This window comes from Harpia harpyja, chromosome 18, assembly GCF_026419915.1.
Source record: "Harpia harpyja isolate bHarHar1 chromosome 18, bHarHar1 primary haplotype, whole genome shotgun sequence".
NCBI classification, from domain to species: Eukaryota; Metazoa; Chordata; class Aves; order Accipitriformes; family Accipitridae; genus Harpia; species Harpia harpyja.
In genome coordinates, this window is record NC_068957.1 from 10,161,200 (window position 1) to 10,233,288 (window position 72,089).

Consider the following 72,089-nt stretch of genomic DNA (forward strand, 5'->3'; position numbering starts at 1 on the left):
TCTCCCCACCTTAGCCATGCAAGAGTTCCTGCTACGGTCAAGGGACGCTTAACCGCCCAGCTCATTACACAAAGGCTAAGGCCTGACGGGAATTCCTGAGATCGTAGAGCGGCCCGGGGAGGGGGAGGAAATGCACTGCCACAAGTATAAGAGTATGAAATTGCTGCAGTAGATAATATTTCCTTTGGGTTTGTCCTTGCATTCTTAACAGTATATATTACTTAATTGATATATCGTAACAGCTCATTTAGAGCTATTAGGTCTATTGCATAAATATGTGGTCAAGCTTTTTAATGCACACCGCTGTTACTGTAGACCATAACAGCTGCTTTGGAGTTGTCAGCCTAGTTTGTCACAATCTATTTTAATCTGAAAAAAATCTCACTTTGTAGTTGCCAACGCGCAATTTAAGCTGATTGTTTGGCGCCATAGCTGAGCATTGTTTGAGCACGGGAGGTGAAATACTAAAGCCACTATGAAGAGCAGGCATCGCTATCATCAGACAAATCACAGGGGACTCAAATTCAAAGTTAATAACGGAGATGCTTGCCATGTGTTTACAGAGGACAAACAATGAGAAAAGATAGGATGGGAGACAGATTATTTCCCTGTTTAACTCTGTACTCAGCTACTTTAAAAACCTATGAGGAACCATTAATGCTATGTTTATAGGTAAAAAGCAATATCTGCTTGCTACCCCCGCTTCCCAGCTCAACTGTCTGCTGCCAGCCAGCTGAGAAAGCTCTGCTGGGAAAAGGGGTGAAGCCCAGCTCATCCAGTGTAGCAACAAGCTTGGATCTAACCAGCATATTAAAAGCTTCCAGCACAGGAACTCAGTGGAAAGAGTGATGCCACCTTTTCCTTTTCCTGTCTTTTGGCCCTTGGGCACATTACATTTCCTCTCCTCTGCCCCGTAAGTACAGACAAGTGGTTGAAAAGATCAGATGTAGGCACATAACTTTGCAGGTAAGAAATGGATGGAGTTCAGGAAGATTTCAGCTGTTTTTAAGTGCAGGCAAAAGCTAATATAAATGCTCAGAAAACCCAGCTGTCTGTCTCTACCAGTCTTTTTGCTCAGAATGTGATTCTCTATAATCATGTCATTCAAAGAGACTTTTGCTAAGTACTGAGGGAAAAGTGGCTTCCTTTGGTGAGGGGAGGAAAATGCCTGTTGCTGCAAGCTATCCATCATCTTCAAAAAGTCCAAGATGTACTAAAGCTCCCTAAATTTTTATTCCCAACAGCGCCAGATAAGACCAATGTTTTCTTGACAGGCACTCCTCCCATGTCAAAATCTACTTCCAGTACAGTTTTGCAGATATCCACCTGCCTGCTAGGTTGGATAACAAATAAACGCCCATCATGTCTTTATTTGAGAAAGATTTTCTTCTTGCTGCTTTTTTCTTTTTCTTTTTCCTTGCACGTTTGGGGAAAGATACCCTTCCCCCCAGCCAGGAAATAGCCATTTTGAGGTAAGACCTTAAAATTGATGATTTTGAAAGTTTTCCCTATTGCCATGCTGTTCTGCTCCTGCATTCCTGTGGTGCCAACAGATGAAGTTGTAAGCCTGCTCGCCTCCCTGCATCTAATCCTGATACTACTCAACAGCAGGGAAGGTGGGCAAATGTTCACTAGCAGTTGTTGGCAAAGAAACACAGCAGGATTTAAACTGGATGATGCCACTGCATGTGTAAAACAACCATTTGAGCAAATGCTGCTATAGTAGCATCTTTAACCAGTAAAACACAATTTGCTGTTAACCTTTTGCTTCCTAGCTAGCTGCACTGATGAGTTATGATTAATTGTAGTTATGCTTTTTTTTTTAATGAAAAAAACCCCAAGCTTATTGATAAAAAACTAAGATAAATGCTTGTAGCAGTTGCCATGACAGACGTTTAGTGTGGTCACATATAACAAAAATAAATTGCAAAAGCCAAATGGGAATAAGATTCTGTTGCATCCTGGTAAAATGTTCCATGTTGTTTTTCACAAGGTCATTTTTCCCATGATCTTCCTTCTCTTCCTTTCCAGCTTGCACAGCCTGGTCTTTAGTTGATGTTCCCCAGCCCCAGATGTTTCACGGTTTAACCATAGTCATTTTATAGCATTCTAGGACTGTTATGAATGAGGACGACCATAACAGTAATTTGCCATGCTTATCCATTATTCAAAAGCTAGATCTTGGTCACCTACTGTGTCATCAAAATAACTGGTCAACACCATCCCAATAACTTTTTTTCCCCAGGCTCTCAGGTTTCCTTGCTTTTAATAGTTGTTCATACAGACCATAAGAGCTCCCTCTCTTTCAAACTGAGCTCCATCATTCTTTAAAGTTATCAGTTTGGTATCTGAGAAATACAACTTGAAATACCAGCTAACAATGCACCCAATGTTAGGAACGGGAATGAACTTTTTCCTGCCCTTCCTTGAAGATGATGGAAAAAGATGCATCACATAGCCAACCACAATTCTTATATGCTTAGCTACTGCAATTCATCAGGCCATGTTTAATTGAAGAAATTGCTTTTCAGTAATGCTGCTACCTACCCGGTGCACTTAACTGAAGCAGGGCTTTCCTATTAGGAAATGTATGCAAGAGCATTTTATATCTGTGCATTATCTTCCCAGATCTCCTAGCTGTGCAATAAGTCCTAAGCACAGGATGTTATCTGTCCTTTTTGTTGGCTTAGTTCCTCCATCCCACATTTAGATCATGCGTGTTAGTGCTGGATCAAGTACCTTGAAGAAGAAAATGGTAAAAGCTTGGAGAGTCAGTAAAAACCTGAATAGGAGCCTGGGCAAGAGTGCAGTGCTAAATGGCAGGCCAAGCAGATGCATCGGAAAATTCCTTTTCTAAAGGAAGGTTGTTTTAATCATTTCACTTCAACTCAGCTGATGATCTACTCTAGGTGGAATATTGAACAGCTCTAGCCTTACAGACTGAAAAATCACACACTTGAAAAATCAGGGAGATGATAGGATGCAGCAGGTCTGTAACATCTGTAACCATGCTCTCTTTTAGAGGGCAGCTCTTTGTAGAATTGCCATCATCCTTCCCACATTGCCTGAATGTCAGCTGGCACTACCAAACCCGCAAAGCTACCAGGATAGCGATGGTGGCTGATACTACAGAGAAACAGCTGTTGCAGAGTGAAGCTCTATGCCACTTACCTGTACACAGAGTAGAACACACACACACGCTCAAAGATTTATCCGCTTGGATGGGAGATATATATAGGATAGTGGATTCTGAGAGGAAGCAGAGCAGTAAGAAACATGCCTTTTGTGAAGGGACTTGGAAGCAGTACAATGAAACTTAGAAGGCTAGAATAGTACAGCTGTGGACAGTTTTTCACTTTCATCTGGCAGAAACCATTTTTTATTTTTTCCATTATTTTGTGGGAACAAAAAAGTTTTGGAGCACAAAGATCAGAAGCAAGACTGAGTTGGACAGAGCCAGTCACTCCGCTGGGACCTTGCGGGAGAACATGAAACACTTTTTCCAGGGAGACCTTTGCACTTCATTTTAGCTGTGCATCCAAGCCTAGGTCGGCAAAGGATCAGAAGAACCGTAACATTTCAAAATTGCATCCCTTACATGGAGACAAGCTGGGAAAATATTTGTTGAGCAATGAAGTACATTCTCCTCCTATATCTGCACTACCTGGCATTGCACGAATCTCAACTGGGTAAAACAGGCCTCAGAACTGAACCTCAAGCCTTCAAAAATATGACACGAGTTCCCCGGTCACAGGGATTTTGCTTAAATACAAATTTGTATTTGGCTTTGGATTTTTGAGCTTTACAGTTCAAATCTGTTCTCTCACTATAACTCTGAGGAGCTTGAGATTCATTCCATTGTATTTATTTTTTAAGTTCAATTCTCATGACTTTGAAAGCTTTGTAAAGGTCAGATGGAGAGAAGTACCAGATATTGCCACAATTGCCTGCAGTGTAATGCAGTCATTTCATATTGCTTTAAAGTTTTCCAAAAATCATCTCAACTCTTTCTCTTCACCTTACAGAATGCGGTTAAAGGTGTGGGTTAGGTTTCAGAGAGAACAAAGTGAGACGAACCCTTTGCCATTAGACACGGTGCAGGCTCCGGGTGGTGCAATGAAAGAGCTGTCCCACTGTTGAAGGCCTATCATAGCTCCTGTCTTTAGGGCAGCAGCATCCGCTCTTGGACACAGCTATTGTGCATTGGGGCAGGTTGTTTAGCCTTGTATTTATTTAATCTTTGTGAAGATAAAGAGGGATGTTCCACTGAGAGCTCTTTTGTTTCACTCTGTATCAGTTCAATAGGAGAGAGAGCATATCTAAAGCCACAAGCAGTAGTTTGTGTATCTTGTAAGTCTTCTAAAGCCTTGTCATCATATGCTGTATTATGTTGTCTTTTTACTGAGTGACCATTGCTCTATTGTACACTATCTGCCTTTTTGTGACTTGATGAACCACATTGTAAAAGGTAGAAATCGATAAAGTTCTCCAGAACCCAAAACCACAGAGGGAAAAATGTTTTCCTGCAGCACCATCTCGTGGTCCCCGATTTTAGTGCTGAAGGTGTCTCTCCCTCCCCCTGGGCCTGGAAGGTGGAAGGTCCGCTCTGCAGACTTGGGAGCCGCACCCAGCCCTGGGCAGCTTCTTTCGCTAGCCACAAAGGCACTGTCAGGAGCCTTGTCAGAAAGCTTGTGCCTTCTTCTAGTTGACCTGGGCCCCAATCGAGATCTTTGAATGGACGGAAAGGACAAAGGAAAATTGAGTTTGGCTCAGCAGCATGGTATGCAAGATACACACCAGCAGTTCAGGCGCTGGGGAAAATAACATGTTCCAGGTAGGTCTGGGGTAAACCCACGTTGAAATTGTTCTGTAGTATGCTAAGGTTGAGGAGTACAAAAAAACCTCCAAAATTATTATCAAAGGGATCTGAATATTCACTAGTGGAAGTAAGCAGCTGATCAGCTGTTCAAAACATCCACGTTTATGTGACAATGTCAGTACAGTTAGCATCACACACAGCCCTGTGAATGAATATCTGTGACTTGACCCTAAGGTGATAATCTTGACCTTCAATAATAATGAAATAGCTGTTATGACATTTTAGGCACAGATAGCAGTTATTTATGCAATATCCATTCTTGACAGCTATTGATTCAATGAACTGTCAAGCTACTATAGAAATTAAAATTTAAAATCAGAGCTTTTGTCTTCTCCAACCGAAAAGCAAAACTTCCAGCTTTTTAGAACATCTTTCTAACGAAGCTGCTACATGGAAAAGGGGCAGAGCCCAAATCCATGCACTATGCTCTTGACTACTGTCCCACTAGGGGAATATAACCCTTGCTGTGTCTTTTTCATCTCACCTCCTTCTCTTACAGTGCATGTATTTTACTTATGCTCATCTTGTTCTGGTGCTGCCAGATATGGTTACTGCAGATGCATTGATTGCTTACTGTTAAATACAGCTGTTTTATCAGTATGTGTCCCTTTGTCAGAATATTGTTTGACATTAAAAGCAGTTGTGCTGTCAATGACATGGAAACAGAAGGAATTTATTACCCTTCAAATCAAAATCATGAAGCACCATATGAAAGCCTAACTTTCTCTAGAGCACAGCTCTCTCTCCATAATCACCATCAGCCATGAGGATCCATGTGGTTTGTCACATGCACATTTCAACTGTGACAGTGCCCCTAAATTAACATAGGAGGAAACTGTTTTTATCTTTGTCAAAATGTCTACTTCACCATTCATAAAAATAATATCAAGAAATAGCAAATACACATCAGATTTGGAAGGCAAACAGAGCCCTATTCAATCTCCATCATTCTGCTGCTCCACATCAAAAACATCATAATACTTTTGCTTACAAAATTATAACCAAATCATCTGTAATACAATGCTACTGGCAATAGTTGCAATATCAGGCTTTAAAGCTCCTGCATATAGTTAGGTCTGACCATCAGTAAGTACTCTGACAATTTCATGAGATTGCCCATATGCATATTCCACCCCTATTACACTTGGATTTTAAGCGATGCCTTTTTTAGGACTGATGAAACTAAGAAAAATTTATTAAATGGGGAATCCTGAAAGTACACACGGTTTCTAAAAATCACTCATAGTATTTATTCTCCAACTTAGGAACAAAGCTCCATTCCTCCTAGCTGTAGCTCTTGGAAATTCTGCTACATGGACCTCACAGACCCAAAGAAAAATGACCAGTGATTGCATTATAATGGGTGATACTGATTTCTACTGACATTCTTTTAGGTGCTTACTCTTACTTTGCACTCAGCTGCTGAAAACTGTTACATATTTGTTTCTTTTATTTTTGTTACACTACAGGGAAACGGAAAGAAATTGCATTATGAAATCACCTATCTTGGGAGACAGGTCATCCAAAGATCCAAGAAAGTTCTGTGGTGCAGTGATATATCGCGGAGAGAAACAATACCAGAGAAAACACTACCACAGTTTCCTCATGTACTTTGTATTTTTGCCGAGCGTATCTTTAAAGCAACTGCCCAACACCAGATTTCCCAAATCCTCTGCAGCTTGGTAAGAAATTCGCCATTCTCCTCAGTTAAGAGTAGCACTACCGTGCTGTGGTGCCATCCAACACTGACACAGCGTAAGTGTGCCAGTTGCTACCTGTGAGAGACTGGAAGAGTTAATGTCTCAAACATTGTGGTGGGGCAAGTTCTGCTTAAAGACAAACCCTGCACAGCAAGGAACCAAGGCGAAAAGCCCCTCAGCTCAGACATCAGCAACAGGAGGGGCAGGGTAGCTCCCTGTTCTGATAAGCTGTTCTGAATCAAAGATCAAACAATGGCCCTGTCTGCAGGGAAGGAGAAGTTACTCCACAAAGGACACCCAAGCCCAAAGGCTCACAAACTGCTCATTAACCTGACGAGTTTGGGTGCCCGCCTGAAGGAGGGGCAAGGATGATAATAGGACACAAACTGAAGCCCCGGGTGGGCGAGCCCACTGGGACTGGACCTGTTGGCTGACTGAACCGACGCTGGACCCAGGACCAGTGAAATCTTTCTCTTTTCCTTTCTCTGTCTTCTTCTCTCTTTCCTTTTCCTAATCTCTACACCTCATCCGTTTCAAGATATAAACCGTTGACCAAGTCTGAGACTAAGAGTAGGTCCAGCTGCCCCTGGGCCCTTCTCTAAGGAGGAGTCTGGAAAGCAAGGGGGTCTGCTCTGAACCTTGTGACTCAACAGGAGGGATCTCCTTATTCCCTGAATTGATGTATATGGTTACACGGTCTATAGAAGTAGTCTTATGCCAATTCCTGTTGTGAGAAACCCTGCCACCTACTACCATGCCTCCCAAGTTCAGTTTGCTTCTGTCATAAATAAAAATCTTTAACTGATCGTTTGGTGTCGTTTCACCTTAATTTAGCCCAAGGGAATTTCGAATTAAACACGACTCCCTGGTCTGTCCAGTCTGGGTCGTGACACTACCTTGTGAATTTAATGAATGACAACACTCTCTTAATCCAGGTAATCTAAGACTGACCTCTAAACTGAGATGGGCACATAACTGGTATCTTTATATCCCTCCACAGGGATGCTGTATTAATAAGACGATTGGCTTTATTATTCAGGAGTTGCCACGAGCAATTTTGCCTTTCAGTGTTACTAGCTTTTTTGTACAGGAGAGATGGAATGAGCATAAAGAACTAGAAATGAAAACTTTCTATTGCAAAATCAATAGCATTATCAAGGGTTGACAACATTGTATTATTTTGATACTAAAACAAAACATCTCATTTTCTGGGGCATACTCAAGTAATCCTGGTGTCCTTCTGCTTGAGGTCTTCAAGATCAGGTGGATGTTCCTCTACACCAAAGGGAAAAAAAAAAATGCTACACATCAGTATAACTAGATTTAGGGATATCTTTACATTTTTGCCAAATCAATACTCTCCCTGAAATATTTCCTTATTGTCTAATGACGTCACTGACACTTTTTTTTCTCTCATTGTCACCTTTAGTAGGCTATAGTTTGTCATGCTTATGTGAAGTAAATAGCATTTCACTCTCAGTTTACATTTATTTCTGTAGTCAACCGCTCTTCAGCATTGAGAAAGGATGCCAAGATGTGGAGCTATGTGAATATGTGTTTTGGGTTTGTGTGGTGGGGTTTTGGTAGCGGGGGAGGGGCTGCAGGGGGGGGTCCTGTGAGAAGCTGCTAGAAACTTCCCCATCTCCAAGTCGGACCCACCGCTGGCCAAGGCCGAGCCCATCAGCAATGGTGGTAGTGCCTCTGGGAGAGCGGACTTAAGAAGGGGAACCTGCAGTGGGGGAGGAGATGGGAATGTGAGAGGAACCCCTCTGCAGACACCGAGGTCAGTGAAGAAGGAGGGGAGGAGGAGCGGGGGAGGAGGGGATGCCCCTGCAGCCCGTGGGGAGACGGCAGGCTGTCCCCCCCCAGCCCATGGAGGGGAGCGGGGGAGCAGATGCCCACGTGCAGCCCGGGGAGGAGCCCACGCCGGAGCAGGGGGATGCCCCCCAGGATGGCCGGGACTCCATGGGAAAAGCCCGTGCTGGAGCAGTCTGTGCCTGAAGGACTGCAGCCCATGGAAGGGACCCATGCCAGAGCAGTTTGTGGAGGACTGTCTCCCGTGGGAGGGACCCCACGGTGGAACAGGGGAAGAGTGAGGAGTGCTGCCCCTGAGGAGGAAGGAGCAGCAGAGACAACGTGTGATGAACTGACCCCAACCCCCATTTCCCATCCCCCTGTGCTGCTGGAGGGGAGGAAGGAGAGAGAACCAGGAGTGGAGTTGAGCTGGGAATGAGGGAGGGGTGGGGAGAAGGTTTTCTAAGGTTTGGTTTCACTTCTCATTATTGTTGATTTGATTTCATTTGTAGTAAATTAAATTGATTTTGTTTCTTCCCCAAGTTGAGCCTGTCTTTTGCCTGTGACCATAACTGGTGAGTGATCCCTCCCTGTCCTTGTCTCGGCCCATGAGCTTTTCTTTATATTTTCTCCTCATCCCACCGGGGCCAGGGGGGAGGAGTGAGCGAGCGAGCGGCTTTGTGGTGCTTTCTTACTGGCTGGGCTTAAACCACAAGATGTCAGCTGTAAAACACCCCTATCCATACAGAAGGACAGATTTCTCAGTGCATGTAAATGGATCCACATCTCCTGAAAGCAGCAAACCCTTACTTTGCTTTTCCACTTTCCCATGCAACACAGATTGCACATGGGATAAGGAACACTGAAATGGCAGAGGACTTAAACCTAGGAATGAAATATTGTCCATGGCTTGCTGTGCTGTCATTTAGCATCCCAGGACAGCAATCAAATTCTTGCAGACTTGTTACTTCTCCCACAACAGAAATTGAAGGTGATCCCTGATAAACAGTGCCTTTTGACTACGTCTACTGGTCTGGGAAGCAAAAGGCATTTAGTACTGCATATATTTAGTATTCTATACAGACCTGATATAAGATAACGATCCTAAACTGAAAGAATAAAAGAATACTCCAAGGTTAGTTTACCTTTTTTTTTTTGTCCTTTGTTAGAGTCTTTCTTAAGTCAATCCAATAAAAGGCCATAAATGTCTTCACTACGTGCTCTTTTCTTCCACACAGTTTGCTCTACTTCATTGTTTGCCTTTCGTAAAGGATTGACACACTGACTGCAACATATTAAAACAACAGCTGAAATTCGTTGACTTCCAAAGAAGGAATTTGGAGAAGATCACCTACACTTTAGCTGTGAAAACCTAGCTCCAGTGAAAAAATCTGCAAATCTACAGTTGATTTCAGAGGCCATCAGAAGATTTCATCATTAGAACATAGACAGATTAAGGCTAGGAAAATCATTTCAATAAGCTTTTCCTATCTCTCACATTTTCTTCATGAATTTCAGCTCACCTGCTGATTCATATAATGCAACCATGACCAGAAATTTCCCCAGTAACTAGTCAACCAAATTCTATAGCCTGCTTCCCATAGCCACACCAGGCATTCAGTAGAAGGCAATGAAGACTTTTCTAATTCTTACTCTATTTTTAAAATCTACACAATATTATTCGAATACAGCACTAGTTAAGTGCACCTGCATCTTCTTAACCTTTAGTGTCTTAACCTACCCACCATTGCATGTGGTTGTTAATGAAGACTAACAAAACAGAGAAATAAGATAAGACAGCATGGTTACGGACATAGCAAAAGTATCAGAGAACACAGCTCAAGAAAAGAGATATTATGTTGATAGCACACAAGAGAAACTGGCAATTACCAGCGAATGGGCACATGTAGATTCTGCTTCCTGCATGAAAAATACCATTGGATGGAAGCAAATACACAATTCATCAGTGGGGATGTGGAAGTAACAAAGCCTCACTGACTGAGGAAATTACTCCTGCTGATCAAGTGTGACAAGGGGAGGAGTACTCAGCTCCCTCTACCAATTTCACAGGAATTCCATGCTCCTACACGTACTTAGTCTGGCCACATTATGGAATTACCTCTTCTGTCATAGTCCTGGGCATCTCTTGACAAACAGTCACCCCTAGCTACATAGCACAAATACCTTCAAAACCTTTCCAGGGTCAGTCACCCAGGCTTGGTATCTGTCTCTCTTTTTTTTTTTTTTTCCGAATATAAGTACAGACCCCTGTGGGAAACCTTAGAATTTGCTCTAGAAGAGGCACAGTGGAATTAATCAATTATTCCAAATTTCATCAGGACAAGCCATCTTATTTTTAGATAACTCTAAAGAACAATTTTACTTTTGTGCACGTCCATTGCAGTACAGTTTGGGCATTGTACATAGGACCCTCTCAACAATGACTGAACAATATTGAAAACAAAAGAATTTCCATCCAGGGAGAAGGTTTTAGGCTCGCTGAAGGAATGCTTTTCAAAGCCATATCCTCTATCAACTGCCTCTAAAACTGGTAAAACTCAAAGTTACCATGTTATAGGATTGCTCCTTTCCTAGAACTCAAATATATGATGTTGGAAATTAAAACCATTTAGCATCTGGTTAATCACTGCATTAAAAAACAAAGCAAAAAACAAGCCATAGCAGAACAGCAATATTCCTAGTTTTGCTGGCTGTGAAAAAACACAGAAATGATCATTTAAACATTAATGTGAATTCTCTCAAAACGAACACATATTAATTCATTTTCCAGAAAATTTATGATAATTTCATGTTAATTCTTTGCCTCCTGTTTTCAGAGTCACTGATGACTCAGTGCAGCTATCTGTATGCTGAACATCAGCTGTTGAGCACAGTGTAAGATGTAATGTGGAGATTTTCACAGCAGGTTTTGTCTAAATGTGGAGCTCCATAGCAAACAGCCATCTGCTAAGCAGCCACATTAGTAAACTCTATGTGTGTGTGTACGTGCATGTATATGATCCCACACAGACTACTAACATCTTAGTAAAGCAAAAGTTTAACACTTGGGGAAAAAAAAAAAAAAAAAAGACAATTCTGTCATAGTAACCAAGCTATAGCATTAGCCATTCAATATGAAATATCCCCTTAGAATAATAAAGCACAGTTACATTAATACATTCCATCTCAGTTTAATGATTTTGATATTGTGGAGCTTACGTTTTCTCATTATCATAAAAACATATACACATGCCAAAACTCTTCACAATATCAAATGCTAAACTTCTTGCATAGCACTCACAGGCTGTAACGTGCCCTATACATTAAAAAACCACCACTGCACATTAGAAGCATTACAGATAATTAATTCACCTTTCTCCCAGCCACACTCCCAGCCCATCTCTCCTACTCTATTCAGGCCTACTGCTTTGCTCATTCCTTCTGCATCTTACTGCATAACCCTAAGTCTATTGCACACAGACACTTTTCTACTTGTTGTTCTTTACAAACTGCTTTTTCTCATTCATTTCTTCCCTATTACCTTTCAGATAATTCATTCCTGCTTGCACATGTCATTTCCTGTGCAGCAATCTTTTACCATAGATGGGCAACATCACTCTCTTGTAGAAGTGCCTTTGAAGGCAGTGGTAAAAGAGCCATTTTTCTCTCCTTTCTCCCTGTGATTTTTGAGAGCGAAGGCAAGTGGCAGGAAGTTTTCTCAGTTGTTTCTGTTTAAACTTACGTTACAAAGTGAGATTAACTTTTCCTCAAACCTTTCCTTTTCTTTTCTACCAGTGTTCTGGGTTTTCTTTGCACTCAGGACACTGTCCCCTAAAACCCTATTCTGGGTTGAACAGGATGGGCTGCGTGCAGTGCTGCAGGCTGCCCAGTAGCTTGGTTTGCCCTTAAGTCTCATTTGCCATCTTTTTTGCTCACAACTGGCAGTGGTTGGTGTCGCCTTCCTGCCAAAGAGAAGAATGGAAACCAAGTTCCTTTAACGCACATGGATATGCTAGCCTTCGGTGGGGAGCAGGGGCAGAAAATGGGGGAAGATAACTGGAGAGTCAAGGGAGCAAAAGCCTGGTCTTCCATACTGCAGCGTATGGGCCCAGGAGAGGATCCGCCTCCTGCGGAGCTGAACTCAAGTTCAGGCACCACTGCTCAAGCCCCATTTGGGGCTTTATGTGCAGACTTCTTTGCTAACCTGCAGGCAGGGTGCCTTTGTCTTTTACATGCAACTTCCCAAGCAAGGGAAGGAAGATTAAGTCCAAGTCCTTTGGCACTGCATCTTTAGAAAGAGTACTGGGGTATTAACAAACTTTTTTTCCTTAAGCCAAACTGTTTTATGTAGCTTCAAAATAGGAGGACTCCTTTTTTTACATTTGCACATTAGTTCCCTGCCTTTTTTTCCAGTCTTTTCCCCCCTCAGACTTCAAAGATGTCAGTTGTCCATATTTTCTATGTTTAGAAGTAGATCATAAATTTGGTCTAGTCATGCTTACCTTCTCTGCAAAAAGGCACAGCAACAGAATGGTAGACACCCCAAAATAAAAAATCCTCCTGCCACAAGCACAAGCAGTCGAAATGTCAGTTGCAGATCTGTAGAGTCAGCAGAAGTTTGCATTAGTTATGAAGCACTCCGAGATATATATTGAGGTATAGATGGCAGAGATTAGCCTCTTAAGACAGACATGTATGTATCTCAGCCAGCAACACAATGGAAAAAAGTAGATGTTAAAAATGAGCTCAGATGAGAAAGATCAAGTCTCAAATTTGATCTGAGTCCGAATAGCCCAAGTGTTTGGTTAGTTTCAGAAGCAACTGGGGTTTGAATGAGCCAAGGGGTGGGGGGTGGACCAAACCAAAAAAACCAACAGTGTCCTTTAGAAGCTTCTTTAAGAATGGAGACAAAATCATGCAAATGAATGCTATTTATCTATTTCAGTTCATAACTTTTGCACCATTTTCTTGAAGCCTCATTTTATTCCTAGTGAAATTCAAGACAAAACTCCCAGATAAGTAGGATATACTTGATACCAGTCAAGTATGCAGCCTGTGACCAGCTTACAGAAACACAAGTACCATGAGTCTAATATCTGCTAAGTGCTTCTATTTTGTCAACAGATTGCTATGAGGCAAACAGCATGCACTCCCAGGGCAGTAAGTGTTTGTGTTTTCTTTGGACATATGTCGTACATCCAGGGTCATTCAAGTAGCTAATTAATCTATGAACAAATAATTCTGTAAAATAGTCAGCCCTTTATATTTATGTCCAAACAATAAAAGCTTAACTGGAATGAGGAATCAAGCAGTCACAGCTGAATAAGCATATTTAATTTTAACATTTGCTTGAGTGTCCTAAAAATGAGCAGAAGAGCTATAATTTTCACTGTACAGCTTTTCTTCTTGCTATAGTGAAGTGTCTTTTATACATAATATAAAGTCCAAGTGGGGAATGAATATTATTAAAACATTTTATTTCTGCAGTATGTCCCTAACTAACAAACAGAGTTTGATGGCCTCACACTGAATGGTACCTTCTTCTATCAAAAGTTACCTAGGTAGTAGTAATTATAGCTGCCTTAGCACTGGAATGTTGGAGCTGCTCAACTACAAGAAAAATTTCAAAAGTTTGATCCTGACCTCTGCTTGCTTCTGAGCAAACACAAACACGCAGAAAGTGAATTCATGTTAGCTTACAAGTATTCCCTTGTGGTTTCATATCTGTATTAAGTCAGCTCTTCCTGAAAACTGGATATCATCTCTGAAATCAACAGAATTATGCTGAATTATATCAGGAAGACCTAAACCATTGAGTTCTAGATTATGGTTTCCTTCTACTAATTTAACATCCATGTTTGACAATATTGCCTGTGTCTGAGAAGTCTTCCTGCTTAATTGTTGGTGAAAAAAAGGATACAATATAACAGGAATGGCTGTATTAGAAAAACCATGGTAATATTTGTCTCTGTTCCTATTTCAGTCTGTGATGAATCTCCAAATACCACTCGAATATCTTGACATTGTTCTTGACAGAAAACAAATGAGATGCATATCTAGTGTCAGGGCATGAGGCAAAGGACACAAATTAAGACGCAAAATTCCACCTGAACATAAGAACTTTTACTTATTTATTTTTACTGTGAGTGTTCAAAACAGAACTGGAACAGGTTGCCTGGAGAAGTTGTGGAGTCTCTCTCCTCTGACATATTCAAAACTTGACTGGACACAGCCCTAGGAAACCTGTTGTAGCTGACTCCGCTTGAGCAGGGAGGATTGCACCACATGTTCTTGAGAGGTCCCTTCCACACCCAATAATTGTGTGTCTAATAAAAAGCCTCTAACTTTTTTGCATTTTTCAGTTTGTTGAAGCAACTTCACCATGAAAAGCAACAACTGTTTCTACAAAGCTGTACAAACAGGAAAACAGTTATGACAAAAATTAAGATATTATACAACCCTTTCAGTAAAGCAGAGATTACTGTGGAGTTATGTGCAAAGGTAGGATATACAAAAATAGTTTGCTGCATTCTTTCATGAGAGAAAAAAAAATCACGCACACCAAGTCCATGCTTAAAGAAAAAAAAGGAAGGTAAAATGTTATGTTAAGGCTAGAATTTGAGAACATAGAACCACAGAAATTTTGGTTGTAAGAGACTTCTGCAGATCATGTAGACCAAGCTTCTTCCCGAAGCAAGGCTATCGCCAACATGGTCCAGTTGTGTGTCTAGCCAAGTCTTGAAAACCTCTGGGGATGGTTACTCCACCACATTTCTGATTACTTGTTCTAGAGTTGCACTACTTTCCTAATGAATTTTTTTCCCCTAATGCCCGAGCTAAATTTCCCAAGCATCCATTAGTGGCAATTCGCATTTATTATATCATCTGGCTCTACCCAGAAGAATTTGTGGCTCCCTCGTCTTAGTAACTGCCCTTCTAAACAGGCTTCACTAGCTATTAAATAACCAATTAGCCTCCTCTTCATCAGCTTAAATACATCCAGTTCCTTCACAGCACTTTCACAGTCACTACTACTTGGGATTAAACACCCCTTTCCACAAATAATGCCTTCACCCCATTCTTTGTACTAACATATGTGACTGCATTTATTTGTATCACATCACTTGTTCTTTGCTTGTGCTGGCACTGCCAAGATATCCAGACAATTCTTTATCAACGAATTGTTTTCTGTATTAATATATATGAAGAAATAAATGCAAGCTTACACTTACTTTGAAGAGAGTGGTGACCTGAAAAACTAAAGGAAGAAACAGAAATGAAAGTTACATTGTCTGACCAGAAAGAGCACTGGGCTATGAGGCAGTAATCTACAGAAGTATACTTACTGTCTTTAAATGGCATGTAACATTGCAGTTCATGGATGCTTTTGGAAGGACAACATTTATTTTCCAAGCATTCAGTTGTGTTAAGGCCCTCTCCTACATGACAAGGAATTAAGGTTTGTTCGTCTTTGCGACGGCATGCTTTAAAAAAGAGAAATAATATGTAAGATATCTATTCTAGGAGCAATGCTCAAGTAGAGGGAAGTTATCATTTTGGTGTCCCTAGTACGTTTTGATAGGGTAAGTCTGCCAGAAAACAGTATCATTGACTTTCATGTATGTTCTTCCCCCCAAACTAATCAATCTTTGTATTAAAATCAACAGAAAAGCTAAAATCACGTCATACAAAAATCTTAAGTAATATGCTGTTTCAGTAACAAACATTGACAAACCCAAATCTAAACACCATTGTGCCATTTTTTTGTACTTAGGTTTGTAAGGTAAGTGGGAAAGACAAACTACATTTTCTGACTGGACTGTTTCTAATGAAAAACAAAACCACTTTTTTTTTTTTTTTTTTTAAGGGCCCAGCATAGAATATATTGCAACTAACCATCTCTGGCACTTATTGCATGTTTCTACAAGCAGCTGAAAATCAGCTGATAGGAACAAAACCCCAAGATAGCCAATCCAGTTACTGAACAAAATATTTAAGCAATAATTTAAGAACAGATTTATTGATAATCATGATCTCCTCTATGGGAAGGGCCTAAATGTATAAGATAGTTACAAACAGTAGACATCTCTATATATTTAATTCCTGTAAAACTTGGTTATCACATCCCTTATGTGACACTTGCACAGCAGCTGCAAAGCATCATTTGGTGTTCCAACAACACTCCCAAGATTGGCTGCGTTGTCGGTCTCATGTTTATCATAGACATTACTGGTAGCCAAATTCAGTTTATTAAATGGGGCATCAGGCACTTCACGAGACCTCTGTGTTTACTTAGGGCTAGGTGGTAGTAACAGCAGTAGAGGTATGCAGAAACATATTAAGTGAAAAGTGGTATTTCTGCTTCTCCTTTCTATTTGTCTGTGATCCAATTATGGAACCAGGCTTGCAATTTTTGTACATGCCAAGTCCTTTCTGTATTCATAGATATTATCTTTCTTATTGACACTAGCGAATTAGCATTGCTATTTCCTTCTCAATAATTTTATGAAATAATGTAGTTCTTGTCATTTAGCTGCAGCCATCCAAAAGGTGAGTGGTTCAGTCTAAGCTAATGGCCCTGAAGCCTTCCCTAGCCAGTAGAAGTGGAAGAGTCACTGCTGTGGGGAAAAATCCTTCTCTCACTCAGGATGTGCCAAATTGCTCTTTCTCTCCTATGCGTACATGGGAAGACTAGAAAACTAGTTTAGATCAGATACAACAGAACTAGGCAACGTGGATCCTACACCAAACTGTCCAGCATTTCTAGCACAATCACATCACTGATGATGAAGGGTTTTGTAGGAGGGTAGTAATGCAGCAAAAGCAAATTTATGATTGTTCCGAAGGGGCATTTAATGATACAATTTTGAAGAAATTTAGTGAGTTTTAGAGTATCAGACTGAGGTTTTTAAATCCACTAAATGCGGACAGGTAGGGGTGGGAGGGCAACCTGGAAGTGAGGCAGAAGGGGAAAGGGAAGAGAGAAACAATGCTGCAGTGATGAAGTGACACTTACTCACTGGCCTGAAGAAGCTTAAGAGAGATTCATATGCATGTTTCAGTTTCATGTTAAGTTTGCTGGGTGCCACTTCACTTTTTTCTAAAACATGCTGAGTTGGTGGTGCAAAACCTGAAAGCTCATAATGATTAGCTCATTACCATCAAAATATCCGTGATTAATTAAATGCAATGACATTTTCATACTGATTATCTTTCATTATGAGGACATTTATAGTCTTTATGAATTGTGATTACTGATGGCTAGCAAGGTTAAGCATAGATGTCTTTCTGTTGTATTCACTTACATTACTTCAAATTGCTTCATGAACCATGATGAGTAAAGAACTAAAGCTGTGAAATTTAAATTGAAGAATCCATTCAGGTGGAAATTCTCAAGCTAAAAAGCCCTACTGTTCACCTATAAGGTGCAGGTTACATGAAAACTCTGAGTTATATCTATAAAGGTATTTCTCTTATGTACACAAGCAGAACTTTCAGCCTTTGTTTTAGATAAAGATCAGACCCCAACTGAATCACAGAAACATGGTGAAAGGCAGCTTTATCAGATACAACCACACACGGCATCTATCCCAACATCTTGTTTCAGACAGTGACCTACAGCAGTTGTGTAGGAAAGAGCAAAACATCCCTGAATATAGAGGTACTGGAGTATTTTCCCAAACCACAGTGATTTGTGGCTCTGGGACTCCTCGATCACCTTTCGTTTACACTACTCCAAAAAATGTGGCATCGGTAAACCTTGCTGTCTCACTACATCTCTTTTTCATTAAACTGAAAGTGCAAATCACAGTGGGACTTCACTGGCAATCAACCACTCCACAATGAGAAAAAAACCCCAGTATTCCTATTCGCTTGCTTTTTTTCTCTCTCCATGAGAGAGAAACTTACACCATCACAACTTTAATAGCTTTCAGTGATGGAGTTTATTGAAAGCCATTTCATGGTTTTAAAGTTCCTTGTGAACAGAAGTGAGATCATGGCCTAACCAAAAACTAAGGTATTGAACAACTTCAGTCTTGGACATTTCTTCAGCTAGCAGCATCAGGAGCATACATTCTCTATTTGTTCTGGGGCACAGCTTGCATCTTCTGTGCCATACAAAACTCCCTTGGGAAAAAGCAGCATCAGAGTAGGAAAAATTGAACGTATGTCAAAATAGAGAATCTGAAACTACCGTATAACAGAAACATGACCAGCAAAGTTTACACTAACAGTTATGTCATGGTCCACCTCCCCACCAGTAATCAAAACAGAAGAACAGAAAATTTTAAAGATTTTGTAATGACTTCACAGGAAGTTCATGAGATGAGGTATCTGACAATCAGTAAGAATTATCTGAAAATAAGAACATGGTTGTCCTTCTCTCTCATAAGAGAGTTTAAAGAGACACAAGCCATATACATAAGTTTCACAGGCACTGCCGATCAACATAAGCTGCACCATGTACTTATGAATCACAGTTACATCTACGTTAGAGCTCACACACATACACATCATGGAAAAGTGTTTTTGCCCCCCCCCTTTTTTTTTTCCCCCAAAGACAGGATGACTTCCTCATCTAGGTATTGCAGAAGCATTTTACGATGACACTTGCAGCAACTGACAGCTTTTCACCAAGATCTGAAAAGGTAGTCTCTGAAGTCTGGTTTCTCAATGCATAGAGGATCAAACACAAGCTTAATGTGTGGGCTGATCCTTTACACACGTCAGATGACCAAATTTAACTTCTGGTGTGAGTGCAAGTTATCAGCCAAAAATCTTTGCTAACTATTTTGAGCCACCTGCTGTAGTAAGCAAATACATCAAATCTCAACAGATCAAGAACACCTTTAACTGTATGCTGGAAAAAAAGAAGTCAAAGTGAGGAAAAAATAGAATAATCTATAATCAAAGGTAAAATAAAAGCAAGATACACTGCCAGAATGAAACAAGCAGCATGTGTTTCTCATACAAATGCATGAAGAGGGAAATGGGAACTACAGTAGGGAGAAAAAAACATGTTTTGCTGTATTTAAGTGTCAGGACTTATCAATCCCATCTGGAGTAATTAACTGCTTGTAATATTTGTATTTTTCAATCATTACCATGACAACAAAATTGTAAACTGAACTTCTTGCTAGTAAAAGTACTTCTTCCATGAAAATGCATTTCTCCTTGCAATACTCACCTGAATTAATACTATAAAGCAGTATCAGTACCACACAGTTCCACGCTACACGGGTGCCAATTAGCAGCATTACTGCAACAAAACCAACAGTAATAACAGGTATGTTGTTATGCATAAAAAAAATATTATTGATCTTAACTTCATATTTATGGATTGTAACAAACAGGACAGCGGATTGCTGCACAGAGCAGGACTGCCTTTTTTTGCAATACAGAGGAAGCCAAACCCAGCAAAAATTTTTCTTGCAATAAGTGATTTTGAAGAAATTACTCATTTAAAGAAAGGTTAAAGGGAGACATCTTGTTAACAGAGACTAGGCAAAAAACGATCTCCGAAGTGTCCCATAGCTGGACACCCGACACCTTAAAAAGATCACTTTTAACTAAAAATTTTTATCTAGGTTTAATGAACAGGATCAGGACTGAAGAACTATAAATCGTTGGAAGCTTACAATTGAATTCTAGTTTAGCTTGTTGAATTCTTCAGTCTTTTCAAAATCAAAGCGTATGAGAGGCTTTGGATAAAAACATTTTTAAAAAGGTGGTTCAAAACAATACTACAGATAAAAATACTTTTAGCAATCCCCAAGTCATTCATAGTAATTTAAGAGCAGGTTTGAGCTAGGTTTTTTACCTCCAGCCAACCCCTGAAGATTGCTTTGCCAGACACAGTATTTCACTTTTGCCTGCTACTCCTGTTACCCTAAAAAGGTCTTTTTCAATTATTACCACATGTTTAGTTGTTAAAACAGCTTAAACCTAGAGATTATTTTGTTAGTATTGGTAAGGGAGGAGAACCCCATTTTCTGAAGTGCTATACAGGGAAAACAAAGATTGCATTTTACACAAGCACATTCTGTCCCACAGAGAAACTTTGCTTTGGTAGTTAAATGTGAAATTATTTAAGAGGACAGGAATCATGTTTTCCAAGATACCTACTAAAATCTAATGCCATCCAAGACAAATAGGGAAGAAGAAAACACTTCCTGGGAGAAAGAAAACAAGGGAGATAGACAGTTCTGGTTTTCCCCATTTACATACTTCTTTTGCTGTCTTCTCTGCTACTGCTGGAAGACCACAGCTACCCAGAGTACAGCAACTACAGGCTTGTTACGCACGACGATGTGGAATCAAAGCTCATCACAATAGGCTCCCTGTTACTATGACGCAGCTCAGAATGAACAGTACAGATGCGATAAACACATCAACAGAGGGGCCAGAAAAAAGCCACACACGCAGTTTGAAAAAATATCAGCCCCCCCAAGACCATTACAAAGCCTCTTAGTCTTCTAATTCACTAAGTTAAAAGTTTGGTCAGAGTGCCTAAGTTAGAACTTCCAAATAATCCATTAGATGTAAATTAATTAGGTAACAGGATCATCCTGTAGGTTCACCAAATATCTGCACACTTGAAGCAAAAGTACAGTCTGACACAAATCTGTCTTGGACATTTCCATTCCTTTTATTAAGGAAAGGCTCTTTGAATAGACTAGGAACAGTGTTTTAAAAAATACAGAAATCTAAAGTAAATGCAGGTGCCCCAAAATCAGCAGTTCTCCAAACAGTTGAGCTGCCTGAAGCAGTTTGTTATGTTTTAGAAAAAACACAGGCTACAACAGCCATCTGAACAGATAAGTGATCTTGAATAAAGTTATATATTCACATAAAAGTGTTGTGGGTTTTTTTTTTTTCATTTCAGTTAATTGAATTTAAAGGGTCTTTTCAACCTAATTTGTATGCAGCATTAGCTTGCTAATATAAGCAACAATATACAGTATCCTCGATTTCATTGTTTCATTCTATACGCAGACTAGACACAGCCACTCTCAATAGTACCAATGAGGAGATACTTAGAAACGTCCAATACGGAACAAACATTCTTCATTTTCTGAAGCATATAATTTCACATGCAATTAAGATTTTCCACATTGATTTCTCTCGTGGAACACTGCATATAGTGCGATGCATTTCTGATGCACAAATATGTGACTTTTCAGACTGCTAAGAATCTGAGAAAATTGACCCCATATTTTGTGTTGATCACTTGATTGATTTTCTTATTAAATTTAGGACTGTTGACTCTCCTTGCTGTAACTGTCATCTATACCCAAGGCTCAGCCTGAGTCCACTAGGCAAAAAAGCACATCCAATACCCCAAGCCACTCCAAACAATTCTTTGTTATATAATTTCTGCAACAGTTGAGTTCCTAGTCATTTATACAGACTACATCCATGGGATTTTTTTTTTCTTTAAATTAACTGCTTTTACTGGAAATCAGTTTCTTCTATTCAGTGCAAAAATGTAAGACAAACCCTCAGCAGAAACACAAACCAATCACCTATGACTGCTGCTCTTTATTATCCGCTTCCACACAGCCCTCAAAGAACACAAGAATTACTACTTTGAAGGCTACTGTAAAGAAATTTTTAAACAACATAAAAAAGTAATAGTGGCAACTAATTTATATTCATCATTTAGTAGCAAATATTTATCTCCACTACGAATTGCTCTAGATGGATGATCTTCACAACCATGAAAGCAGGAGTGACAGATGTGGGATACATCTTAAAAAAAACTGTTAGGAGTAGGAAAAAAGATTCATCCCCTGATGCAGGCAAAAGATCCACAGGCTGCTGAGAGACTCATACTGCTGAAAAGTAAAGTGCTGTGGTAGTAAATCTAACCCTTTCAATGATGAAAACAGCATAAAAATGTGACGTGAAAGCTACACTGCACTTAAGTCTAGTGAAACACTGGCATGGAGAACCTTGCAGATCAAACTGAAATCTATTCAGAACACTTAACTCAAAAGAACTAACCTCACTTTGCCTAACAGATATAAAGCTGTCTTATACTGTTAAGGTATTAAAAGTTCTCGTAGTCACCCTGATTTTCATGAATGTGAATACAGCTGGCAAAGACTCTTTGACTAGCGTCTTTCAGGATGAAAACTTAAGTACTGTTAAGTTCAAGTGGACGACAAACAAGCTTATTGCACACTACTGCAGAAACTACATCAAGCTAAGCCTTGTCACTTCTTAAAAAATTCTTTGAAGTAGCCACCAGAACCAATATTAACATCTCCCCCCACCACTCAACACAGATATTCTACTACAAGTCTTACTGTTTCTGGAAATAGACAAAATCTTTAACAATAGAATAAAAAACAGAATAAAAAAAAAATTTGAGACCCACCTTTCCTCTTGCAGATTAATACAGAGGGCCACTTACCAGAACCATACAGCAGGGTTCCTGAAGTGACTGAGGAATACTCACTGGAAGCTAATTAATCTATTCCATTCTAATATTCAATACTAAAGGGTTTTGCAGAGAAACATAGTGCAGTTCAGGAAAATAAGTTACTTTTCACAGTAAGTGCTCCTATGAAGAACGTGGAATCTACACTCAGTATCATACTCGAAGTACTTAATTTTGTTTCTGGATTGTTGAAATAAAGTATAGTACACAGTATTTGATATTAGAGGCACACAAAGCTGAAAAAGCTCATCTATAACTAAGTAAATAATTTCTGTATTCAAGAAACTAAACCTCTTTGCTTCTTGAACTCATGAATGCTCACAAAGGAGAGATTTTTATCTACATTTCAAAAAAGCTGTATAAAAAGATTTTTCTCCCTGATAAGGTTTTATACCAACTCTGAAAATCTTAACTTCCCACCATCATTAACAAAAATGCATTTAGTAAAGAAAGGAAACACAAATTTTCTATTTTCATAAGTATTTGTTAATTCATAGGCTTTCAGCTTAACCCTATTGAATTTAGACTTTGGCATCATTCACAAATACCTCTCACTCTTTTTAAAGAACTTTATTTTAAAAATAATTTTAATTCATTAGACCATACTTTATAAGTTACCAATAGGACGGACCTGAACTCAAGCATCAGACATTTGTTGCACTTTCAAGTTTTGTAACAATATGACTTTTCAAAATAAAATTGTACATTTAGATTCACAGTTTAATTTGTTGAAATTTAATAACATTTAAAAACACTGGAATTTGAATTGAAAGGGATACATGTTAAGCACACAAATACTGAAAAAGGTCATAACCCCAAAATGCATTTGAAAATGGAATGCAGCTAATTAGTCACTGTAGTTTAGTAATTTCACATTTAACCCAGTTAGCACCTTAGTGAACTCAACCACTGAATGTGAGAAATATAGTGCAGGTAGTGTGACAACTCAACAGGTACCGTACCGCTTCACAATGAGATTGCATTTTCTTGAGCATTATGTGCCATATTTTTGAAAACTGGTAATATTTTAGGAGTCTTCTAAAATGTGTAAATAAAAAATGGCTACAGTTAAAGTCTAAACAAAGAAATACTTTCTCTACTTTTTGTAAGTTGAGATTTTTAAAAGCAATCATTTATAAGGATTGCATCAACATCAGTTAGCAGAGGAAGATCAAACTTTATTGAAACTGCTTGCATACAAAATATATTGCACTATAACCAAACAAATGTCAACATAAAATCCAATCTGTTGTAGCTAATATGTACAGAGAATATTGCCCAAGAGCAGTTACATTACAAGGTCAGTCTACCTTGGTTAATTATCTACAGTATTTTAAACCAAACAGCTTACAGATGATGTGTGCAAGGTACCAATTTCTGTTTTCAAATACTATACATTCCCAAAATAAATAACTAGAAATCAACATTAATGTTTGGCAATACTTTTTAAGACATTTTTATATCTGTTAAATCATGTGCAGTTCGTTGCCGTTTTTAGTATGCTCACCTGTATGCAAGGAAAAAAAGAATGAAAAAAACAAAGAAACAAAACTCACAAAATACATCAGAGGCAAGGTCAAGTTTGTACAATTCTGTACATAAACAGTGGCTCTCCTTCTGGAATAATCTGAATAAAAATAGATTAAAATGAAGGTCCTTATACAGTTTTGCCCAGTAAGTTTAATGTGTGATCAAAAATAAAAGAAAGCACAGCTCCTCCCACCACTTCCCACCCTTCCCTGGTGTACAACTGTACTTTGGATCAAATTCTGTGACACCTTCAAATTGGCTGGTAATTCAGACCTTGTACCTCAAAATACGATAAATTTTTGTTCTACCTCCAATATTTCCAACTACTGTATCTGTACTTTCCAGGGCATTACACGTGGTGATTTTTCTTCCTACCTCTCCTGAGATAGCCCCCGAATTAAAATAAGCAAATAAAAAAATTTTGGGAGGATGAAAAATATCAGCGCTTTAAACTGGTCATCTGGCCAAATAGCAGGCACACATTACTAGCTTGTGAAGACGCTACACTTGTTCCCTCAGTAACAATGAGTTTTTTAGTTTTCCACAATGGAAAGGTTTTTTTTTTTTTTTAATTATTTTTTTTTTTAAAAAAAAAGCTTCGGTACTGCCTACAAAGAAAAAAATTACACCCCTTTTTCAATAACACTATTTGCCAAATCTTCAGTGCAAAATAAATTTCCTATTCTTATAACTGCCTAACTCAATGTTTATGTAAGGAAAAAATTATGGAAAGCATGCACTTGTCTATAAAGTACTAACGTCTGACAAGGATTGCTACATATATTTTACATTTAGTGTTACCAACTCATCTTCCCTGATTTCTGCATCCAAATATAATATTCCTACCTGCCAAGATATAAAAAAGGCACAGATCATACGACTTTTTTTGCTAATGAAAATGACAATTGTTACATCACACATATTTCAGGGTCCACTAAAATATTGAAAAAGGTGGACCAGAATGTGAACTGACACAGGACATAAAACGACATAGCATTTCATGAAGAACTTGTAAGTTAGATTGAAAACAGAAGCCAATTTGATTACTGCAAACACTATTTATTCTGAAAATCGAAATTGAGCAGTGAATTTGACCCGATGTGTTAAAATGGTACAACTGAACAGAAAGTTTACCAATGCACAGCTCAGTATTTTTAAAACAAACAAAAAAGAATCTTTCATTGTTTGAACTGCAATATGTACTTGAAAGCGATTTTTGGAAATTCAGATATTTTTATGCAAATAGTTGAATAACTTCTTATTCTGAAAACAACTGCATATTGTTGATGTTAAAAAAAGGCTAACAGAGAACATATGTTCATTTCATGCCCTGCGCCATCTTGCCTACTATTTGTCTTTGGCCTAACAAGTTTCTCTAACATGGAATAGGAATTACCGAAACAGTATAGGAAATATGACTTTAAAATTATGCAGTTTAGGGTACTCCATTCACCAGCGGCTGTTGACCATCTGCGCTGTCCGTTTTCTCTTTCTTCTGATTACGTTCTTTACCCGTGCGCAGCCGACTACCTTCATTGGAGGTATTCTGTAATGTTTTAGTGTGGACACTCCTTTCATTATTGCAGTCAATTCTGATCTGGAACAAGTCAGAGTTATATAAAGCATTCTCTTCCTTTCATCCACCCCTTACGCGTTTGCTACCTTAGCAGCCTGGGAGGAGCACTATTTATTAAGTAGTCAGAAGACACAAATAGTACCACACTCTTACAGCTTTGTTAAATGTATCCAGCTGAAATGGAGAGTGTGTGAGTTCTTTTCTGTTCAAAAATGCCACATACTTGTGACCCAAAAAAAACAAAACCAAAAAAGCTCCTGTCTACCTAGCCTTGGAAGCTAAAAAAAATTCTTTTCCAGCATGTTTGTGCAAGAGAAAGTTGAAGATGGAACTTTGAAACATCACTTCAAGAATTCAACTTTACTTGCTGTATACAAACATTTAAACCCCCCCCAAAACAACACAGGAAAGCTGCCATGAAATGATACTAACACTCAAAAAAAAAAAATCTCCTCAGCTACCTTTTGAATCTGAAAAAAAGTTTTGTTTAATCCACCAAAAAGACTTCTGTGGCCTTTTATGTGGTCATAAAAAATTTCAAAAAAGCATTTTAAAAGCAAAATTTTTATGCTTGTAAGGGGGATAAGCCCTTATTCCTTGAAATATTACGAAGTTTTTACAACTTGATCAGTCAGGTTTCAACGATATCCAAATACTTATTTTCATATAGAATATCATCTCATCCAAATCTCAGAGCAACAGAAAAAAAACAATCACGACTTGTTGATAAATGCCTTAGTTTCTTTTTCAGCACCACGATTCTCCACCGCCTACTTCAAACTTTCTAAGTTAATTACTGATTAACTATAAAAGTTGTGTGACCATAAAAAATTTTTTTTGGCATGTTAATTGTTTGCATTTCAGATGTGTATTCAGGTACTACACCTTCAAGTTCAGCACTCCCACTTGGAAAACTAAGCATTTGGTCACTCGTTCCATTTCTCCCCTGCCCCTCCTTTCTTAAACAGGCTTTCTAAAACCAAACCAAGAGTCATCTCAATCTCCCATCAGAACCATGACTCCTGGTAACACCACGCAGAAGGCAGCAGCTTGCAGCTGCTCATTATTTCTTCCTCCCAACATAACTCATCCTATGTGGTAAGAGATGGTAGAAGGTTTGCATGTTACAATTTGAAGCAAGAACAGTTTCCACATGAGGAAACCTAACTATACATAAAATATCAGCCTGAATGACTTTATGCAACAAAACATATTTGAAAAAATCGTAGAAATATCTTTATACAAGGCTATAAAATATTTCAGGTTATAAAATATTTCAATATATGACTTGAACAGTTTCTTGATGTGCATTTTTAACTTACTTTCTAGATTGCATAGCCTTCAATTGCAAATGTTTCATTTAGTAGTGAAGGTAGTTTCTGAAGTTTAATCTTTCTTACTCTGAAGATTCTGGCTACAACACACTCTCTCTTTATATAAAGCGTTAAGGATTCTCCTCCCTCAGGTATATAGGCGACAGACAACAATACACAACGCAGCAAGAAAGAAAAGCTAAAAACAAAAAGCTAGTAAGAACAAAGACTGAAATCAAGCTGGTTAGTAAATCCCTGGGACTTGTGATCAGAGTTCTAACGAAACGGAGAGCTAAGCTAACATTACGAAGTTGCATCTTTAAACAACTTCATATATTGAGATTCCTGCGTATGTGTTACAGAATGACATAGAACTCTTGCATATCTGATAAGGGAATTAGGGAATAAGGAACCACAAGGCTACTGTGTCACTTGCGGCTTTGAAGACTCTAAAGTCAGTATATGACACGCAATTTTAAACAGTGCAGACTTCCAATAAGAGAAAAATTACCTCAAGAGATCCATCTGCTGTCCTCCCTTTTGCATCTCTTGAGTTACGCTGACGGTTATCTGTTCGTGACTGTTCATCATTTCCTGTAAGAAAACTTAGTTAATTAAGTTGTTCGACAAGGACATATGATCTTCTTTTACTTACAATTTATGCAAGCATAATAGGGAATTACTTCAAAATTTTCATGCTGAAGAACATTAAACAAACATTCTCAGTAACATATAGCAACAGTTCTTAACCTATGGGCCAAGAATCACTAAAGAAAATGTTCTCAGGTGTTAATCAAAGCAGACAAAACCACAGTGTTGAAAACCACCACAGTTTAAAAGAGACTGTCTACTGACTGAGGAAAAAACACCTCTCAAAATGATTAACCATAGGAGAGAAATACAGTCAACTTTAGTAAGGTCTAACAGGTTCACATTTTTTCTAATGGCTTATGAGCTTTCTAAATTCTGCATTACCTTCTTTCAAAAAATCTTGTTAAATTAAGCAATACCCCTACTTTGAAAAAAAACATTTCAAGAAATAAGCAGAGTTGTAGACAAAAATATTTGAACAAGTAAATATAATGACACATCACATTATAAAATATATGTATTTAACTTAAAGTCTCCTATCTTACTTTTGCCTAGTCATTTCCATTGAACAGATAAATTACAACCTCACATAATCCTGTTGCATGAAAATGAAAATACAAGAAGATGGGAATATGGACAGTTGAATGAGTAAGACAGATTATAAAAGATTTTGCTATATCCATTGACAAACTAGAACTTGATTCCTTGCCTCCACATGTGATGGCACAGCCCACAAACTTGAGTCAGGATGCAAATTACTAGGAAAGCAAATTATTGAGAATGCTATCCCAATTTATTTATATAGGGAAGAGAGGCTTTATATAACGTATGAAGAGACACTGGGATGGAATGCCTCCTCAGCAATTCTGCAGATGACACCAACATGTGGGAGGTGGTCTGATACAGTGGAGGTCAGGGCTGCTAATCACAAGGACCTCAACAAGCTGAAGGAATGGGCTGACAGAAGACTCATTAGCTTTAAAGATAAATCCCAAGTCACACAGCTTCAACAGGATAACCCCATGCGATACCACACGCTGTGGACTGACTGTATGTAGCAGCTCCACACAAAAGGAGCTGTCCTGGTGGACAACAAGTTGAATAAGACATGAGTGTGCTCTTGCAACAAAGACAGCTGACTGAATAACGGGTTGCGTTAGTAGGAGTGTGGCCACCACGTCAAAAGAAGGGATTATCTCCCTCTGCTCAATGTTCAACACATCTGAAACAAAATATTCAATTTAAAATATTGGCAAAGTAGAGAGAATTCAGCAGAGGGCCAACAGGATGGCTAGGAGGTTGGAGCAGATGACAAAACAAGAGGCTGACAGAAGTGAGTTTGCTTAAGGATTCCAACACTGACCTCTTTTTCAAAATTAAGTCTACATTTACCTTTGAATCCTCCGCGACCCCTCCCTCCTTGCCCTCTTGCACCACCTCCACGTCTTCGCCCATCTCCTCTACGAAGGTAGTTGTCTCGCTCCTCTTCTGCTGGGGCTGCTGACCAATCACTAAGTTCATCTCTGTGATCAGATTCTGTTTCAGAAGCATTTGATGCTTCAGAATTAGTTCCTATCAAGAGGATAAAAAAAAATCCAAACATGCCAGTGTAGCTTAGCATGAAAATACTATAGTAGAATGAAAAAAAAAAGTATATATTTAAAATTTTTTTGTTGTTGTTAATAAACAGTTCTGGGATGTTTTACTTCCCAACCTCTATAACATAAATAATACAGAAATGTGTATAATAGACATTACTTCTTCAAGAAGTCAAGACAGACATAAATGAAATTTAGAAATGTCTTTAAGGTAAAATAATTGTGCGCCACACATTTATAGTTACTTGGTGTTATCAGCCTATCAATATATTATTGAGTCTACTATGCAAATGTAGTAAGTCTAGTAAAACTTAAGAAGTCTAATAGACTAGACTTTCTTTCATGTTTCTAAAACCGCAAGTTCGGAATATTATCTCTCCTGTCTCCCCTCACCACTGCAACTCCTCTATGAAAAGAAAAAAATGCTATCATGAAACAGCCTGTAATACACACTACAAAAGCAGAGAACAAAGCTAGAATGCTAGAAATGTATCAACTCCAAAATAACTGGTCATTACAATTTTTCCAGTTAACAGATCACCTTCACTGATAAAAGCTGCTTCTTTCCCCCAATTTTTTCCCCTTCTAACCCTGTTACTAGCCAGGTGAGCTCACATCATCTAAAAATAGTAAAAGGGCTTCAGCACAAAAAGATTTGTTTTGTATTATGTAGAACATAAGCTAAGACTGTCTTATCAAGATCATACTACAGGCCTTTCAGTCAGGACAGACACCAGCTGACCTATGTTATGGATAATGAAGTAATAGATTGCTGTGAGGAAGCACAATCCTGAAAACTATTCATTAACGAATTATACAGGGTTTTAAAAAGGAACACTGTATTTTGGTGACTATGCTCTTCTAGTAAAACCATGAAAGTTCAATTTAATATGAGGAAAATAGCTTTTCTGCACATTGAGCTACACAGTATTTTCACTTATAAATATTTACATTAAGATAGCCTCTTAAAGGCTCAAATGAAAACTGAGGCTTTATTATGAGGAATTGTTCAAAATATAGATGAAACAACAATCCTTGCCCTAAAGAGTTCATAATGTAGAAGCATGCTATAAGAGACAGGAACTGCACAGAAGTAAGTTTAGATTACATATAAGCACTACATTTTACTTCAGAGTATTTTCTACAGCATAAAGTTCTATAAAATCTTCAAATATTAATACTCAATATTAATTGAATTTCTTTTTAACAGCTCTGTTTCCAAGTCCAGTCTTTTCAGGAAATCAAAAGACCAATAGGCCACTTGTAAAACTGTAACTGTACTTCTGGTTACCTACCTGAAGCATAGCCTGGACCACGTCTGCTATGCCCTCTGTTTCTGTAAGGTCGACTACCACGTCCAAGTCCTGGACCGTCATCAGTCATGTACCCTTTTTCCTTATCTGTACGATTTGGTGGTGGCCTAGAAGTAGCTCCAATCTGTCTAAGCTGCTCATCAATTTGCAATCTTTCCAAACGCAGCTGGTCCACTTCCTACACAAACACAAGCATAGCAAGTCATATGTAACCACTAATCATCTGAATATACAGACATGCAATTCTAAGAAAGAAAGAGCACTTAAGCATTGCAGCTAATAATCTATGTCGTACTTAAGTAGTAACTCAGCTTTGAGAGTAACTAGTTTACTAAAAAAAAAACCAACAAAAAACAACAAAAAACTTTCAAACGTTCAAATCTGTTACCAATACAATTTTCCCTGTGGCACAGTTGGCAAGTTTAGGTTTGTTTAAAATAGATATATCAAGAAAAAGCACTCAGGTCAACTGTTTTCAGAGATACAATTAACTATACTTCAGTATTAAATTTATGACATTTTTACCCTTAAGGAAGTTAAACATTCTTTAAACAGAGAAATTAACATTCCTTTATTTTTGAACACAGTAATATCATCCATTTATAGCATTCCAACGGTGGCATAATGTAAACTTTTTAGATTCCAACACAAGCTTCTTACACTGTTGCATGTAACAAATATCAAAGTTTTAAACAATTATGATGTAATAGTATTGTTTCATAAAAAGGGCTAGAGGTTACACTGCTGTTAAATTCTACTTAATTATAATGAATAATACTAGGTAAGTCAGGAAGCATAAAAGCATAGAGCAAAGTGCTGTAACTCAGGCATAGAAAGACAGCTAGCACACAGAATTCTTACCACACATAACTACTAGAAGAAATAAACACAAACAATTATCTACAGCTGCACATATTCAGGGAGTACTTTTGTCAGTTTGAGATGTTGTCTAGCTAACATCAAAAAGTGGCAACCAACCTTTTTTTTTTTTTTTTTTTTTTTAAATCAGGGAGAAAGCTGTTTATGGATGTTTCAGAGTGATATCAGAAGGGACCTCTGGAGGTCACCTAGTCCAGCTAGGACTTCGACAAGATGCCTTGGCACTCAGGGGTGCATCCCATCAGGTCCCGCTGACTTGTGTATATATCCCCCCCCCCTTTTTTTTTTCCTCAGACATTCCCTAACTCAATGTTCCTTTAGGAAGGGTAAAGTCTCCGATGCTCCGGACTCTCCCATTCGTTTCACAGGCCTAGTAGTCCTTAGGACAAATCTTAGCAATAAAAAAAACAAAATGAAGATGACATTCAGTACCTCATCCTTTTCCTTTGTGACCAAGTTCCCTACTCCATTCACCAGCAGGCCTGCATTTTCTGTAGTATTCCTTTTGCTACCAATATACATGCAGAAGCCCTTCTTGTTGCCCTTCACATCCTTTGTCATATTCAACTCCAGACAGACTTTGGCTTTCCCAAATTCAACCCTGCACACTCAGATTGTGCCTTTATATTCCTCCTGGGTCACCTGTCCTTACTTCCACCCTTGTATACTTCCTTTTTATATTTGAATTTTGCCAGAAGCTCCTTGTTCATCCATGCAGGTCTCCTGTTACTTTTGTGTGACTGCCTGCATATCAAGATAGACTATTCTTGAGCCTGGAGAACCCGATTCTTTAAATATCAGCCAGCTCTCCTGGACCTGTTTTCTTTCCAGGAATGCAGCCCATGAGATTCTTCCAAGCCGATCCCTGAACAGGCCAAAGTCCGCTCTCCTGAAGTCTGGGGCTGTGATCCTGGTATTAGTCTTCCTTGTTCCTCTCAGGATCTTGAACATTCACTACGTAACAGTCAGTCCAGCCAAGTCTGCTTTCTTCTTTTATAGAGAAATTCACTACTTTGAGTTGATACAGTACATTTGATGTTCATGCCCTATTGTGTATCTTTTACAAAAAGTTTCCGTAATAAACTTTGCCTGGAGGCACAGAAACACAGAAGACCTTAAAGGAACAAGTCAGTTCCACTTCTTGTCGGTGAACTGGAAGACATTATTCTGAAGCTGAACCACAAGGCAACAGACCACTAAGATGACAATGTTTTGTGTGTGTATGTTAAATGGGATGAGAAGGCCAAGATCAAAATCTCCAAGATAAGAATCTATCCTCTAGTTGCTATACAGACACTGTTGTATGTGCCCTTTGGTTCAGAAAGGAGGACAGTACTAAGAGAAAGTGACCCTAATTGACAATGAACTGAAGAATCTAAAAAAAATTGCTGGGCTGTTAAACACTTTACACTCACATGTTAGTACCCATTTAAGTACTGACTAACATGCAAGTACCCATTTAAGGCTACCAAAGAAGTTAAACCAGAAATACCTTCTGAAATAATAGTTAGCATGCAAGAAAGGAGCTTGATTTTTAGTACTTGTTTTCACACGGTCCTTCTCTGCCTCTACTACCTGACAGCTGCAGAGCAGCTATATCTCTGCTCCAAAACACTGATAAACCCAAGTGCTCCACAAGCAGGATTAAAAGGTATAGTTATCAAGCAGGTAAGTAAGGGAACAGAAGTTGTTTCTTCTTCTAACTCCTCTGATACCTGCACTGGGAAGTTTTTTAGCTATATACAGAAATTTTAGCATTCTAGAAGATTCAATGATAGCTACTGCACAGACTGAACATGTATCAAATTATGAATGGTCTGGAGGTTTCAAAAGAGATGCAAGAATGTATTTAACTAAATGAACTCAAAGCAGTCCCTACTGTTAGCATCTGTCCCTGCCATCAAAGATTGAGCACCTGGCCATAATAGCCATAAGCAAAAGTAACTATGAGCAATAATGTGGGATATTTTTTGCTCCCTATACAAAAAGACAACAAGCACTGCAGACTACTGGAGAAGTTACACAGCCAAAAGGCAAACACAACATATAAAGCTGAATTGCCTACAAAACCTCCTCAAGTATGAAATGTCAATTAACTACAGAAAAATAAACACTTAGAATCACATATGGAAGACAGATATCTTTAAACTAGTGACAGAGGGTCCTTAGGAAGGGAAATCCAGAATACAATAACCAGGTAGGCTTTTGGTTGATAGAATTTTAAAGAACAGATGCCAAGCAGTTTAGGGTTTTAGAATAAAATGCCCACTGTATACAAGGTCTCTGCACAGAATGCTGCTTGCTTTGCAGTTGCACAAGGGACTGACTATTCCTTGTATATAAAGTTGTCAGCATTTTTTGAGATCAATTTTTTTATTTTTTCTTATTCCTTTGTATTTTGCATTCCGAAAAAAAATATTTTTCATCCCATCGTTCAGATAAATGATTCTTTTAATAAAACATGGCTTTTACAAGAAGCCTTTTTAGACTGAAAATGTGTTCCAACACTAATTTTTCAACAGCCTTCGGGGCCCAAACAGATTTTGATCATCATGTTATTGTTACCATCTTAAGTATTGATAGAAAAATTTCAGTAGTAGAGCAGTATCATTTTCCTCACCTTTAAATAATTAAGATGATAATCCAGAAGAACAGTTGCATTAGTGATGCTATCCTTGGTTCCCACAAACACAAACGGTACCATTCCCTAAAACACAGTAACAATAGTCCTATGGTTATTGATTAGGCATCAAATACTGAAGAGAACCAAACATTTTTACTGTAAAACTTGAAAACAATTTTTACAACATGGATAAGCATAAATAAAAAAAATGAGACAACAGTATATTTTGATGTTAACTAGATCATGTAGACTAATTCCCTTTATGCAAAGAGCTTTTATCATATGCATCACAATGCCAACATTTATTTTTCTGAAAAAGTAAAAAAAGTCAATTCAAAACACTTCATGTTTCCTCCCTTCAAAATTAATACCACCTTTGCTGATCACATCTACTCTCTCACACCAGGTTCTTTTAGGCTACACGTCATTAAAGAAGCCTTTGAACTTTTTCGAAAAGTAAATCAAATTAACACCAAGTCATAAAACAAAACTTGATGCTTCTTAAGGACCTCTCAATTTTTAAAAGGCAAACAAAAAAATATTCAAGAAATAGAGTTAGTATTTCAGGTAACGATTGCTAACTTACATTTCCTTTACCTTTCAAGAATTATTATTTCAGTGATTCAACAAATACCTCAAAAATGTAAAGCTGGAAATCCTAATGCCTCAAATTATGACACTTGGAGATAAAATATCTAGAGACTAACTTAGGCAGCCAAAGCAGGCTAAGAAATCTACCTATAAGGGCCCCCTGAGTGCTGAAAACAACTAAACTTCAGCAGATACAAGGATTACTTCCACACCAAAACTCCTGACACTAAAATAGGTCTATGCAGCATTTCAGAGGTGTGATTGCAGCCTACACAGACCCAATTGAGCTATAGCTTTAAACTACTTGACTCTTGTAACAGCTGCAGCCTCAGCATGGCAGTATAAGCTTCACTCTGGACTGCAGTCAACCTGAAAGTCTCATAGACACTCAGCTGCTGAAACCTGTGCCAGACCCTGGCTACACCAACTGAATTAATTTAAATTTTGTTTTAGTTATCTCTTCACGACCTCTAAAAACACCTTTAATTTTCACTGTACACATACCCTTTACAGGACTGCATTTCAAAGGAGGGGTTTTTTTGCAAAAGTGAAATGATTGTAGACACAAATGTCTTAAATAATACACGCGCAGTATGCTGAGGTTCCCTAAGAGTGGGAAGTCTATAGTTTATGCTTTCTGGGGTTTTGTTTGTTTGTTTATGTGGTTTTTTTTTTTCTTTTACATACAAACAACTTTTGTTAGATCTTACACATTTGCATTAAATAACAAGGAAAAAAAATTACACAATCCTCTAATCCTAAGAAGTCTCAATGCTAGCGCTAGCTTTCATGAGCATTAGAAAGCCTTTAGCCGCGGGCATCTTTGACTGAAGTGTTTTATTATTTGGGGTATTTTAAGTTTCATAAATATTTAATACCACCTGATAAACAATGAAATTTCTACTAAACTGGCATTAACTAGCACATAATATCTATTATTAAAAGACCACAAGACAACTGACTTAAAGAGGCATTTAAGGAAATGGCTTGTTGCTTTTAGCAGTGGATTCTAGGTGTAGCAATGCCAAGTATTACGAATATGAGCTGGTAACAATGTCAAGCAATTTTAGCCATGCAAAAGCATCGAAGTGCTTATTTATTGAACCTTATTTCTGTCTTCAAAGCAAAAGTACCATCTTCAACTTAGTTTCAATGGTGAATACTGAGCAGACCTTATGTGCTAAGAAATTTACAGATAAAAATAATATATACTACTGTAACAAACAGTACCTATCTCATTTTGAAAAGATGAAAAGCCTAAAGAACCTGTTATAAGATTATGGGAGTTATGAAATTGCACCTGAAATTTATGGGCAGTATTCTAACATCTCAGTCACAAGAAAAGGAACCCTGTATTAAAACTTAAAAGTGAACTATTGTTCTTTGCAAAAAGAAGGGCTGGGAAGATTAATGCACATTTATTTCAAATATGAAATACAAATAAACTTACAAGAACTAACTCTTACCTGCCAAGATTTGATCTCAGGTTTCTGTGTTGCTCCTGATATGACACAACTAACACATGAAGCACTGTAAGCAATGCCAGTGTTAGCAATGTCATTAACAGGTAAAACAGAGGTATGAATGCAGAGCTTGGCAGGTAAAAAAAGCTTTCAAGTTAATCTTTAAAAGCTGCATTTTGGATTGAAGAGCATCAACAAATAAGCTTTTTCAAGCTAGAAGAAAAGAAGAAAACCTGACATACTAATTGTAGCCATGACTACTTGCTCTTTTACCCTTCTATTATTCTGTATGCTGACATTAAAAATGTTGAAAGTTTTAGCCTGCAGCAATAATAGCACCCTCTTGCTTATTAAGCTAGTTCAAGAATTCTATGCTGCAAAAATTTATCATTAGAAATGAAATATGACATAGAAGTGAATCCTTTAAATCTAAACACTGACAATTTTACCTTTTCAAATAGATGTAAAACTAGTAAAGTAGTAAAAAAAATTACTTAATTGCTTAGCCACCATTTACAGAAAGATGGAAATTGGATTATGGGTCTTCAGTAATAGTTTTACAGTGATAATACAAAAGGTGAAATAACTACTTAAGCAAGAACATAAGAGTTCCAGAAATGTATTTCATACCTTATTCAAAGTAGCAAAGGTTCCTTACCTGGTACATATTTAGACTTCCAGGTAAATTAAAGACAGTTCAGTTTTCTTTAAGCACATTTCACATTTGAAATTGCAGGGAATCTTTTTACCTTGAGATGTTAAAAGCTTCATGTCTGAAGCTTTCCTTGCAAACCTGCAACCTTTCCCCTCAACACAACCCCACATAAAAGTGCTTCAAATTACAAAGTTCTAGACTTCATTAAGGCCCTTAACAACGCTGATATCCTTCCTGCGCAAACCTGGAGTTTCACATTGTTCATGCTTGTTTTTTCTTTAGGTTATGATTTACAGGCTATTGTGAATTTGGGTAATATTTAAGAGAGGTTTATACATAAAGCACAAGGTTTTCATTACAATGTAAGAAATTACTAATAAAAATTTAAACCAGGTAAAACCTTTAGAGATCAAACTCAAAGCAAAATAATGAATGAAAACAGTAAGTTTCACATATACTGATTTACAGCTTAGCAAGTGCTGCAAAACAGAGTCACTGCTTCGAACAGGAATAAAATGAAATCTCTAAGAAGATATATCACCAAAAAATTTCACAGTGTTTTTCAAACACAAATATGCAAGCCAAATTTATATAAAAATGCCCCTCAGCATTAATAGGGAAATATAGATTCCATCAGAAAAAACACATATTAATCAAAACTTTACCTTACCACTACAAATATAAGGAAGAATTTATTTTATCATTGGGTAAAATATAACCACCAATTAACACATACAGAAGTCACATTAACTGAAAACATACCTCTTCTTGTGGAATATTTTTATCATTTTCAGCCTCAATTCTCACTCTTACAACACCAGATTTGTCCACTATCTCCTGAATCAGTTTTCCATTTTTTCCTATTACTTTTCCTACAGAGAGAACATACAGAACATTGCACCTTTAGGGTTTTCCCCCAAACCTGACAGTATTACTATACTTTAATTAAACAAGAGTATTTAGTACCAGTGCAAGAACTTGTCAAAAACGACTTAATACTCCACAACAAAGATTCAGTTAACAAGGCATGAACTAAGTAAGCTTGGAGTGTTAACTTTGGTAACATTCCAAGGCAACCACTGCCACACAGAGGAAGAGAGGTACTTTCATAATAAAGTTTGTCACTGAGTTTCCTTCTTTTTCAAAGTTCCTATAAGAGACCAAAGGAAATTAAATCACAAATGCCTTCCCTTTGCATAAAATTATTTGAAATTACACATCTCAATTACAGAAATATTCAGTATTTTGCATGCTTATTTGGCTTTGCTTTGGTAGGTTTAAAGTAACTTCAGTGATTTACAAACAAACATTGCCGGTTGCATCAAAAAACCCCCAAACCAACCAAAACACCAAAACCAAAAAACCCTTTTAAAAAGCCCTAACGTTTGCTGTAGCTACCTTTGGGGTAGAGAACAAAGCAAAACTTCTAGTTCTTTCACAAAAATTTTAGTTGATGAAGTTTTCTGATGCTACTGAAGATACTGTTTGAGCCAGATGTAAAGTTCTCTTCTCTGAAACTGAGCTTTTTAAGAGATATTTGAAAAGAGTTTATAATTCATTAAAAAGATAAAAATGGAAATAAATTACACTAATGCCAGTAATGCACACATTTATCTTAGGAACCAGACATTCTAATCTGAGACAATGAAAATGAAAACTTTAGTTCTCTCCAACCTCAGCAAAACAACTTGCTGTCTGAAAATTGACAGAACACTGAGCTACTTCGGAGGTAATGAGGAAAGGCCATATCATAGTATTAAAGAAAAGCTTGAGAGTGATGTAAAAGATAGTTTTTGCATGTAACAGAAATATTTTATTTAACGAAACTGTGGGAAAACTTGCAATGTAATCTTTTTCACAGGCACATCACTGAAATGAGGGCAAAAAACACTGAGTGCACGACAAGCTATTGTTGTGCTAATACAATTAATCCATGAAGAGCAAATTAAAACCCACTTTTAATCACATAGGACTTTGTTCCTATTGTTCAAAGCTAAATAAATTTTCGGGTTTGTATTTCAATTTTTCTACCATGATTATTTAAATCCTATGTATTTCTAGAAAACATGACAGAAGATGGCCAATAAGTTCTTCCTTGATGACAAAGGCTGCTCTGAGAGTCAAAAGCTTCTTCTGAGTACTTTATTCCATTACACACCACTGGCAAATATAACAGCTTACTAATAAATGTGAAAAAGCCTTGGTAGTGATTAAAAAAAGTCAAGTAAACCAAAGAAAAAAAAAAGAAAAAACAAGAGAAAAAAAGAGCCATACATCAGTTGTCCCAATGAAAAAATACATATTTTTAAATATTTGTTTTTAGTTAGAATTCAGCAACATACATAAAAATCTTTAAAAACAATTAAGGACTGTATGCTTATATTTTTAACCTATGTTTCAGGTTATAAACTTCCATACAGCCTTTAAAAAAAAAAAGCAACATCTTGGGTGGGGTTTTTTTGTTGTTGTTTTATTTTCGTTTGGTTTGAAATTTTTAAAAGGATAATTAAGTAGAAAAAGCCAGATGTTTGCATTTTCTTTAGATAAAATTCAGCATATCAATAATGTAAAAGGAAAAAAGCTTTCTGCCTTTTTAAAAAATAAATTATTTAGTTTTCTGGCAAATTATTAGAAATTTAGAAAAGCTAGTTATCAAACATAGCTTATTTTGGATATAACATACGGTTCAGCCAATTTTATATTCTAAAGGAATTTTATATTCTAAAGGATCAAGGCCAAGAAGCAGAGTAGAAATGAAAAACTGCCAAAAGAGAAATAATTGCAAAGTTCTAAACAGAAAACATAAACAAATTAAAACCTCAAGTTAAAATAATGATGGCAGCTTATCATTTTTACTTATTACCAGTAGAATCAGGAGGGAGTGGGGAAGGGAAAACTACTGTTTTTAAATCAGTTCCAGAGCTGAGGTGCCACATTTGTCAGTATTTGTCCCATTGCAGAATTTCACACTGCTTCAACACCAGTTTTCATATACTGCTTGACAACCTATTAAAATATTTGCTTTTAGAAGTATGTTATAGCATGTAGGATTTTTCCTGTTCTTACCTACTGAATTAAGCCATGTATTTTTACGTTGCTTTGTAGCATCAAAAGCTCATTAAAAGACACCCACCCCCCCTCCACCCCCCCAGGGCAGCATGCAATCTTGAGGACTTTTTTAGGGTGTTTGTTAATGGAAATCTATTAGATTGTCTTTGGGGCATTTTCTTGATCATTGGGTACCTTAACTAGCATCCCACAGTGCTGCTTCTGAACAACCTGTGTTTCAGATGTAAAAGGACAGGAAAAAGAGACAAATACAAGTCAAAGAAATGATTCAAAATATACTAGGAAAATATGAGCCTGCAGATTCATCTATCACATAGCTGAACTAATCTCTGGACATCTTTGAAGGAAGTGATTTAATGCTTTGGCTCAGTCCAGAAGCTATTCTACTTCGTATTTAAACATCAGCACATTGCTTCTAGTTTAAGATATCCCTGAACTGCAAACCAGGAGATAATTTCTTACAATGTACTGAAGGTAAATGTATCTGTAAAAATTCTGCATGGAACTGGAAAGCAAAACAAAAAAGCACCAAACCTCAAGGCTTTGTACCACCTAGAACCCTTTCACAAAGACAACTTCTTCAAACTTCTATCCTGCCACCCTTCTAAAAGTAAAACGCAGTTCCCAGAAGGCATTTTTCCTTACTACCACAGAGTTAGCCTCCACAATCGACATACCTACTAAATTTCTTGGGACTTGTATGACATCTTCAGCAAATTCAAGGTAACTTCTTGCCTTTTTCACTGCATCTTGATCCTAAAAATAGATCAATGTATGAGAGAAATGAGATCTGTTTTCCCAACTTTTTTTTTTTTTTCTCCTGAAAGGCTAAAGAAGGGAACTTACCTCTCCGTAAATATGGAATGTGCAAGTATCTTCATCAAGATCAATAGCAGTCACCCCAGGGACTTTTCTGGCTTGCTGAATATTAGCACCATGAGTGCCAATGGCCAAACCCATTAGGTCTTCACGTACAACAAACTGTTCATGAAATCTTGATGCAAGTTGTCTAGAACTCTAAAGAAAAAATGTTAGCTTACTTTGATTTTTAGTACACCACAGAGAGAAAACAACAAATTTAGAGCCGATTCTTTAATCCGGTACTTAGCCTACTTTTTATTTTAACAGTTTCTTTTAACGCACTTATTTTCACTTCAAAAAACACTGAAGAATCCTAATATCACCTTTTAAATATTAAGATAAGGCTAGCCTCTAGCTGTGTTGACACTTCTATATTTTAAATTACCACAGAATATCTATAGCTATCAAGTGTTACTAGGTAAGACAGCATTCATGTAAGTTAGTAAAATAGGAGCTGTGTTGATTATTAAAGCAAACCCTATTATTTCTGAGAAAAAAAACTGCACCCATTTCAGTAGGTTGTCAAAACCAGCAATAACTCAACCACTGGACACAAAAATTATACAGAAAACAGCAACTACAGGTATCTACTGCACTTAAAATGAAATGAAGAATCTGTGCCTATGCAAGACAACACAAAACTAAGGTATAACTGCAATACATTGCTTGAATTCAGAGAACAAGTTAAGAATTTCATCCAGGAATGGCATTTCTACCAAGACAGAAGGGCCAACCAGAGAACTTGAGATTGTCAGGTGCTATCAAGACAAAATTCCTTGCTTCAGCAGGGTTGTAACAATGACTAAAGACTACACTATTAAAATTACTTTCAATCACATGTTTGAGGCTCAGTTACCCTCGAATTAAACACCTGGTTACTGTTTTGCAACTCTCATCACCTTTGTACGCAACTGCTATGGTAGAACCAAACAATACAAAATGGCTTACAGAATCTTAATGAAGGTCTCCTATGTGAAATAAGATACCAAAAAAGAAAAAGAAAACCCACGAAAAAACTAACCAACTTTTGGATCTGGAACAGTTATTTCAAAATAACTGAAAAAGTATCACTAGAAACCTGGATAAATCTTGCAAAAATATACCAAACAGGGAAAAAAACCCCAAACTGTAACTCCAATGACCATAGCATACAGTTTCCTAAAGCAGTCCTGAGCTTCCAAGAGAACTATGTTAGCGAGCTCTGACTTGATGCAAAAGTATGCATATACATGCCCATATGTAAAATACAGTTTCAATATTTTGTGAATTCTATAAAGCTTCCACCACAGAGCAAGCATGCAGAAGAGAGCTGGGAACAGGGAGAAGCTTTTGAGAAGTATCTTGTAGCACACTGTGGAGTTCGACAGTGCTGAAAATACTCAAACATGCAGGAAACCTAGATTTCATCAACACCCATACAATCCTGCATTGATATGAACAGTGTCTGTCAATCCCAGGTGGCTCAGATTATTAGCATGAACAGACCTCATGAGTGCAAGGAAAAACACTTGGGAAATGATGAATGGCATGCAGTTCAGAACCCAGCAAGCAAGTGGGGAAACTGTTAAAGTTAAGTGGGCACATTTTTTTCAAAAACAAAACCACATGTTTAAAAAGACTAAAACAATGACTGATAAGTTTCTCCTACACAGCCTCTTCACACTTTCAAAAAACCAGATAGTTTTCTTATAGGATTCTTGTGCTATATGAAGCAGGAAGATCACTAAGTTTGGTCACCCTGAGAACCAAAAGAAACATATGGAGAGAAATCAGTAACATATAAACATGCAGAACAAAATATATATTGTTTATGATAATGAAGTTGTCGTACAATTAAAGGAATTTATAGTACTTAAATCTACAGAGAAGAGCAAAGACAAAATATGTAAAAAAGTCATTATTTACCATAGTGAGTAAAATTCCTATACAAAAATGTGGACACTATCCACAAACATCTGAGCAGAACAGAACACAGGAAAGTAACAACAGTTTAATGCATTGAGGGAAGACAGAGGATTTCCAACTGTGATAATCTATTAAGTAAAATGAAAAGTGTTTTGCAAGGAATAGAAAAGATAAAGCTTTATACTATCTTTCCAGAGCCAAGATATATAATCCTATACATGTTTTTGCATCGCAATCAAAGCTGTAACTACTGTGAAGACATATACAAGCACACTTCAAATTAGCAGTTTAACCTCAGCAATGAGACCCTACAGAGGTTGAGAAAACATCAAGAACGTGTCCACAGTAAGCCCTACTCTGTCCCAACTAAACTGTTATTGTCACCTGACCTGCTCCTGCTTAAAGCTGTTGATAAATATCCTGTGCTAAATCACTGTCACAGAGAAGTGGCTACAGTAGATAGTGGTATAAGTATTCAAGTGTCATGAAATACTACATACAGAGAGCTCTATCAAGCACTTTAATAACTGGATTACAGAAAACTCAGAAAGCAAATATTATTTTAAATGCTCACAGATCTACATTCTAACAGATAATCCAAATGCCTATTTACTAGTTGACATCTGTTACAGACCACCACATGAGAGTAGAGAACAGGATGATCAAGTCAATGATCAGTTGTTAACTATCTACAATATGTAGAAAAGATGAAGCTACATCATCCCTGGGGACCTTGGCTATGACAGTCAAACTGTAGTTACATTGCTTGTACTAAAATATCATTAGCTTTTCTGTAAATTATGTATTACAAGATGTATTTTATTTAAACATAGGAAATTCTGTATTCTACTTCCCTCCAATAAATTAGTAAGAAACAACTATGCAAATAATGTATTAATACCTACTTAGAGGCCACAATTGAACTGCATTTAGATGAAATAAAATACAAACAAGATTAAAAAGTACAGTTGTAAATTCAGGCTCTTTAGTATGTCAAAATAACAACTAAGCAACACCTACTGGGAAAAAAACGCAAACAAAGAAGTAATTGGTTATTTTACTTGATGCTCTAAGAACCACATTTGAGAAGTAGAGCCATGTAAGTCAAGAAGCTAATATGCAGAAAAGAAGGAAGGTACAATATACAACAAATGGAAAGAAAAACACACACAAAAAAGAAGCTGGTCTAGTGATTATGGCATAGAAAGCAGGAAAGGTAAAAGTGCTAGAAGAAAAAAAAAGTGGCAGACATTTAATGTTCAGAGAGTATAAGACCCAGAAAAGAGTTTGATGGAAACAATGAGCTATTAATAATAATGCAGTAAAGCCCGAAGTGTTCACTAAATATTTCTTCTGCAGATGGACACATGCAGTCTGTTTGTATGTCAGTCTTAACAGAAATCATGAGTATGATTTCTACTATCTGAAGCTTTTCTTTTCAGGTTTGGTTGAAATTGATGTTATATTTCTTGCAAGTGCTGGAAACACAAATGCCAACATGAAAAATACCAGCCAACTTTTGTCACACAAATTATAACTGTATATATTTATCTTACAACCTTCACTTAAGTACTGCTCAGGTAGAAAGTAAAGTCCAGTAATGGTTTCCTAGTGAGAACAAAATCCAAGTTCGAGTCCTTCACAGCAGCAAAAAAGTTCAGCCTTACAATGACAGCAAAAATCCAAGATTAGTTTGGGAAAGGAATCAATGACAACAGCTGTTGGTGCATGCATTTGTGGGGGCATGTAAAGAGAATTAGCTCTATAGAGGCTGTTGTTCTTCCCACCTCCAAAATAATACTTTGCACTTCAAGAGGTAAACTGCCCACACAATTGTCAGTTCTGGAGGAAGACTGAGAAGAATGGATTACTGAAGAGCTACAGTGGGGTGCTCAAGAAGAAACACCAATGAGTAGAAACTGGTCCTTTCTTGGTCTTGAGAAAAATCAAGACCCAAACAAACTTGGATTACAGCTGCGAAATACAGAAATCAAGAGACTAAAAAGAGAACAGAAGACAGAACTTCTTCTAACAGTCAGTACACCTACTGGATCCAAGAGGTTGGAACTACTACGCCGCATCCCACTTCAAGCTAAACCCAAACAGATGTAACCCTTGGGTTGGGGGGGAATGAAACCTGGCTCTAAAGTATCAGAGCTGGTATACACCCATGTAAAACTGAATTGGTACTTCTAGTACTTGACAGTGACTCTAAAAAGAAGTTTTCAGAAATGTTGCTATTTTTTCTGATTTGTAGATAAGAGAAAAAACCATGAAGAAATGTTAATTCTACTGTATAAAGATCCCCTTATTTCCTAGCCTACTCTTTTTTCCTCTCTCTCTTCCCCCCCTCTCTCTCCCATGGACAAGTATGAGTCAAGCTTCTTGCCAGTCAACACCCACTCTCCAGTCACAGGAATATCAGAAGCTGTATCTACTGTAAGATGATTTCCTAACATTTTATCTATAGACAAACCCATCCCTTCGTACATCCTACCAACATCAGTTTCACCCCTTCTATCTCTCATTTTCACTGTCTTGTTTTGCAAGATCCAGTCCTAGTCCATCTCAGCATCATGCCATATTCACTCCCATCTATTTTTAAAAACAGTAATTCAAAGCTATCAAATATGTGGCACTATTCATGCAACAATGGCTAATTATTTTATGCTTCAAACTATGAAAGAAATCTATGTGTACGTGTGTGTGTGTGTGTATATATATATCTATTTGCATTTAATCCCACACAAAATCCTGCTGAATAAAATGGGATTGGATAAAAATGAGTCTTTGCAAGAACAGGCTCTTCAACAGTAAACTTCTTTGTTGGGTTGCATCTCCATCTGCCTCTTTTTAACACCAAGAATAGTATCAGTACATAATAATTACTTTCACCCCAATGCAAGTCCTACCAGCTAAGAAATGCATGAGGGGCTTTTTTTTTTTTAACTCAAATTACTTCAGGGAGAACAAACAACATACCTCCAGCTGCTTGCTAGCTTCTTCATTTCTCAGTATCAGGGATAACTTGGTACGAAGACTTCGAAAGTGCATATCGATCAGCATATTTGCCCGCTTTGTTGTTACATCATTGATTGACTAAATTATTAATAAAGAAAACAGTGGTTTACACATGAACTTTTGAAACAAACAACTGCCAATAGTAGGGTTAGACATTTGTACTTACCAAAATAATAAGCTGGTGGTTTTCAGAATCATAGGTTACAGAAAAAGCTCCAACCGCCTTTTTGAAGTCCTTATGTGCAGATTCTTTGGCACACCTAGGAATAAAAATGCTACAAAGTTAAAAATAACTGCTGCATTTATGGTTCACAGCCAAAAAGATTAATTTCTTAATACAAAGAATCTAAATAAATATATCCAAGTTCACCCTTTTAAGGCAGGTGTTATTTTATTCTGTTATTTATTTTACTCATTTTTCTTTCATTTGTTTTCACATTAGTAGGATTAGAAATACTTCAAAGATTTTCTGTATGTACATCCATGAAATGACAAACCAGTTAAGCAAAACTACATTAAAAAGCTATAATCGTTACAATCAGCAAGTCCAAAATTTCAAACACACCACGAACCAGTATGTGTGACTTCAGTGTAACCACTGCAGCATTCTAATGATCTTATGCTCATCTCATGCTGTATTTTGCTTCTCGAGGCTCCTTCTGCCCACTTGCTACTTAGTGAACTTGTGTACTATAACCCTAACTGCAGAAATTCTTAGTTTAACCTGAATTTATAGCTTATTCCACATTGAGGCAACAACATGTATCTCAAAAAAGCAGAAGTTGATCTGAAGCTGGAGTCAGTATTAGACTGAGTTTTAGAGCTACATTTACACAAGAACAACATGTCAGTGTTCTAGGAGAAAACTGTTTCTGTATCATACTATGGGAGGTTTGCTTATTGCGCAACTATTCCCACAACCATCATCAAAATGCCTTATGCCCTACAATATAAGGCAGGATTTTCTAAGGCAGGTCATTAAATACCAACTTGCATAGATTGGCAGATACTCTATCAATGAAAGAGTGACCACTTGACAGTTATCAATAAAGTTGACAAAGAATGAATTCAGATTAATCTGTGCACATCCTGGAACAGCTGTAAGAATAAAAATCTTAATCTATACTGCACACAGTCCTTAAAACCTTGAAGAAATTATTTCCTCCTCCAGGACTAAACTGCATTTCAAATATCACCTTTTCTATTTCTGAAGTATAAGCATGTCCACATTTGTATTTTCTACATTCTTATATGCAAATTTTTAAAGTTAATTTAGAGCAGTAAAAAGCGTTTTTACCCCTCCTTGTCTCAGGCTCAAGAAGTTACCCACATTTTGAAACAAGTTATAAAGAAACACTTGTACTTACATTTGCCTTAAATCTTCAGGAACTGCCAGTTTGATTTTATGAAAAGTATCTTTTGTTGCGGGTTTATTGGGGTTCACAGATCTCAAACGCTCAATTGTGACAATTTCGTTGTATGTAGCATCACAGGCTGCATATTCTATTACGTAGAACTGATATAAAAATAATAAAATCATCCAAGCCACACATTTCACAAGAGTAAGCACTACACTATTAAGTGAAAGGCACTTTTGTTAACTGTACAAGTCAAATTTGAACTTTTCAGGTTAAGGTTAATGGTAATTGCAACAGTCCTAATCAAGAAGCTCTTTGAAAATGAAGAGGGACAAGTTAAAAACACCATGCACATCAAAATAATAATAATTAAAAAATAAAGTATAAATAAATATAAAAGATATATATATATATATGTATATATGCATATTCCTACCTCACCCTTTATCATTCTCACTTTAGCCAACCACCAACAGCAGGGTTCTTTTTCATTTGCCCTGGAATAAACCTAAACAAAATACGTACATTATGTATCTGTAGCATTCTTAAGACATCACAAAAGCTGACTAAGTAATACAATCAGGAACTCTGCTACAGGAACAAAATCCAGCAAACTATATTGGCACATAAATTCTCTCACCTAAGCACTATGTAGCAACCATGTAACAGCTGAAATGTCTATCACAAACACAGGTAGGATATAAAATTATGTATATAAGATTGTACAGATAAATAATATTGTACCCAATCTACTGGCATTAGTTGCTTCAGTCTTGCATACAGTCAGAAGAGAGATAATTCAGCCTTTTACATCTGTTAATATTTAATCAACAGTATTTCTAATTGTGTGTAGGTCTGATGAGGTCCCACCAGTGGGTGGAAGGGAAAGGATACATACCTACACTTCTTTAGCACATATGTGATATTGGCCACATCCACACCCAAGAATTTTTGCCATTTTCTTATATTTCAAATCAAAATAAACTTAAAAAGCATGCAAGCAAAATGCAAATCTTAAAAGTTCTCTTTTTTTAAAGTAATTACAAAAATTAATGTCATAAAATAAGGAAGTTTTAGGAACATGCTATATTAAAGCCAGTCTCCCTCTACACATAAATAAATATTTACATATACACATCTATTTTTACATTTTATGTACAGACATACATAATGCAAATTATCTCATTCAGATTGAAGTTTTGGTAATATAGGCATTATTAACTTACAGCTGAAGAACTACAGTCCAGCATCTATTTCTAGATTAATTCAGTTCTGATAAAGAACTGATCTGTAATCAAAGAAACACTGATCATGTTTGTACATCAGCATGGAGGTCATGGTACATGGAATTCCAAAATAGTCGTATGGTTTATAACTGTCAAAAATCTCTTTTTCATGACATGCTTGACATTGTATTTTATGTAGTAATTGGAATCAAAAAAGGCGACAGCATATAACATGGAAGAAAACCTTCCACTAGCTTGGCTGACATTTTTCTTCCCCAGTCCTCTCACTTCCCAAAGGAAATGTTGTTAATGGAGCATACATACCTCTACTTCATCACTTTCATTTATATCTTTATTATAGCCTGCAGGTGGCGGAAACCTCACATCATGGAATGGTATTTGTCTCTCTGGTTGCCAGCTACAAATAAAAATACAGTGAATGGCCTAAACATTTTGACCTTCTTTGTAAATAGAAATCAGAAATATTTTCAATCCATTAATTTTACATTTTTAAATTTTGTGGAGCTTTTGTGCATATATGTATTAAAGGTAATGTGATCCAATGTATATATAATAAGAAACACACCTAAGTGACCATTAAGCATCTTAAATGAATCCCTAATGCTACCTGCACTGTTTTGAAATCTTCCAGCAGCAGTTTTTATTCTATTTAGAGTGTGTTATTTCCCTCCTGAAGCAATGAAACCTGAACTAAGTGGTATAATGAAAGGTTAACTTTTTATGCCCTTAAATGATGGGAAAGGAACATAATTTCATTTCTAGCTTAGAAAACTGGTATTTATCACTTATCTAAAAAATAAATTTTGTAATAATGTAATCTGCTAAATCTAAAGTAAGACATTCACATGAGAAAGAGGCAGGCATGGTACCACTGCTGACTTACTCAAACATGAGTTGCCATCATGTAAATTGAATAACAACATGCTTATCTTCCCAATAAAACCCACATTACTCTAGTTTCGTATTTTAAAAATATTTAAACAATTAAAAGCATTTATACAGAAATGTCACAACATAGTAAATATCAAACATAATTCTAAAACATGCTAGCAGCAAGCTTGGAGTATCTAAGGGATGCTACTCTACACTGTTATGTTTAGGTTAATCAAATGCAAGGTTGATACTCCATATCATTTGCAGGTATAACATCAGCAATACACTTACTTGTTTTCAAATGCAACTGTTATAGAATCTTCATGCACATCCTTTACAAATGCCTGTGTATATAAAAAAAAGTATAATTATGGTATGCTTATGGATATTTTAAAAAGTAATTTTACACCCATACAATGCCTTCCTCTCACAGATATTGATGAAACTCAAAATGTAAGTATGCTTTCAAGTCAGCCTTTTTATTTTTGCAATAGACTAATATAAAACACACACTGAAAGCTGATAACCTCCTTGGGTTCATGACTGCCAACGTACTGATACACAGACAGAATGCCCGAGCTACACATGCATTCTTCATACTTTTTAGGAGTAATAGGAGAGATTACTAACAACTGACAAGATCATTCTGAATAGTTTTATAACTAAAGTTTAAAATGTTTGATTTTATAATCACGTTTTGTGTATTTTGACAGGTGTAGAAATTAAACCACGTCAGTACTCCTTAAAAAAAAATCCTGTCTCTTCTTTTACCTCAAGGTAAGTTTGAATACCACACTAGCAAAACTCATTTATATCCATTTCAGCACAGTTTCCCCCTTATTTACTTCATCACGCTTAACTTCCATAGTGCACAAACTTAAGATAAAAGCCCTGCAGCCTTCCTTCACTTTTTTTCTGGGGGCATGAGTAGCAGTTGTGCTAAGACTCCCATACAACCACAAAGCAGAGTACAGAACTAAGATTCAGCACTGAGAGGGCTCTTCCTACCTTATGTACTGAACTGACTGATGTTTGAATAATTTTCAGCTTTAAGCCCAAATGTGCCCCGCCCCCCCCCCCCCCCATCTACAGAACAGCAAGATCAATACTCAAAGAACTTTGGGATTTACCAATGAAAATATTTTTCATAGCCTCAAATAATGGAGATCACAGGGCAACCAGGGATTAAGATTTTTTTGTTTGTTTCTTTTTAAACATCTCTACAAACTTCTGAAACAGATAAACATTGGTGAAGTGCTGAGCATTCCACTAATATTTATCCATATATAGTATATCCTTGCAAGGTAGGTAGATAAGAGCCCCTGAGCAAGACTGACCCTAAAAGTTTGTTCCACCAATGGAGATCCATTTTAGTAGACTGAAAAATTCTCAATAAATTGAAAATAATTTAGCAGTAACTACCGTTTCTGAAGAATTAGTTAATGAACTGTGGAACATTTTATTCTCTTCACATTTCAAGTTTCCAAGACAAGAACAGCTCTTATCTCTTACAAGGTGGTAAGAGTTTCGTTCTCATATGGAATCTAAATGGTTTTAAAAAATTCTTCTGATATTTTTCCTTTATAAAGCATTCCAAAGTATTTCCTAAGTCACAGCAGTATCTCAGTATCAAAGAATAGCAATACCTGATGACTGATACAAAGCTCCAAGAACTGGTTACACTAAAATTAAGCAGTACCTGTGCACAAGTGACAATCAGTACAAGAAAAAAGTGCAATGCCAGTTAATAATCTGAAAATAACTAACGCCACCTTTAATAGAAGTCAAAGCAAAGCCACAATGACAATAGCAAAAAATGATTTTATACCTTGCTCACCTCTCAATACTGTAAGAATAAGGTTACCGGAAAGTTTTATCGGTAGCATCCAAAAGACATTTAAAACACTCTCTAATAGTATTTACATAATTACATATTTCAAAATTCCAAGATATTCCTTCCAAGGGGATTACAAGCATAGTTGATATTTTTTAATGACATTATACAAAGCAGATTTAAGACCACATCTCAAGATCATGTTGATAGTAGTAGAGAAATGCTATTTACATAAAGAAGCAACAGAACTCCCAGTTGATCATTACAGATACTGAACATTTACCTAATGTTTCACATTGTTGTGTCTTCTGTAAGAAAATTCCAGAATTGGATATGCACTTGACAAATACTATGGTAGTCCTGACTCACTTTGCAACATTACACACATCACCTTCAAAGGCTCCACCCACGTTTCTTCCAATGTTTGTCATGTGCAACTCTGAAGCACCTATTCTTATAGCTGTAGCAGAAATTGATGCCTTTAATACCTGAAAAATGCTGTAATCATTACAAAATATTTGGTATGACTCCTTCACACCACAGACTAGAAAAGGTTAGGACTTAGTATTATTAGTAACACTTGAGTATGCAAAAGCAGAGATTATTTTATAAAGCAAATCCAACACAAATGACACCAAGAACACTTAATAGCCTTGAGGAAAACAGCTAAGAGTAACACAAGACAATGCCCTGAGGAAGAATTTGTTGATACTTAATTTTCTCTTATTCATAAAATAGCAAAAAAAAAATCACTTCTGCTATAAAAGACACTTTTGGAGAAGAAGTCATCCCCTCTATGGTGATGAAAACACCAAAAGGTGCTCTAAATAGCACTCCAAAAGTTACAGGAAGTGACAGAAAAATACACAAGCACAGCAGCAAAGAACAAGACTACATCTCATATTCAGATCTCAGAGCTCATAACATCCAAGTCATCTTGACTAGAATCCTAGTGACTACAGCAATATACATAACTAGTGGTAATAATGCTAAAACCTACCAGTAATAAGTAAACAAGATGCTGACACAAATAAATGTAAGTTATAAAGTTGAAGACTAGCCTGAGACCTTTAAACAGTCTAGTACTTATATTATCTGGAAAAAGTAAAACTTGGGGACACATAGCTAGTTGAAAAAGTATTGAACTATTCTCTCCCATTTAAGCTCTCCTTAAACAGCCTTCAATATTGCTTTGGTCACAACCCAGAAACCCGAAGGAACTTCAACGAGGCACATTAAGGATAACTGTTGACCATAGACGTCATAGCATCAATACAGACGTTACTAGTAAAAATTATAAAACTGACATAATTTCTTTAGTTTATACCAAGTTCAGAAGGCTCAATCACAGAAACAGATGGAATACGTGGTTTTCACTCCAGCCTGGCCAAAAAAGTTGATGTCATAACACTGTTGTTTGCCTTTTAATTCCCAGCCTTGCTAAATTACGAAGTGGATGATGCCTTGCCTACCTCCATGTAAGATTTATGCTTAAAAAACCAATTAACCAGACAAATACATTAACAGCCTGAATATTTGGTTGTCTGATCTCACCTACCCATAGAAAGGTGGTTTTCCTCGTTCTTCAGTTTCTTGTGACACAGAAAAATTCCAGAAATACTCATCAGTTTTTCATATTCCGTATCATAGCATTATGTCAATTTTCCTCTGGTATATAAATATTTAATCAGATCTATAGTAAGTAAAATGTATTTGGACTCTACAGCACTATATATCTGTACATTTCTAAGTACAAATAGAAACGTTTTGAAACATTCCTAAGTTTTTGTAAAAAAAAATTAACACTTAACCATTAATGCCTTTGGAAAACTAAAATTAAAGTTTATCAGAACTGTTTGGTTTTCTTTATTCTGTGATATGTATAAAATTATATACAATACTAAAAAGAAATGAGACCATAAGCCAAATTCATAGACACAGGACAAGCCAGTCCCAGATGTCAGTAAAGGCAGAGAAGAGGTACTGATTTCACACAAAGTATTATGAAAAGTACCATAAGCATTCTTTTTTTTTTTTTTTTTTGAAATAAAGAATGTAAGTTGGGCATGGAAATTCAAACATAAAGGTGCATGCATATATGCGAGTTTCAAATGCACACCTTAGAAGGGACAGAACACTGGCTATGATGAATGTGAACATACAGATTGAAAGCATTAAAAACATAGTAAAACTAGATGGAAGTAAAATGAGGGAACAGGACAGTGAAAGACTACAGCAACTGGGATATCACTATCACTAATAACAGAGATACCAAATCAGAGTACACAAAGAAATCAGAAACAGTGAAAAAGGTTTGTTTTTACTTCTGTGAACAGAAGCACATTTTACAATGCCTAAGGTTGAGTCTTCTTCTCTAATGTGGGAAAAAAAAAATGTGGTAAATTTTCTACACCAGATTTGACTTTCAGTCACGTAAGCCATTAACATTTCTCTCCGTGCTTCAGACATAATTAGGTAAAAAAGTTTACAATCCAACATTGACATGTCATGGCATTTCTCAAACACATGAGCACTCACATTCCAAGAAGGGTTACATGCTGAATATAAGGCCTAAATTTTACAAATTATTTGATACAAAATAAGAATTATTGGCAACAACACTATATTTGTTATTTTTGTGCTAAATGGAATGACAGACACTTCAAAGGAACAAATAAGGCTCCAGCTGCCATGAAGTTTTGTTGCTTTTTTTAAAGTCTGCTCACATCATCAGATGTGAGCATTGTCAACCATTTTAATAAAGGAGGATAATTAACTGTAAGGAGTGAAAGTCAGGAAAATATGCTTTTTAAGATTTAAAAAAAAGCTATGTTGATACAAATGTGCATCTACTGTTTGCATAACAGTTCTGTAACATTTCATACCTGTTGGAAGGAGAAAGTCAAAAGGGAACTCACATGGCTAATCAAATCTGAGAAAAGCAGGCCATACAAAGGAACAGAATAGGGAAAGAAGAATAGTCACAGAAATGGTAACCAAACGAGGGAAAAGGGTACAGGCTATCACCCTCAGAAGGAATGAGTAGACAGGCTTGTGAATGTACGAAGACTGGAGATATTTGCTGAGGGTATGTCTGTATGGAATAGTGAAAGAAAAGAAAAAAATGATACGGACTGCAACAGGAGGCCAAAGGAACAGTTGTTAATAGTGAGACCTGAAGTAATAAAGAACTAAGAAAGATGAATTATTTTGTCAATTGTAGCTTCAATGAAAAAATGTGAAGTATCTGTAAAACCAAGGAAACAATGGCAAAGTGCTGAAACTACTGGGATAAAAAGTGGAAGATTTTTAACAAGGTTATAGAGCAAGAAGTGGCAAAAATTGGTTGCAGACAACATATAGATGTTAACAGCAAACATCATTCCAAAACTATCTGCCTCAAACAGGATGCTTTCCATCTTTAGCAGAGGATACAAGAGAGAATCACTCCCAAACTGGAAAAGAAAAAACAATCCCATGCTGGAAAGGCATCCGGCATGTCCCCTTTTAAAGGGAAATAACATCTAAAGCTAGTCCTGGAAAGATTAGACAAAGGACTGTCTATTAGTCCTCTGAGAATGAGGTAAGAACTTCAAAACCCAATTTACTACACCTATACAAGAAAAGATGTGAAAAGATATGCCCTAATCGCACACATCTTCAAGATTTAGTTACTTAGCTGTGAGCTGCAAAAAGGCAGTTCCCTCTCCTTAGGATTCACATTCCTGCTGGTTTGTTGGACCAGCCTTCTTAAAATAAATAAGGAACTCTAACCTTTTCTTTCCAAGGATTCTGGGCCCAACAACATACTAAGTCATGACTTAGCGTCTCTAGGTACTAGATTGTCAATTATCCCTGAATCATGCTCATCGATTGCACTGCACTTTCCATGGAATAATTCATCTTAGCCAAGGGGAAAAAAAATTCATGGAAGTACAAAGCATTCACCAAGCCATACTTTTAATTCCATTCAGAAAGAACTAGTCTCCACTACAGCGATCACACCAACACACTCCAGAACTCTGTGAAATGTAGTGCACCTGACCAGTATGAAATTTTAATTCAAATCTTCCCGTTGAGTATGAAGGCATCCTCAAATCATATCCCGTGTTTTGTGTGGAACATGATCCCTCTACATGTATCTCAGAATACGTTCTGGATCAAGTCCCACAGGTAATACAAGCTAAGACTGGTTTATTACTCTCAGTAGGGCTTAGGTGACAATTGGGCATCAGTTTTGTACTGTCAAGATCAAGATGCTGCTGGGTACATAAGTGCTTAGGGACTTGAATTTATAAGGTCCTCAAAGAGAGCTACAAGGAGGATATGAAAAGCTGAAGTGGCAATTAGGTGCCTACTTGTGCCACTTAGTCCCTTCATGACTCTAGCAGCCTCATATTCCTCCCCTCCATGTCTTAATATCAAGATAGAGGCATCTTTTTTCCAAAATATTTACATATTCTGATGAAGATCTTCAGAATGATTCAAAGCCAATGAAATTATCACAAGTTATCAGTAAACCATTAGACTGAATAATAGAATTGTTTTGGTTTTGGTTTGTTCGCAGGGTTACTGTTGTAAAACATTTCTCAGGAGGCTGTTTAAAGAAACTTTTTAAATGAAAAGAAATAAAATCACCTTGCAATTAAATCCGCACTTGACATCATCACACACTTCTTATGCTGGCTCAACCAATTCATTTTATAATCAAATTCCCCCTCTGTAAGATGGGCATAAAACTCACAAGAAAACATTTAGATAAATTACTTAATAACAGAGTGATACTCAGACGTTATAATAAAAGAAAAAATTGTACCTGAAAAATTCCAGTAATTCAGGCTAGAGGAAAATTGCTGATTTACATTGAACATTACTGCATGAGGGTTTTTAAAAAAAAAAAAAAAACAAACAACTTTTTTTAGTTTAAAAAAAAGTTGCTGCATTCATCTTAAGTGTGATGCTCCATCTACACAGGTAATACAGGTGAAGACCAATAAATCTGCATGCCCCATGTGTCCCCTTACATAAATTAACCAAGACCTCTTGGTTAGAGATTAAGAAGAGGCAAAAAAAATTCCTATGTTTAGATTTCCAAAAGTTAAAAGGCAAACTAATATGCAACTTGGAGGCAACGCCTGTGTTATAACTTGGATACACTAAATCAAGATTAATAAGCTCCCATGAACATATGCTCAAATGAAATCTTCACCTCAACTACAACCAGAAATGTCAGTATGTTATGGACAAAAGGCGTACAGGACCCCATGATGTCAAAACTGAATGTAACCAAAAAAAGTTACAGAAGCTTTCAATTCTGCCAGGTTTCTTTGATAATATTTGTCACTAAAGAATACCCAATGTCATTTTTATCATCATCTATTTTGCATGATTGTGTAAATACTCTCATATAATTTGATAAAAGCCTCATTAGAAGTTCTCTTATGCAACATATTTATACCTTCTGTTTCTTTCTGAGCAAATACTGTATCTTTAAAAATGTAAAACTGATTTTTGAAAGTGTAAATAATTTAATTCCAGACTTTGGCTACAACACTGCAAACCCACAGGATGCTTATTTACCATATTTACAGACTTGTTTCATACATACTTTAAAAAAAAAATTATTTTCAGAATATCACATGTATTTTAAAAATAAGCTTTTCAGAGATCTTTTTTTCTTAGAAACACTCAGAGCTGTTGGAACTGTATCATTTGGATATCAACCTGAGCTACCACACTAACATCAGAGCGTGAAATTCTACCTGTTCCTTCATTACTAACATAAATATTGGATGTCGCACAATAACTAGGCCCAATTTTTAAAGTACTAGGAACATTTAAACGGTGGTAGACTTGCAGAAACCAATCCATAGCTGTTTCTGATAAGTTGATAACATGTCAATGATAGCAGGCCCAAACCCACTGTGTCCAAATTTTACTTTTCTGTGAATAGGGTAAATCCACAAATTATACCCTATTAATACGCTGATTAATACAACCCCACTCACGCAAAGCCACAGCAACACTATACAGTATTAATAAAAATATCAAGTACTCAGCACATATGTTCAAGGCTCAGTGATGGATTTATTCAGCACCAGCACAAGGGCTTGGAAACAAACACGGAATGCCATTAAGTAGTTTCAGTAAGAAGTACATTTGATAATTAAATGGAGTTAGCAACTCAGCACATATATATTTGGTCAAGCAATGCTCTCTTTAATACCAGTAGGCAGCGTACCCTGCCATGGCATTAAGAGCACGAATCCACGACAGCACTTTATCATGAACGTGTATTTAACAAGCCCCCCCCCCCCGCCTTAAACGCCGTGCACTAGCAGTGCAGCTCTCCTGGAAACCTAGAGAGCGAGAAAGACTTTCCTTAAGTAGCGACAAAAGCTGAGGATTTAGCAATTAATGCCCCATCCCCAGCCCTGATCCTCGCTTCAGCGCCAAGGAGAAGGCGGCCCCGGGCTCTCCTCGCCTCCTCTCGCACACCGGCAGCGCGAGGGCCTCCCCTTCCCACAATAGGGGGAAGGCCCAAGGCCTCCTCGGACGCCGGGGCCCTCTCTCGGCTTCCCTCTCTGCCTCCTCATCAGGCCTCCGGTCCCTCAGCCCCGGGGCGGCGGCCGCCGGCTCCTCTCCCCGCGGAGGCCCGGCTCGCCCTGCCCAGACACCGAGAGGGACCCGCCGAGGCCTCCACCCCTGCCCCGCTCTCCCTCCTCCTCCTCCTCTCCCTCCTGCCCCGCGGCCTCCGCTTTCCCTCAGAGCGGGGAGGAGGAGCCGCCACCGCCGCCGCCTCCTCCTCCTCCCGTCCCAGGCCCCACTCCCTCCCCTGAGGCCCAGCCCGACCCGGCCGCCAGCACCCGGTACCTTGTAGAAGGCCCCGTTGGAGCCCCGCACCTCCACCACCAGCTCCTCCATGTTGTGCCGCGGCGGCTCGGTGCGGGAGACCCAGGCCCGGCGCCTCCTCCCGGCCCTTTCTCTCTCTCGACGCGGGAGGGGGAAGAGGAGGAGGAGGAGGAGGAGGAGGGAGGGGGGTGTGCGGTGTGTGTGTCTGTGTGTGTGTGCCGGGGCGGGGGAGGGGAAGGGGAATCTCGGTTCACTCCGAGCCCGAGGGGGTGGGGCCGCGCGAGGGGCGGAGGGGAGGGCCGCCGCGGCGGGGGGCGGGGGAGCACTGCGGGGACGCTCCGCGCCGCCGCTCCTCGCCCTCGGCCGCCCGGAAATGAAAGCGAAACGGTCACCGCCGGGCGGCGCGCGCGAGAGGGAGGGAGGGAGGAGGGGGGAGGAGGCGCGGGGGCGTCCGTTTCGAATGTAAACGCTAAGACCGCGTCACGTGACGGGGCGCGGCGCGGGGGGTGGTGGGGGGGAGGCGGGGCGGGGCGCTGGCCCCAGCCTGCACGCGCCGCTTGCCCACCGCCTAACGGCCGGGTCGCGCGGCGCGCCGCCCCTCCCCTCCCTCCCTCACGCGCGCGCGCGCGCGCGCGCGCGCGCAGCCGCAACCGCAGTGGCGAGGAGCAATCGAACCCGGCAGTTGTGACTGAGATCCCGCCTCCCCTCCTGGGGCGCGCCTGAGCGACTGCCGCGCTGGCCAATCAAGGTTGCGTGCTGCGCCGCGCGTTCCGACCCGAGAGGGGCGGGGCGCGCGGCCTGCTCCGCCAGGCCCTTGTGAGGGGGGGGCGGCATGTCCATGTCTTAGAGCGGCCCGCCCGGGCTGAGGGAGGGAGCGGGCCCCCCTGGGTGGACAAACGGGGCCGGGTGACGGCTTTTGTGGGCGATGATACTGCAGGGGCCCAGGGAGAGGTGGCGGGAGTGATGGGGCCGAGAGAGCGTGGGGGCTGCTGGGACGGGTAGGGGAAGGAGGAGGCCTGGGCCTGTGGGACTCGGCTCAAGTCTCTCAGGGACGCTGCGAGAGATGGCTGCCGCGGCAGGGGGAAGTAGGCTCAACCATGCAGTGGTCTCTGCCTCCCTGGTTACGGTCAAGAGTGAAGAATAAAATGTGAATTGTGGCAGTTGCTAATGAGTTCTGCACTAATGAATGGTCTGGCTGTTGTGGTTATGCTGAAGACCTAAAAAACGCCTCATAAGGGGTGTAGTACAAGATGAACGGACCTGTCAGCCTGGAACGCTGATGTGCTAGTCCCTTTACCTCTCTATGTGAGAGTTAAGCTTTGTTCAACAAACTAACAAGTTCACCATGTAACACATCCTATTATTTTAGCTAAACACTCACAGACATTTCAACTCCAAAACTTCTCTGATGGCAAAGCATAACACCTTGCATATGGTTCACCATAGAACCTGGTGGTGAATATTTTAAAGAGCTGCTGTATCCGTGATGGAGCATTTACAGTTGAAAGTATACTGGCACAAAAGCTGCTTGTTCAGCCTTACATTAGACCTGCACAAACATTAACATGATCTTCCTATGTGGTTTTTTTCTACTAACTACAAAGAATAAGAGACCAAAAAAATAGTTCTACCATTACCCTCAAAATCACAATTACAATGTATTACCATGGCTGTGATTTCTCTGAGTAAGCGTGTGATGCTCTCCTTACATAAGTCATGGGGTGAAATTCTGCACCTAGTGATGAGTTTTCAACATTCTTGAAATCAGTAAGCCTATGATTTAATCTTTCCTTTTTGCTTTTTTTACATTACTGTGTTTAAAACCTCGCAAATTAGTGTTTCTTGGTATGCTGTATTTTACATTTAAGCTAGGAAAGGGTGTATGGTATTTCTTGTTAGCCACCAAAACTTTTCCTTTCTGTTTATTTTTTAATGTGCGAGAGATGGAGAGTTGCCTATAGCAATCTCTGTATACTATGTGTTCACCTGCTTATTGTGATGTTTATTGTATGCATTCACAGTATTAATAGTATGATTGCTATGCAATGTACCTTGAAGGGAAGGTGTTTGATTCTCTTTTCGTGAGATCTGGATCCTCTCTTCAGCAAATTCTTGAGTACAAGGAAGGGTCAATTCAATCTAATGATTCAGTTTGACAGCCTGCTGTGCTCATTAAACAGGCAGTCACAGGACTGACTTGCTCGGGGCTGGCAGAGGGTACAAGAGGACAGAAGGAGGAAAAATTTAAAGATGAGGAGCAATGACACAAGATTTGTGTATGAATAAAAACACATCTTACAGAGTGTCCATAAAGCAATTTAGGTAAAATAGACCTCTCTTGTGGCATGTTCATGTTAGAAACACTTTTTTAAAAACTAGAAACCATATAAATGGTTCAACTAAAAATTTCAACAGTCTGCCAGGAGAGATGATGCCCAGCTCTAAAACAAAGTTAGGTAAAGTTGGGTGGGTGGGTGGTGTGTTTGCATTCATTGTTTGTCATAATTATTGTCTTGTTAATAAAGTAGGTTGCTGTCACGCAGGCAGATTATCTCTGAGCAGACAGAATATAAAACTGTCTAATTTAGTTCTGACTTCCAGTGAAGGTTTCACCACTTTCCCTAAGCTAAAAGCTGCTGTACTGTATAATCTTCCCTAATGCTTAACTTAAATTTTCCTTGCCATTGCTTAAATTCAACATTTTTTATTTTGTCCTGACTAGTGAATGTTCTAATCCTTGTCTAGTTAATGAGAATTTACATATTTCCAGAGAGCACTCTCTAGTTTTTCTGCTGACTCTTAACCTTTCCTCTTATTTTCCAAATTACTTGTTGTTTGCTATTTTACTTTGAGCTATCTTCAGACTGAATTGTTCATCCCTTCTGAAATATGTTCACAAATTAACTAGTTCTTATGTAGACTTAGAGTAAACTAGATCTTTTTAAATGTGTCTATATTTCAAAAGCAGTGACACTATAAAAATACATCTCAGTAATTCCATTAAAGTCTTTTAATATTAAAGGTAAAATGTTATTTCATTAAAATAATAGTCTTTATATATAATCCTAGTGTTCAGTTACACTATGCAGTGGCCATGGGATTATAATTCAGCCAAAATTCCCCACCCCTCTACCCCCCTGAATTCTTTCATATTCCCCAACAATCTCAATTCACCTGTTCCAAGTCTTGGGTTTGGTCCTACAGATGCTCAGTGCTTCTATTTCTTACTCAGATCTACACTACTTGGTGTTTGCAGGCTGATCTGCTAACTGGAAGTTATTTTAGGCGCTCTGCATTTGTAATACCTGTTTTCATCATCAAAATAATCAAAAAGCCCCCAACTTTTTTTCGCTAATGGATTTACTCAAAAGCTTTCTTAAATATTTGTGGAGAACATAAGAAAAAGGTTTCCTCCCATCTTGTCCTCTTTAGGAAAGTTGAAGGACAGAAAGGCAAGGTAAATGGCACTCCGAAGGGCATATCAGAGTCCCATATCCTTGATCATCAGTACCAGTTCAGCCAATACTATTTCCCTAGGATTTGTATTTTAGGTGTTCCAGTTCTTTGTCTATTGATCTTCACCAGGAAATGCTAGCTTTGATTCAGTACATTGAAGGATTTAAGCATTTAAAATGTAGCCATCAACACCAGCCTTTCAGAACAATAGCAACAATCAGAGCCTTTCCCAGCATCATGAATTGCTCATGAATTGATTTGTGAAAGACCCTTCATATAGACACTGGGGTAAGAGTGACAGGAACAACTGAGTATTTTTCTCACCTTGTGATAGTTACCTTAAGGCTTGGTCAGAAACTACAAATAAGAGTTACTCATGAAACATTCTTTTTAAAAGACGGTAATAGATAACTATCAAAAAGTCTCTTAATGGAATTTGATACAGTTCTCCTATTTACACACACATTTTGGTCTTTAGCTTAGTCTTGCTGAGGTTCATAGAGATTTTAATTCAACCTTTCAAACTTATATCTGCTGGTTTTCCTTGGGCATCACTTCAGCCAGGAGCCTCTCCTGGATGACTTCTTTTCCCCTACATTATGGTTTTCAGCATGCCATATAGGTGATATTTAGACTTCTGTATTTCCATCTAAACCTGGTAGTCACAATATATGTATCTTATTTCTGACACTGTATTTGATACTGAGAAAAAAAGACTTTGCCTTCATCTGAGATACATAGGATTTTGAGTTATTTCACTTACTTAAACTCAACAGTTCAGACTATTGTGTCACTTTGTAGCCAAAAGTTTCAGAGGGCTGGAGGCTATCACACTAGTTTAAAGGTGGTCAGATGCTCTTTTCTTGTTGGTTTACAATGTAGTCTCAATAAAGTGCCTTTCAGTATTCTAACTGAAATGGTGGTGTTATAATAACCAGGTCAGCAAGTGGAAGAAGCAGTTACAATCAATAGAGATATAAAGATTAAAAACTTCTTGAACAAGGTTGCTTTATGATTAATCAATAATAGCTGAAGGTTGAATATAACCAAAGTACTGCACTTTTATTAGCTTGTCCTTGGCTAAAGTGATACCCAGAAATTACATATATCCAAATCAGGGTGTAGAATGGTGGGTATTCCCACAACTGGTGAAGAGAAGCTGAACTAAACCAGGGAAGAATTGCGCGTGTTATTGTGTGTGTACAAGAAATCAGATTATGCTATGCCTGTTTGTTCAGTTCTTTGAGGAGTTAATGTGAACTTTATCTGGGAGTCCCAATAAAATACTCTAAAAGGTAGTGTTGACATGGAGAGGCAATGAAAGTATAATCATTACAAAAAGACAAAACCGAATACTGTAAAATGACTAAACCAAAAAATCCTTCATTACAAGTATTAGACTGGTGGGTAATCTTCTTTGATCTTGTAGAGATATATTAGTGAGAACTAATCTCTATTGATTTTCTATCATAATTACTTAAGCTGACCTTCGATTAACTTGACTGTTTCTTTGTTTCTCTTGTAAGTCATTACTGTACCTTCTCCTCCTCCAAATGTGTAGTTTTCTGTATAGTAAGTTCAGAATAAATAGGCAACCAAGGTTCGGTTTGTCACAGATTCTACTTTAGTGTAGATATATGTTTCCACTAGTGGTTTCCAGTTTCTACAGTATACTCTATCTTCCTGACCTGAATATGGAAGGAAGCCTGAGGGATTTAAGTCTACTTTGTGCCTGCAGTACAGAAGCTTCCCAGTTTCAGAGAGAAGAGTCAAAGAAGTAAACACTGGAGTCTAAACTTCAGAAGGTTATTAAACTTTGTATGTTACAAAAATATAGTCTTCTAAAAATACGTATTTTTAAAATACTACCTACTAACTATCAAGCTCTAGCTCAGTTTGTCATCCAAAACCACAACTGTCATTGTCATTCAACTCACCTGTGAAACAATGGTCTTGGTGGGTAATCTCTTTCTTTTTTGCTCCATGTTATGTTATTTGTTGGAATAATGGGGGGTCTCATTTAAAATTAATAGTAATTTCTGCATTCTTCCAGAACAATATCTGTATATCTTATTGTTGGTCTACAGCTCTCAGTAACACATTTCCTTTTTTCTTTTTGAATATCAGTAGTGAATTTGAAAACACACCATGTAGTGTTTTGCTGCTTAATTATTCAGTTTCATCTCCCACTCATGAGTTTCTATCCATTTCTCTGGTAACCCCACAAATGCATTTATTAGTATATTAAGCCTGCATGTTACTTCATGTGCAGAAGTAGATTGGTATTGTAAACAGTCCATGTTGATAGACAACACTTGCATTCATGTGTAAAACTGTACGTTAGTTTATTCAGCTAATTTTTTTTTTTATTAATCATTAACGGAATCACATTTGAGATGAAAGCGAAAAGATTCCCTGAATTATGTGGGTCTTGAAAATGAATGAATTAAAACGGAAAAAATTACAGAAAACTTGGAGTACAGCTGGTTAGAATGCAATGCAAGAGAAATGTTCTATTCTTTTCATGTAGTCGGACAGCACTCATAACCATAAATGTACAGGTGCTCCCCTACAATATGCATGCTGGATGGCTATGTATGAATACTGTATGGTAATCCATACAGTAGTCCTCATTTCAGTTAAGTGAGTTTTAGTATGAACATATAGCACTTAAATAATAGTTTATATCTCTGGAAGCTATAAACCTTAATATTCTATGATCTTAATGAGTATAGGCATTAATGTTGCCATTTAGAAAAGAAAAGAGTGGTGCATTAGTAGTTAACTCGCCAGGGATGGCTTTGGTTCATAGAATTAAGAATCATATCCAGAAGTTACTGGCGTCAAAATGTCTGTGATTCACTTGACCATCTTGAGAGTGAGGCAAGTACAGCCTTACATTTCAGGGGCCATAAGCAGAACCTTAGATAACAATTCAGATGAAGACAGCTACACTGTAGACATCTACACTTAGATGAATTCCACATTATGAGCCTCTACTGTGTTTTCAGTCAGCTTCTGTATATTTGTTAAAAGGCAATATTCATCAGCATCAAGGTCAAAGATGGAACTCATGAGCTTACAGGGTCTACATTTCTAGTCAATCTAGAACATAAAGTTATTTGTACAATAGATAGATATTTCTAGAATATTTCACATCTGATTCTATAACACAGAATACAAGCATGTTTTTCTAGCACCCATGGTAAATCAACTGAGCGATCATCAGGGAGTGATTTTAGCAGAGCGTTCATTTTGGTGTGCCTAAGAGCAGGCTGCTTCAATACTGAAGCTAGTACAGAGATTTATGAAGGTTGATTACTGTCTCTTTTGAACATACTGCAGTTTTTGCTGAGATTAATCTGAAAAGTTCACATGACTCTTCCCAATCCATAGCAGAATTCCCAGTGATATCGGGCAGCAATAGGTCTATATTTCAAAGGCTATATATGCTAGTACTTTTATATGGCCTTAACATTATTTGTATTGACCCCGATGGGGAGTGCTATGGAAGTACTATATAAAATGTCATAATCCTGACAGACTGTGATATTTAACCTCCTATTACAAGCATATATATCTTAAAAGATTTGTATTTTTCCACTAAATTGTTATAGAAAACAACACTGTGATCTTATACTGTGGCAACAGGTGAATAATGTGAAAAAAAAAAAAGCAAAGGAAGCAATCAGCCTGTAATAACAGTCTTTTAGTCCTACTTTCTGGTTTTTTTTTTTTCAGCTAACATAGCTGACATTTTTTGTCTCAATAGCTAACAATTTATCCTTCACTAGTTTGAAAAATAGTCTTTGACATACAATTTATAGATTTATATCCTGGACATTTTTAGCATAGCTATACTTTTACATTCCTTTTTTTTTTTCCTGTGGGTTTCAAAAATCACTTAATATTGACTTGCATTTTCTGTAGTTTCAAGAATTGCAAAAAACAATGTTTGGAGACAGATCAGTTCAAAGACTGCCTGAACACCACGAAGATTTTAAGTGCAATAATTAAGTCTCACCACAAGAGGGCCCCCGAAGACAATTTGTCTTATAGTGAGGAAAACAAGATACAAATTTGTCTTCAAAATACTGATGTGTGCCGTACATTTAATTATGCTTTAAGATAGCTTATACATTTCACTGTAATTTTGAAAGAAGACATGATATTAGCTCCTTAAATACTGACTACAGACTATGTTAGGACTAATAATATTTCACATAAACCCAGGAACCATATTTGAACTAAATTAAACACTAAGAACGTATAATACCTGTTGTTACTGTTTTTGTTAGTAGTAAATTTAAACACTTGTAAAGGATTATTTTTTATTATTGTTATAAATATTTTAGTTTTGAGAACTGTCTTGTATATCATGAGCTAGATTGTTCTTCCATTACTTCCATCTACTCAGAAGACTATGAAACACTTACGCAGTACATGCGTTGCATCCTGAAGTTACCTTATGAACCCTTTAACTAGACTACACTTATTTTACTTTAATGGTCCTGTCCCTTTCAGCTTAGAGTTCTTTTTCATTTTCACAGACTTTGAAAAAAATCATATGTACTGAAAGTGGAGAGTGAGGTTGTACTTTCTTGGATTATAATGAAAAGTCAACTAAATGTTCTCATTCTACAGGAAGGACTTTGGTGCTGTACTCTTTACTCTTTAAAAAGCTCCACTTCAATAATATTGCTGAGCCAAATCAAATGAGATTTTCAGAAAAACCATCATGATATTAAATGGAAGGCTGCTAAAGGAACATCCCCTCTAATTTAATCTCAGAAAAAAAAATTAAAAAATGGGAGTATCAACAAGGAATGGAAACTTATTAAAAAAATTTAAACTACCTTTTAATACCAAGTTAGAAAAGTGTATCTTTACAAAACAACAGAAAAATTAAGGTCATAACTTTAGAAAGATAATCTACTTAGTGTGCAGAAAATTTTAAATCAGGACACGTAGGTGAATAAATACATGTGTAAAAATTAGCTTCAGTAACCCATTAGAATGTTCTGGTTTTGACTACAGGAGGGGTGAATCTGGATTATAAAAGTATATGGTATAAAACCAAGGCCCTGACATTATAGATAGACAAAATCAGGATATTTTCCCATTACTTTTTAGAAAAAAACAAGAAGTGCAAATTGTTTATGATGGCTCAACCAAATATAGTTCCACAGAAAGTAAGACACATTTTGATACCATTCTGCTTACAATGATAATCAAGCTAAATGACAATTATAATGAATATTCCTACCATTCTGTATCAAGTTATACAATCACTTCAGCTCATGTAACAATCAAAGGCTCTAGGCCTGTGTTCAACACAAGCAACACTTAGGTATTCTTAAAACCAGTACGAACTAGTTTTACTAAAGTGTCATAGAGAACATTTTCCTCAAAGCTCTTAATCTGGGTATGAAAATATTGATGACATATCTTTGATCTTAGACTTGAACAAGCCTGACTTTAGATAAATCATTACTACAATAATCAGTCTGCTTTTATTCACAAAGATACATCTAAATAGATTATCCAGTATTAATCAGTACTTCCTCAATAGCAAAACACCTGAAAGACTAACATACATCTCATGCAGATGTATCATCATGTTAGTAGGAAGCCAGGTTCTTGTGTGTGTAAATATCAATGAAGTATTTGACTCCATTGACTGGTCTTTTCTCTGCCACTGTAGAAAATACCAGACAGCAAGCAGAAGCACTGCTGGACCTAATTTAATGTAATTAAAATTATTTCCTTTATAAATGATAGTATTGTACCTGAAGGGAATTCAGCCCCAAACTTGTATGGTATATTCACCAATAAGAAAATATAAATTAACTTCACTGCAAATTCATTCCTATATTTACATATTCTACTGTAGGCAAAAGCCTGTGAGTGTATGTTCTGTTTTCGAAAATGCAGTTTGAAGGCTTTTACATCACAGCTTGTGTGAAAGGAATTCAATGCCATGGACACATCATGGTGTCTGTTCCCCCTTCTCCCCCCACTCCCCACCCTAGAAAAAAAAATCATGAGACTAAATAGATGATTTTATGGTCTTTTAGCTTGTGATTACCATACATTTTAGCAAAACTCATTTGTCTCCCCACTTTCTACATCTTCTGCTTTTGTTAACATTGTTGTCAAAACATCTAGTCCTGTACTAAGTTAGATTAGCAATTCACACCTTTATAAAAGATTTGGCAGAACTCCAGTGTTTTGATGTCAGCTATGATTACTGATTTGCATTTTAAAGAGGTGTCATTCACTCAATGCATCATTTTTCCCTTTGTACCTGTAAGATTTTTCAGAAAAGATAGAAAAAAGAAGTGTAATTTTATTTTATGAGTGCCCTCTGAATCTCTTGGAACAACAGACATTGCTGAATCTGGGAGATGGAAGAAATGTTTCAACTGTGGATGGAAAGTTACAGATTTCAGTGAGTGAAAGACATGGTTATTCTTGCAGAGATGTTGTGCTTCTGCACGAGTTGCAGGTGGCTGTTTTTCTGTTGATTGCCTGAGAGTGTAGGCTACTTGGTGTCACCTAGTCTGCATGCAAAATGACAGCATGGGTTGGTGACATGCAAAAAGTCATCACTAGGAGTCACAAGTTATTTTCTCACTCTGTATCACAAACTAAACCACACCACAAATACTGAGGTCCTGTGATAAGATTCATTTTGGTGAAGTGCTCTACTAAACAGAAGTACCCAGGAGCTTTACTACTGGTTTCAGTGAGGTCAAGATTCCTCCTGTCATCTACCATTTCAGTCTTCAGGACCTAAGTTACCCAGCTACAAACGGAGTTGCACTGCACGACCTTCAGACATGCCTTCCAACTTAAATTATTCTATGATTCTGTAAGGGTGCAGTAATTCTGCATTTCAAGCATGTTCAGATACTCACGCTATTTGATGGAACAAGAACTGGTGTCCATGTGGCCAGTTTTCATTAAGTATTAAAATGCCACATCTGTGGTTGAAAATAAAGCTTAGGAGACAATATTTTTCTCTTTATTGACTCTTTCAGTACCTTGTTAAAGCTTACCTGCTACAGAGTGCATTGCAGCAGATCTCTGAGTTGGAAACTATACCACAGAAAAGTTGTAATGTGGACACAGGTTCTGCCACACAGGCTTTATGGGGATGTCAGGTATTGCCAAAAGGTAGCTGAAGAATATGGAGGAATAAAATAACAGAAGACACAGTTAACCAACAGCTGAGAAAAAGAATCTCTGAATAGAAGGAAAATCTCTCTGAAATGACTGTCTAACATTTCCTGGGAAGAGACAAGCATTATCAGTCAGAATCACAAGAGACCAATTGTTCTTATATGACATTATGATGATAGGCATCTTAAACCCTGAAGGAGTTTGTCTTAATGAAGTAGTATGGCAGTTTCATGTAAAGCACCTTCCAAACAGTATAAACACAAATTGTTGTACCAATTCACATGAACAGAAATGTTTCTATAGTAAACTGTAAAGGCTATCAATGGCTTTAGTTGGTGTCACTCATGAAAGAGAAGAAAATATAGCTAGCCAAGCTTTAGGCCCTTTGGAAAGCCATTACACTTTTTACAACAGCCCGAGGAAGAACAGCAGGACTGTGGTTACTTGAGGAGAGGATATGACACAATATTGTTCATCGGGTAATTTCTCAGCTATTTGTTATTGATTGGACAAAGAATAAATAAATCCCAGCCTCTGGGCTAAAGCGTTAGGGAAGATGACTCTATTATCAAAATGATAATAAGAGTTTTATAGAGAAGACGGGAATTAAAATTAAGAACTCCTGCTCTGGATGGTGCAATTGAGAGGAGGATGAAAGGCCAAGGAGGAGATGTCACTGAAGCAGATAAAAATGTGATCCTGGATATGAAGAGAATTACTGGTGAGCAAGCAGTTTTATGAGCCAACAGTATGTTGATGGTGAAGCTGTATGAACTGAAAAAGCCAAGATACACACTGAAAAGAGCAACGGCATAAAGCCTGTTTCCACCTTCTCCCTGCCCTCTGTCCTGCAAGAACATGGGGGAGGACAGGAGGAAAAGCCACGGAGTGTGATCCTGATGGAGGACAGGAAGGGCATGGGCAGGCTATGTGGCACAGCACCCTTCTCCTTTATCTCCGAGGTCTATCATAATAGGCCAGCAATCTTAATTAAGCATTCCAGTAAGATAAATATCAAGTGAGAATGATTTCTATTAAAGTCAAGAACAGTTTTGTTTGTTACCTGAGTAGGAGCAGGGTAGACCTAACAATGATCTGTGCATGAAACAGATCTATCAAATCTCAGCAATGCTTGGATACATAGTAATTAGCTATTGCTGATGTGTTCACTTGATTTGATTTTAGCTTTGACAGCTTTCCAGTATGGAAAAGAGTGATTAAAATAAGTCATTCAGAGATACTATTTAATGAGGAAAAGGTGATTGAGAGGCTGTATGTGCCCCTGTGGGTAAAAAAATTGTAGATCAGAACAGACCAAGAATTCTCCAAGGAGAAAAGTGAGGATCTATGTTCAAATAAAAGTTATTTAGGGCATTAGGAAGACAAATAAGGAACTACAACTGAGTTATCTCTTTTCAAGTCTGTTTTCAGTCTAAATTAAGTAAACAGTGAGGGAAGTAGCATCCTTCTTGGTCCGTCCACCAGTAAGAGACATTTCCCAGCTCTCTTAAAGCCTGAAGCACGTGCTGTGCAAGCCGCTCCAGGCTCTCAACAATTAAAGATCTTATTTGGTTTCCACAGACATGAAGGCAAATTTCCTAATGATTTTCATGGAAACTAGAAAGACTCTGAGAAAAAAAGTAGAAAAATACTCAAACTTTACCACATAAAAGAACAGAACTCAGGCTGTTGGGGTTTGGGGGGGCGGAATTTTTTTAGGATCTGAATCTATACATATAGAAGAAAATCAGTATGGTATTCTTCAATAGCTATTGTTAGTGAGATATATAGTAATAAAAATCTGAGCTCCCTGAAACTTTACTCTACCTGATCTATGTCAAATTTATCACTATTAAGATTTTATCCAGGCTGAGTAAATACAGCAGTGTGTCTGCCAGAACATGAACCCTTGGTTCCTAACCAGTAGTCTTGGTCTCTTGAAAAATGAGTGCTTATCAGATGACAGTCTTAATGAAAGAATAATAGGTATTAATTTTTAACTCTCCAGAAGACTATCAAATGGTTTTCTGGGAAATTTGTATTTTGTTACAATTGTTTGCTATCTCCTAGAACTGCTTGCTTGACTAGCTATTCTTGTGCAAAGCTAAAAAGAAAAGATTTTTCAGCTAGAAAACAGGATTAAATTTTCTTTTTGGTCAGTACCAAACCCAACAAAAACTACAGACCACCTTAATGCTTTCCACATAGTTGTCAGCATTCACTAAGACAGTATTCAGTGTTTTCTGAACAGAAGGGCATAGGTAGACAGAGACATTGGTAGGCTAATGTCTGTGTCCTGAAGTTTGTAACCAATACTGAAGTTTTGGTCAGTACCATAAAACAGAACAGCTTACCTTAGTTCCCTTTTTCCCTTATCACACCATAGGTTCAGATGCACCATCGTGCAAAAGCATTGGTTTTCCTATCTTGGTGTGAAAGCCTGTCATTAACAAGTGATTATTAAATTTATTTTTCCTTTTTTCCCTAAAATATGGCATGAGCCTTCTAATCTTTCACTCACATGAAACAGAATAATTATAACTTCTTTAGAAGCAATGGTGAAGGTATATGTCCCCTTTGATAGGCTAGGGGGTGACTGATGCTTGGAGGTTTGGGGATTTTTTTACAAGTTGGATTAATTTATGGATTTTTAGTCACTTTCCACTGTGAGCTTTGATAATAGAGGCTAAACACAGGAAGATTTTATACCTGTTAGGACTAGGAAATATAAAACAGAATATTTCTTTTTATTGGATTTTGGCTCCTGAACCAGAGGCTATAGTAATAACAATAAGTGAGATAATTTTATAAGCATTATGTGTAGGAAATGTAATAAAATAGCTACAAGAGGAAACATGTTTAGAATTATCTTATTGAAAATATTATTCAATATGTTAGAGATTAGAAACAATAACATCTTATTTCCTGTGGTAAAAACGTGCTAATAAGAATGGTTATATTAATAGCATTGTTGCAGTCAGCCTGAATTGTTGGAGTTTAACATACACTGAAAAAGCTTAACTTTTTTGGACTACTTGTGTTTAGATTTTGCCATTAGAAAAAATAAGATTCCTTCCTTTTTATCATAAGTTTGCATTGCAGTTACTTCTGAGTGCTGTGAAGTTCGAGATTTCACTTTGCAGACTGCATCCGTATCTGAGATTCTTTTGTTTTAAGGGCAGTATTGGTTGATCTATTTGATCCTACCTGAAGGCTTGAGTCTGCTATCATTCCTGTAAAGTACATAGGAGACTAGGTTGGAAAAGAATTGCATGATATGGTGGTGGTCCTTTGCTGTGCTGATAACACCAAAATCTGTTTTATTGCACCAGATACCAACTTGGTTCTCTAAGTACATGGTTGAGGTAGCGGCTTAGAAAAGAGAAAGATGACCTCATGATAAAACAACAAGCCCTGCTTGGTAGGAAGGATGTAAGAGCCAAAGGAATAAAATAATCAGAAGAATCAAAGAAAGAG

The 72,089-nt window shown here is 37.6% G+C and overlaps 2 protein-coding genes across 5 annotated transcripts; both read right to left on the minus strand.

Annotated features, from left to right (window-relative positions):
- Positions 1–9,555: 9,555 nt before the first annotated feature.
- On the minus strand, positions 9,556–19,631 carry FMR1NB (FMR1 neighbor). The gene is made up of 5 exons (XM_052814107.1): positions 19,562–19,631; positions 17,390–17,503; positions 15,720–15,857; positions 12,876–12,972; positions 9,556–9,658 (listed from the first exon to the last, which is right to left on the minus strand). Exons 1-5 carry the CDS (start codon positions 19,629–19,631, stop codon positions 9,556–9,558), a joined length of 522 nt encoding a protein of 173 aa, XP_052670067.1.
- A 4,345-nt stretch (positions 19,632–23,976) lies between these two features.
- FMR1 (fragile X messenger ribonucleoprotein 1) lies at positions 23,977–58,215 on the minus strand. Of its 4 annotated transcripts, none has more exons than XM_052813271.1 (15): positions 57,993–58,215; positions 49,577–49,629; positions 48,716–48,809; positions 47,602–47,673; positions 47,175–47,323; positions 45,974–46,067; positions 45,769–45,885; positions 40,867–41,037; positions 40,698–40,776; positions 37,714–37,823; positions 34,240–34,326; positions 30,723–30,918; positions 29,222–29,401; positions 27,750–27,832; positions 23,977–25,946 (listed from the first exon to the last, which is right to left on the minus strand). In XM_052813271.1, the coding sequence occupies exons 1-15, from the start codon at positions 58,041–58,043 to the stop codon at positions 25,785–25,787; spliced, it is 1,698 nt and encodes a 565-aa protein (XP_052669231.1). In that variant the 5' UTR covers positions 58,044–58,215; the 3' UTR covers positions 23,977–25,784. The 4 variants fall into 4 exon arrangements, with proteins under 4 accessions (XP_052669231.1, XP_052669229.1, XP_052669230.1 ...); XM_052813269.1 differs by having other exon boundaries at positions 23,977–25,895; positions 57,993–58,192; XM_052813270.1 differs by having other exon boundaries at positions 23,977–25,941; positions 57,993–58,192.
- Between the last annotated feature and the right edge of the window lie 13,874 nt (positions 58,216–72,089).

What these genes read in the sequence shown, in the direction of transcription:
- FMR1 (XM_052813271.1), bottom strand. Translation starts at nt 58,043, where the DNA reads ATGGAGGAGCTGGTGGTGGAGGTGCGGGGCTCCAACGGGGCCTTCTAC. An exon ending in GGGTCGCGGAGGATTCAAAG is followed by an intron (nt 27,833 to 29,221) that starts GTAAATGTAGAC and finishes GTTTTCTTACAG; the next exon opens with GAAATGATGAACAGTCACGA. An exon ending in CAGCAGATGGATCTCTTGAG is followed by an intron (nt 25,947 to 27,749) that starts GTAATTTTTCTC and finishes GACTTGTTCCAG; the next exon opens with ATCAGAATTGACTGCAATAA.
- FMR1NB (XM_052814107.1), bottom strand. Translation starts at nt 19,631, where the DNA reads ATGCTGCTAATTGGCACCCGTGTAGCGTGGAACTGTGTGGTACTGATA. An exon ending in GCTTTATAGTATTAATTCAG is followed by an intron (nt 17,504 to 19,561) that starts GTGAGTATTGCA and finishes ATGAGCTTTCAG; the next exon opens with GTTTTGCACCACCAACTCAG. An exon ending in AAGCTTCTTCAGGCCAGTGA is followed by an intron (nt 15,858 to 17,389) that starts GTAAGTGTCACT and finishes TCTTTTTTAAAG; the next exon opens with CATGCCGTCGCAAAGACGAA.